General features: G+C 31.6%; 2 protein-coding genes across 2 annotated transcripts in view; one reads left to right on the top strand and one right to left on the bottom strand.

The window, feature by feature from the left end:
- Positions 1-10,862, top strand: part of LOC139512246 (uncharacterized) — an 11,431-nt gene extending 569 nt beyond the window's left edge. The window contains exons 2-9 of the mRNA XM_071299735.1: positions 10-94; positions 2,678-2,742; positions 3,947-4,110; positions 4,924-4,989; positions 7,428-7,472; positions 7,940-8,193; positions 9,130-9,224; positions 10,159-10,862. Coding sequence (XP_071155836.1) covers positions 10-94; positions 2,678-2,742; positions 3,947-4,110; positions 4,924-4,989; positions 7,428-7,472; positions 7,940-8,193; positions 9,130-9,224; positions 10,159-10,546 — 1,162 coding nt within the window. The 3' untranslated portion in view covers positions 10,547-10,862. The remainder of the gene's footprint in view (positions 1-9; positions 95-2,677; positions 2,743-3,946; positions 4,111-4,923; positions 4,990-7,427; positions 7,473-7,939; positions 8,194-9,129; positions 9,225-10,158) is intronic.
- Positions 10,863-46,860: 35,998 nt separating this feature from the next.
- LOC139512244 (paired mesoderm homeobox protein 2-like) lies at positions 46,861-66,697 on the bottom strand. The gene is made up of 3 exons (XM_071299729.1): positions 66,117-66,697; positions 48,639-48,826; positions 46,861-47,774 (listed from the first exon to the last, which is right to left on the bottom strand). Exons 1-3 carry the CDS (start codon positions 66,418-66,420, stop codon positions 47,445-47,447), a joined length of 822 nt encoding a protein of 273 aa, XP_071155830.1. The 5' UTR covers positions 66,421-66,697; the 3' UTR covers positions 46,861-47,444.
- Between the last annotated feature and the right edge of the window lie 5,392 nt (positions 66,698-72,089).

Raw genomic sequence — 72,089 nt, 5'->3', positions numbered from 1 at the left:
TTTCCGTAGACGACAGGAGCAAAACGTACGAAAAAAGCTAGATTACTATGAAAAGGAAAAGGACAAGTATAAAATACATGTAACTGAATACGAGGTAAGCCCGTTTCTGTACTGTAGCAGTTATAAAATTGAGAATGGAAATGGAGAATATGGCAAAGATACAACAACCCTACCAAAGAGCAGACAATAGCAGAAGGCCACTTATGGATGGGTCTTCAACACACAGTAAACTCCAAAACATATAAACATATAAATGAACTGAAATAAAAAAAAAACAAAAAAACATACAAGACCAACAAAGTCAGAGGCTCGATCCTGATTTGGTACAGGCGGAAAAATGCGGCGGGACTAAAAATGTTTTGTGAGATCTCACCCCCTCCCCCCCCCCCCACACCTATACCTCTAGCCAATGTATAGAATAAAAGAACGTACACATAGCAATATACATTTTAAATCTTGAATAAAGGTTTCACAAACCGTGAAATAGGTCATGCAGATTTGAACACGAAGCCGTCACGAAAAGTGTAAATAAATCCCCCTAAAAAACGTTCTCATCAAGTTGACCGACATTCCGCGAGAAAATGATCGTATCTAAAAAAAAAAAAAAAAAAAAAAAAAAAAAATACGTAGTAATGCCGGGAACTTTTTTTTGTGTTTTTAAAAGTTACTATAGCTTATTTTGGCCAAAAACTTTCAGAACATTGGGTCTTCAATGCTCACCGCTACATCCTTTTTTATGGTCTTTTTTTGTTTAACTTTTTTATTCGAGCGTCACTTTTGTGTCTCTTGTAGACCAACTGTCTTGCTTACAAAATCCAGTCTGGTATCCATGGTGCATGAGTTTAGAAGAACCCGATGGATTTGAGTGGTTTTGTACCATATGTGAAGGAAAAATTGTTATTATACAAATGTATTACTTACTAACTTACTTCATGCATATTATGGACAAGACTGTTTTTGATATCAGTAGATTGATGTTCAGAGGCAGATTAAGGGGGACCAGGGCCGGGCCCTCTCTTTTGTGGTTAAATTTTCGGTAGTTATATAGGGAATTACTGAAGCGTGACTAGATCGGCCCCCGTCTTAGGCAGTCAGTGGGCCCCAACTTATGAAACATTCTGGATCCGCTACAGATGTTCACGCTGATTTGCAGACTAAGTACAAAGGTACAACTTCAATAGTCTAAGATTATTACTAAAGTGTGCATTTTGTAGTAGCATGTAATAAAACTTTAGTGATTATATAAAAAAAAAAAAAAAAAAAATGAAGACAAATTAAGACAAATTAAGTCGAAGAAAAGAAATTTAGCTAGTAATAGTAGAAAAAGAATATTCGAATAAGTAAAGTGTTTTCAGTAAATATAAATAGATAGATCTGAAAAGTACAATTTTCTTTTTTTATTGGAAAATTCATATCATGTGTAAAATTGCATTAGATTTGTTTTGCTTTTCATTATTCATATTCGTGGTCTAATAGTTAAAGATGATGATGGTTTGAAGCACTTTGTATAGGATTGAAAATGCTCGTCGTCAGTAATTTTGGTTAAAGAGGTAAACTCAGTATATTCTTTGGTCACGGAAAGTGATAATATTTCGTTAAATTTAGTTCATTTATCAAAACAGAGACTTCCTCATTGAAGCACCCGTGACTGTTGAGTCAAGGTATAAAGGTAGAAAGAGGATGTAGATCGTGTTTTTCTCCGACTATGCTTTGTGTCTTTACAGCTGATAATTACACACTTAGTCCGTTTGATGTGTACAGAATGATATAATTTGGTCTTAGATACATGACATTTTTATAAGTTGTTATTGGCTTTGTTGTTTATGTTGTGTTGTTACACCACTGTATTGGGTTAAAGACAAAGACGTTTAATCCGGCAATATTCTTAATGTGCCTGTCCCAAGTCAGGAGACTCGTTTGTTGCAAAATTTGTAAAAAGTGTGTTGTATTGCATTGTTTGTTCTTGTGTTGTACTGTTGCACCAACGTCCAACAGAAACCAAATGCATGAAATGAATTTAAGCAATTTTAGGTCACCATATGGCCTTCGATAATGAGCAAAATTAATATCGTACAGCCCGCTATAAATGGCCCTATCAAGGTCATCCACTTAATGTTTATGAAGGCTCAACCTTCACTAACGTTTTGACAATGATGTAACAGAACACGATAAGAGCAGGGTGTTAAAATAAGTTGAAAAAGGTTAGACATAATTTTCGCACAAAGCACGAAAAAATCAACCAACAACTAAACAATCACAAAGACTCGATCTAAGAGTACTCACCGAATCAACTAATAAAGTATCGATATAAGAGTACTCACCGAATCAACTAACAAAGTATCGATATAAGGGTACTCACCGAATCAACTAACCAAGTATCGATATAAAAGTACTCACCGAATCAACTAATAAAGTATCGATATAAGAGTACTCACCGAATCAACTAACAAAGTATCGACATTTAAGAGTACTCACCGTTACTGGCCTTACTGAAAACTATAGTTAAAATCCAATAACAATGTATTGATGAATCATGTTACATTCGTGAGTTGATCTACTTTTGTAGGAGCTGTCTTTTTCCTTGATCACGATAGAAGAAAGATCTTGAGCACACAGTTTAAAAGTCAATTAAAGCATAAAATCAAACAACTGAAATGAAACCTTTATATTTTAACAGGAGGATGACACAGATTCGAGAGGACATTGCACCGGGTTGAGTGGAGGACTAACACATAAGAAAAGGTAGTTATTTTTTTTATTCGCAAACAAACAATAGACAACTCTGTATTTTGACAGAAAATTTGGAATTCGATAAAATTGAACATTTAAATTGTAATTAAAGTTTGCCATTAAAATTCGGTTACATTTGTTTTGTGGTAAACAATCTTTCATGGCATTGTTGAGTTTGCTTACTCCTAGGATTTCTAAGTGTAAAGCTTAGCAGTATTTTTTTTATATAATTTTCAGGACGAGAACATGTAGATTTTAAATCTCATAAATGCTCCTTTGAAAATTAGTGAATTTAGGAGATGGTATATTCAAGCTACATAATCAATCAGCATTTTTTTTTCTCAAAAAAATCAATACAATCGCCTACAAATTGGTATAAATTCGAAGTAAAAAATGCATTTTTTTTTAAAATTAGAAGTATATACGCTAAGAAAAATGAAATAAACCATACACATAAATATAAGTATTGTGACTCGATTATACTTCGGTATTGGTTATTCTAGAAACATGAGCCATGCAAATTGAAACCAGTTCCATAAAAATTAAGTTAATAATTACTAATTATCGTACTTGCTCGTTCCTACCAAGGTTATATTATACAACCCCAATGCTACTTCAAATTATGGACGGTAAGTCCAAAAGTGAATAAGCCACCCATTGCATGATCCATCAGTAGCTAGCCAGTGCTTCGCAGTTAGTAAATATGAATTATTCAATTGTACTAAAACTAAGGTTGCAACCTTAATTGACAATGATATCACTAATTTTGTCTGTTCAATGTATTTCTAGTTTTAATGCCACACATAAGAGCGTATTGGATGAATGTTTGCCGTACACACCACTGTAAACGAATACATTATATGTCATAAACGTGTATACATATTTGCATTGACAATTTCACTGAAGCATGCGCCGTATCCTAAACATGTTATCAATCTGATTGATTGTCCAGACCAGTGTTCTCAAATGAATTTCTTCCATCCTCGCACTGCTGGTTTCACCCGATCATACGAACCTTTTAAACAGCAAAACGTTCCAGTAATACATGATAACTCGACTTTGACTCAGTGGTTATCCTACCTGTATTGAATAACGTGACTGCAAAAATCTTTCTGTCATCAACTAAGAAAAAATGTTTTATCAACACGATTCAAATATACAATAAATTGAATAATTCTGTATTAATAGTTTATTAAAAACATTTCCTTAATTACAGTTTCCACGCTCGCCCAAAATCAGGCGAGCGGATATCAGGTCCACGATCCGGTCGTCGTGCCACGATTGAGCTCAGCAGCCCAAGGAGTTTATTTGAACTTAAAAAAGCATCCTCTACAGCATTAGCACTTGACAAGGATCCTTCCATGACCAATCTAGAAAAAAGTAAGATGATAAAAACGTCTCGATTAAAAAATAATATGCAAATAATCTGACCCAACAATAAGTATTAAAACTTTCATGTATTTCAATGACCCAATTGTTTTGAATAATTATACTGTACATTGTTTGTTTGTGTGGTTCATAAGTGTTTCTCGTTTCTCGTTTTTTATATTGATTAGACCGTTCTTTTCCCTGTTTGAATGGTTTTACATTAGTAATTTCTAGGACCCTTTATAGCTTGCTGTTCGGTGTGAGCCTAGGCTCCGTGTTGAAGACCGTACCCTGACCTATAATGGTTTACTTTTATAAATTGTGACTTGGATGGAGAGTTGTCTCATAGGCACTCATACAAGACCTTCCTATGTCTATGTACATACATATACATATTCGTTCCTTGTTTTATTTAGGAGCATTTTTTATTCGTTTTTGCTGGTTTTTTTTTTTCTATTTTTCGTTCTGTTTGTTTGTTTGTTTGTCTTTTTTATATGGATAAGCCCGTTTGAATAAAAAAAAGTATTCTCTGTAAGACCCAAACTATTGTATAGAATTAAAACTTGGTACATATAATTGTATAAAATAATTGATTGTAGAAATAAAAAAAGGGTCAGGAGTAAGTAATTTTCTGTGTATGCAATAATGGCAAACACTTCAGCTTTAGTATGATTTAGATAATGGTTAAGCGAAATGAAAAAATAAATAGTTGTGCACATTTTTCTAGTCAAATTTGGAACTAATTGATTCACGTGACTCTGGTTTTTGTGTCGCTTTTATCAGGGTTAAACTTTTCGTTAATTGGTTTTTTCTTCATGTTTTCAGAAAAAATGCATGAGAAGCTTACATCAGAGAAAGTATCCGATAAATGCAGCACTTTCTTGAAGGCGGGTTTGTATCAATTATAATTTATGATATATAATTGTACCTGACTAGATTAACGATGAACAATTCAATTCTGCAATTAATTCGACCATCTGAAGCGAATGACATTACTAGAAATGACGGCTATATCTATTAAACAGCCATCTAAAAGCAACTAACATTTCATACAAGTGAGAGGTTTAGCGCTATAAAACCAGGTTCAATCCACCATTTTGTACATAAGAAAATGCATGTACCAAGTCAGGAATATGACAGTTGTCCATTCGTTTGATGTGTTTGAGCTTTTGATTTTGCCATTTGATTAGGGACTTTCCGTTTTCAATTTTCATCGGAGTTCAGTATTTTTGTGATTTAACATTTTTCTATATATATTCAATTGCGGTATAATAATAAAAAAAAACCAGTATTAACAGATTGTTAGATGGTTGGATAAGCACAGATTCAACGCCTAATTAGTAATCTAGACATTGCAATTAAGGTCGCAAACTTGCTGATTCAAAGCATATATGAACCCTGCTTGGTACATACATTTTTTACACCGTACTCAACACAAAAGACAACATGAGTAAAATTGATGCTTTGGTTGAAGTAAATTGCTTTTTAAAACACCAGGCTGGTGTTTTACTGAGAGTCATACATGTTATACATTTTTGCATGGATTATCTGCCCAAGGGCACACCAATCAAAAGTGTAAGCAACAAAGTGTTGTATTGTTTTGTCCTGAATATTCATGGAATATCTACCCTAGTCAAACTCAGTTAAAGCCCCAGTCCCACTAGACCACGATCGCACTACGCTCACCGCGATTTAGAATAAATTTAGATCGTGGTGAGGTCGCGGTATGAGCGGCATGAAAATATAAATTTTCTTTGCTTTCACGATACTACTACGTCCTCATTACGCTTCTACAATGATCCCGCTACGATTATACCACGTTCTCACCGCGCTTATTCTGCGACCTCACTACGCTTATCAAGATCTGTCTACGCTCTTCACGTTCTCACTACGACCATACAACGAGTTATCCGATTGAAACACGATCTTACTGCGATTATAGCACGTTCTTACCACGATTATATTACGTTCATACCGCGATCTTACTACGTTATCATCAATAACGTCAACATCGTGTTCCATATCAATAGAGTTCCATTCCTTCTATTTCTGATTAATACGTAGATTTCTCGGAAACAATACAGTCATGCCACCAAAATCTACTAGAACACATGGGCGTGGTGGTAGGGGCTGATGTAGAGGCAGAAGGAGCAAAGTAACGAATCCTGATCAAGCAGAGATGTCGGACCGACAAATCCAACCTACATTACAACCTATTGCTGGTCCATAAAGCTCAAATGACGACATTTTTGTAAAAGATAGCAGAGATGATACAGATGTGTCAATATATATAGGAAGGTGTGGTATGAGTGCCATAGAGACAACTCTAAATCCAGGTAACAATTTATAAAAGTAAACCATTATAGGCCAAGGTACGGCCTTCAACACGGAGCCTTGGCTCACACCGAACAGCACGCTATAAAGGCCCCAAAAAATTACTAGACGTGTAAAACTATTTAAACCTGAAAACCAACGGTCTAATCTATAAAAACGAGAAGCAAGGTTGAGCCGTTAGAGCAAATGGATAATTACATTCAGACAAACAAAATCTGGGGAGCTTTTTTATATATTTTATATGAAAATGACAATGAGAATAATGGTCGTAGTGTGAACGTAGTCAGGTCGCAAGAATAGCGTGATGAGGACGGCAAGGGCGTGCTAGAATCGTACTATGGTCGTAAACATCGTGGTATAGTCGTAGTGGAATCATAGTTTGGTCGCGGTGAGAACGTGATGGTCGAAGTGAGGTCGTGATAACGTCGCTGTGAGATCGTAGCGCAATATCTCCGAATAGAATCACGTTTTTGCTACGCTTTCGATACGACAGCGACAGCGACCTTTGCGATCTTACTACGATCTTAGTGCGCTCTCACTACGCTTCTACTACGACCTGATTTCTCCACGACTGCACCACGATTGTTTTGAACATGTTCAAAGTTGGTCTCGCTCTTCACGATCTTGAAGACCTCACCACGACCGTGATACGACCTAACTGCGATCTACACGATCGTACTACGATCATCAAAATTTGCATTTTTTTCACAGATCGTAGTGCGATCGTGGCCTAGTGGGACTGCGGTATAACATAAAGCGTGTTGCACAGTCGTTTAACCTCGGACGACTCCGCTCAATGTGACCCCGCTTCTCTCTTTCGTAATATATGCAGGTACGGAATCGACCGAGTTTTGACGAATGACGTCGTGCATAGTTATGAAAGAAAGAACGTCACAAGAGAAAAACACAACCGTTAAATATTTGTTTTGACTGACAGACATTGAGACCAAGTACTTCAAAATATATTTTCTCATTCAAAGTCTTATCAATTTCAGACGATTTGAGAGCTGGCAGACAAAGAAGGAAATCATTACCTGCAAGTAAGTTAAAAATTACAAAAAAAAAACCCTCAAAACACACGTTATTAATTTCATGAATCATGTGTCTGAAGCGCTTTTCTGGATTTTTCTTCACCAGGAACGCCAAAAGTCTTATAGGTTAAAGCCGCGAAAAGAATGTTTAAGAACCGAAACCGTCAAAGAACTATATTTGTCATGCCGGGACAGGTTGCGCTCTTTTTTGAAAGGCGTACAGCGATCGACCTGTGTACATCCGCTCATCCTGTGGTATTTGTTTGATGGATAATTATGTCATGGGGTCGAACAAAAAGTCCTTATTTTTATACAGCTGGCCACAACACAGTCACTATTACGCAAAGAAAGCTTTAAAAATGACATCCAATTATTTGGAAACTATAAATAATACAAATTGAGCCCTCGTTGGATAACTGCTTCAGAATATGTATTGCACTCCGACCCTATTATTAGTAAACACATCTTTGTTTCAGACGTTTCCGGTGTTCCATTACTTCTGGTAACGGACGAGTCTGGAGTTTCAGATATGGCACTCACACATGAAACACAAGAGAAAAGTGCACACGAGAAAAGTGTGATGGCTAAACAACATGCTTTGGGCAAAGGAAAAGCAGTTACGGCTGCTGAGGAAGAGGCTAGTTTTTATACCATGGCTATGTCGTCTGCGAGTAATCGGGATGAATTCCATGCAGTCACCGACACCAAATCACGCAGACGGGGTTCTCAGGTAAATATCCAAGTGATTTTTTTTACAGAAGTAAATTGTTTGGTATCGTTTTAAAGTAGAAGAATAGACACTCTAAACTAAATTAACAGTTTGTGTTTCATAGAATATCAGAGAGAGGTTTTGTTTTTGCAGTTTGGTTTAATAATGTATGAAGAGTTCGGGGCTTCAACGATAGAATGAATACAAAATCAAAAGTAAACGAACAAAGCAGCAACACAACAATAGCCGAAAATATCTATGTAATGAAATCTATGATGAGTTTATTATTCATAATTTACACTGCTATTATAAAATATACATTGCGGTAATAAAAAGATCAACTGATATGAAACGTCCTTATCTTGTTCGTTTGTTTTTGCCACAGAACATTTATATGATGTAATACCTTTTTGTTAAATTGTTGTGTCGAGCTGATATTAAAAAGGACAAATCTACATATATAATAAAATTGAGAAAGGAAATGGTGAATATGTCAAAGCGACAACCACCCGACCATAGAGCAAACAACAGCCGAAGGCAACCAATGGGTCTTCAATGTAGCGAGAATTCCCGCACCCGTAGGTGTCCTTCAGCTGGCCCCTAAAATATGCATAATAGTACAGTGATAATGGACGTCATATAAAAAACGTCATATAAGTATGCTTGCAAGTTTAAATATAAATATTTCGTTACATATGTACTTAAATTGCATACCATTTTTTGTCCTACCCTTTTCATGACAAAACTACTGAAAGACAACACTGATTAGAGTATTTACAAAGAAAGCAATTACAAAAGAGCTGAAGAGAAAACGAATTTGGAAACTGGAAAGAGAAAACAAATATTCGAACCATATAAACGAAACAGTTTATTTTCTTCGTTAGAATCCGAATTTGGAATCTAAAAGTAAAGTGTGTAAATGCTATGCAAGTTTTAACCTATTTATTTTAATCACAGCCATCAACTATACCTACCGGTGGCAAGCATTATATTGATTTGGCAAGATTAAAAGAGGTGGAGGAATTACTTTATGAGACAAGTCAATTTCGAAGGTAAGTAAATCCTATTACATACTTGTTGTTCCGAATTTTTACGGATAACGACATTCGTGATTTTAACTGTACTGAGACAAAAACCGAGATGTCAGGGTTGTTCTCTTGTTGTAATAACCCGAATAATTCAGTGGTCGACCCTGCCACTCGCGACGATAATCGTCTCGTGTAGCCACCGTCGAGAAGATGAATAGAATGACTGAATTATTCGAGTTATTGTTGTCCAATATCGAGAACTACTGAAGTCTCTACTCAAATGGAAAAATTAACAGCTCAAACACATCAAACGAAAGGACAACAACTTTCATATTCCTGACTTGGTACAAGCATTTTTCTCAGGCATTTTTCTGTAGAAAATTGTGGAGTACACCTGGATTTATAGCTATATAAACCTCTCACTTGTATGAAAGTCGCATAAAATTCCATTATATTGACAACACAATGTTGGAAGAAAACAAACAGACATAATAGGTGAAAAATGTAAAAAATTAGGGGACAGTTGTGAACATTGTGTTATTATCTTAATCACTATAACATCAAGCAATATATAATATTTAATATGGCACATGAACACATTGACAGGATTTATAAGTACAGAGACTTGTCATATGTAAGAAAGAAACACAATAAGGCACATAGAAAAATCATATTAGCAAAAATGAAAGACAAGAATACAGAAATTATCATAAAACAATAACACTATGACGGGATGTATAAGTACAGAGCCACGTCATATGTAACAAAGAACACAAAAAGTCATATAGACAAAGCATACCATAGTCATCGATGACAACATTTGGGTAAGAAAAAATGCACTCTATAGATTCTGTTGTTGAAATTTATTCACATTACTGGGCAGTATGATCATAAACGTCTGTGTTGTACATTTATATTTTTTCTATATACTAGTATTTCTACCCTAAAATTCATTCAGAAAACAGAAAAGCGCCACACCTGATAGTCATACTGCACGTGTTCAAATGCGTCGTCTTGATAGGCTGAAAGAAATTCTCGATTCAATGAAGAAGAAACCAGAGGCGCCTACATTCAAACCAATGGAAATGTTAAACTGTAGCTACCTTCGTCTTTCAAAATCAAACGTGGAGGAGTTAGAAGATATGGTTCGTAAGGCGGGCATGGATCCCGGAATACATGTCCATAGTGATTTAACAGGCTACGATCTATTTGCTGATCTTAAAAGAGAGGCTGAAGCAGAACAAAGATTACATACCGAAGACGGCCCTTCAAGACTGACACCTACGCCCTCCCCTACACCCAGTAGAAGACACTCCGTTAAATCTGTTTCTTCGCTACACCATTAAATATATGAAAGAAATGATGTCATCAAAGAGATGTCAGCCTTCTTAAGGTCTAACATACATCACATAGAAGCTTTGGAAAATTGATTTAAAAAAAAAGAATTAAAAAAACCCACATATGCAGCTATCTATTAGATTTTCATATCGCAGCATACACAATGCGTATAGAAAGTAAACGGGTATGTAATCTGTCACCTACTGTAAGTGTGTAGGATTAACATGAAGTAATTGTCGCGCAATTCTATAATGTAAACATGCAATTATTGTTATCTTTTTTAAATAAAATGGCTTAATTTATCAGAGCCAAGTGCGCACAGTATTCTTAGGTTGTTTTGTAATAATCAGTAAATAAATTTGGAAGCGAAGGTCAAGGTATCATACTGACGTTTTACTTTGATTTGAACTTTTAATATAAGATTATTCACACTACCGGCACGTGATTTAGAATATATCATACAATAAATGCTTTTTTGACTTCCCAAAACCCATGCCTTCATGCTTTTATTACAAACACGTATATAAGGAGGTCTACAATGACAGTCTAATATAAACTTAATCCGTAACATCCATTTTGTTACATCTTGTGATCAATTTTATTTGGCAATCGCCAATGGCAATCAGCAGGGTTAAAGAACATCAATTGTTCGACCTGTTAGTCAAATGCGTTTTGTTTAAATATACTTTTTCACTTTTTTGGTCTTTTGGAAAATGTTGTTTGTGCTGTATTTAGACCCTTTTACAACGAAATTTGTTTTACATGCACAGGTATAAAAATTGCGGTTTTTATTCAACGCAATCATAGGTTTGAACGTAGTTTTCAATTTAGACTTGTTTATATATATATATATTATATATACATAACTACTCTAAATATCAGCACAACAATGTAAATATACAAACGTGTGTTCTTCCCTTGTCGGGTTTCGAACTCATGCTGTAGGGATATTGAGACACCACTTGCCTGCAAACTACTCTTCTAATCCTTCCATGAGTGATTTCCATCACTTTGATTTTACTAAAAGTACTTGACGACAGTCTTTTAAGTTGGATGATGAAAATGCATATCTTCGAAAAAATATATTTTTTTGTGTGTAATAACTAGGGTTTATAATCTTCAAGCACTGAAATCTTCGGTCTAGACCACTCGGCCACCTAAACTGAACAAGGTGTAAAAAACTCTGTTTTCAGCTGTGTATCACCTTCACTGGTGATCCAATGAATGTTCATTGCTGATTAATCATATTATTATAATCTGTACTCAAATAATTGGTACAACTCAGTGTCTATAGATGCGAATAATAATATTGTTTTTTTGGCACTTGTAATAGTAGTTGTATTTTGTTCTAAACAAGTGACAACTCTATGACAGAATGAATTTGTTTCGTATATAACTACTTTTTTCATAATAAGTCTTCAAGTCTACTAGCCAGTTTTTAGCAGTTTGCCTTTAATTTTCCAAAGAAATATCCTCAGGAAATATCCCTGTCCTCGATAAGATTGCATTTCAATGCCGTTTTCTATTTGATGATAACAATGTGTATATAAATAATTAAATGGATTAATCTTTAAAGCATGTTATTAATTATCATACATGGTTCCATATTTTTGAATTTATTTTCTAGCACTTGATTATTATAGACTAAAAAATTATTAAACTGACTCATCAAATAACAGAAGAAAAAAAAACAATTTCCTTTTATTAATCAAGAGCGGAAACGTGTAAGATGTATATGATATATAGTTTATAATGACCAATGTTGATGGTCAACAGTATTTTGCACTAGGTCTGACCAAACCACTTCATTTGTTTGTTTTTTCATCTGTCATATTTATTATGATACTATATTTTTTATGAAAGGGACATACTTATATTTTCTTTTTATTATCTTCCCTCTGTCATTATGACAGTATTTTATAGTGCACATGTGTTTCAATTTAAGGGACACCCCACGTGCAAAGATAAATTTATGTGTAACATGTTTTAAGTGTTCGCGTGCCTTTATGTGTAATTATTTGACAATTAAGTAACTTGTACCAGATACTTTCGTTTGTTCGTAAAATATAAATAGGTTTTTGGTGATACTGGTAAAATAATAATAAATAATAACAAAATAATAAATAATATTTCTTGACATACATGAAAACATCAAAGCTAGAAATTTTTAATGTTATAGTGACAGCTTTTATTATAAAAATACAGTGACGTGGTTCTTACTTCAAATTATGTTTCTTTCTCGAACAAAATAGATTTATTATAGGCAAAATCATAAGGTAAAAATTCCAGTCAACATTTTTTCCTCGTTTCCTCTTCAAAATGTTGGTGTTAAACACACAGTTAAAGGCCTGAAAAAATATTGTTCAACTTTATATCTACTTATTAGACAAGTGGAACCATATACACTGCAAAATCGAATACTTGTTCTTTGAACTTTTATATAAATAAACGCTAGAGCAAGCAGGTAAACTTTTCAGTTTTTTCTTTAAAACAATGAATATTTTAGCAAACTATTCTAGGGTTTATAGGTGCGAGCAAATTTAAAAGTTAGCTTTCAAACTTTTTTGAAGAAGCGAGAAACTATTTTTTTTAAACAAAAACAAAAATATTGAATTCATATATTTTAGAGAGAGCGGTGACATTTCAACGAACAATTTGTTGATTATTATTTAATGCAGGGATAAATTAGAGACTACAGGGAATTGTGAGATGGAGAATCCGAAAAACATTCAACCAATTTTGAGTAACTTTTAAGAATGATATATTTGCAAATTTTATTTAAAATTCTGCGTTTCTTTTCTTTTTTTAATATATATATATACAAACAACCATATGAAGTACCCCTAGAGTTAGAATTTATTACATGGTTTCTATTATATAAAGAAAGTTGACTATTTTAAAATCATTGCTCGAAACGTTTTTATTCGAGAACAACGGATTACTTTTTATGTTGACAAAACGCGCGTCTTGCGTAACCAATGACAAGTCTATCTGTGACATTTATGGAAAATACTGATTCGATTAAAAACTATTTGTTTCTTTCTATCTTTAGTGAGTTACGATATTGATCAACTAATACCAAAGATAAGAGATCATAAGAGTCAATAATAAAAATACCGAACTTCAGAAAAATTCAAAACGGAAAGTCTCTGAACAAATTAATGTCTAAATTAGAAGCTCAAACCCATCTATCAAATGGAAATCAATAGTCATATCTCTGACTTGGCACATACATTTACATATGTAGAAAATGCTGGATTAGCATTATCCCTAAAGGTAGTCAGTTGACGCTTTCTTTCATATAAGAGTCAACAGTAGTTTAACGAGGTACGAATCAATTTAATTTGGAATATACAAATCAAGTGAAAAATATCCGAGGAAATGGTTAACTGAAACAAACTGCTACAGTATGTGCCTTGCAATAGTCTTTGGTTGTTGTTTCTTTCCGTCTATTTGATTGTTCAATAGCAAAACTAGATGATTAATTGAAACACAATTATGAGAATAAATTATCATTTCAGATCAAAAACTGTCATTGTAGTTTGAATTCAGGATACTATTGGGAAAAAACGAGCAAAACATATAGAGCTTTAAAACTTTGAAAAGGAATCCAATGAACACTATATCTACGAAAGGAAGAAAATATTGTCGATACTAACTGTGATGTGCTTATAATTTAATGAGCATGTGGTCTGGGCTCATTTATTGGGATTATCCATCCCATTTTAATGAAGACTCTACGGTGGATTCATTATAATTCGTTGGATACCAATTTTCGTGGGTTTCGTGGGTATAGGTGAGCCACGAATTCAAAACGAATATGCAAGTTTCTAGTAATTCACGAAAATTGATACCCACGAAAAAAAATGAATCCACAGTATCTTGAAAATTCAACAACCACATATATCAAAGTTTGTTTCATAGTTTATAAAAGTCATTACTGATACCAAACTTAAAATTTATTTAACAAGACGCGACTTTTGTTTAAGGTACAAGGACTACAATACTTTCAATTATATATTTTAAGTATAAACATTGTTAATATCTACAGATATAAAAGATACAAAAAATGAAGAAAAAATTAAGAAAGGAAGAAAGAAAGAAGTATGCTCTTATAAATTAACTGTTTACAAACCTCTTGATTTTTTTTAATACTAAGGCTTTTCTGCCTCGATCAGGAATAGATTACCTTAGCTGTATTTGGCAACACTTTTAGGAATTTTGGTCCTAATGCTCTTCAACTCCGTACTTTTTTGATTTTTTTTTTTGTATTTTTGTATTTTTTTTAAAGACTTTTTTGGATTCGAGCGTCACTGACGAGTCTTTTGTAGACGAAACGTACGTCTGGCGTACATACAAAATTTAATCCTGGTATCTATGATGAGTTTATTTTTTCACAAGTTCAAATTCCAAACTTTCGGCATCGAACGTACTCCAAATATGTGTGATTTGCATATCAATCATATATACATCAAACAGTTTTTTTTACTGTCAAAAGGTAGTATTGCACTTTTTAAATTAATGTCGGCAATCGGTTGAAATTCAAACAAACAGACATTTCGATATTAATCTTTTCAAATCTATGGAATTCCAACTACTTAAAATATACTAGTACAAACAATGACTTTGACATAACAATAATGATTTATTGTTTATTTGTTTGTCCAAGCAAAACATTCAAATATCCCTTCTGAATTTATTATTACACTTTTTGCTAAAAAAAAAGAACTCTCGATCAAATAAGAGTTACCTTACTTTGTTTAGTACTCCTGTATTCTTCGTAATTTTTTTCTTTTCATTCTGTATTTAAAAAGTATTTAACACTTGACGAACCTCCACCAGTATTTTAATTGTGTATGTAGATAGCTAGATTTTATCTGTATTGAATTAAATGAATTGTTATTCGGGAGAACAACATAATGAGTATAACAATATAATTGTATTACGCTAACGAACTAATAAACACAAGTAATTACTGTAAATAACAAGAAAATTGACGTCCAATTTATATAAAATCTTATTAAGTAGGTAGTATATTACAATGTAGACAGTGCTTTTTTTTTTGGAATTTTTTAAAAGTGAAAAGGATACATTTTAAGTTGTTTTAAAAGGATATATTCATAATCAATTTCCAAAGGTAAATTTGCGATTTTATTTTAAATAGAGGTTGATACATGTATATTTATTTTATTCATACTTGTATTTCCATTTACGACCTCTTCAGCTACTTTTAATAATACTATCAATGTTAATGACAAAACAGTACCAACAGGAAATTTCGTTTTGTAAAATTAAGTCGTTGTAGTACTATTTTCAATGGGTTTGGCTTGAATTGGATACCTTACTACATCAGCCTGATAGAAACAAATGAAGAAAATGAATTATCGTTCAGGTTTCAAGAATTTAAACAAAACTATGGTGTTCTATCTTTATCTTTGTAATTAAAAGGTTTTGGATCTATGTGAAAGGAAATACATGTGTATAAAATGTTGAAAAATTAACCCTACTGAATAAATTTCATTCGTTCGAATCGCTTTTCTCGTGCACCTCCATTATAAGTTCAACTTTGCCTGAGGGAGTTGAAACTTTTGATACCGACATGATTTACACCAATCCGCTTGATATCTTTTATGAGTTTTTACAATTACAGATTCTATTCTATTGTTGGTGCACGTTTTATCCCGAAGGTACCACCAGCTCAGTATTGTCAGTCTTTCTGTGCTGAATTGTAACATTTATCATTTGCTTTCTGTAAATTTTCTGCTTACAGTTAAAATACGCAAAAAAAAGACTTTTTCTTCCCTTTACATTGACTGCATTAGCCATATGTACTAGAACTTTGATGAACTTTTGATTTCAATAATTTTCAAATTCATATATGATTTGGCTAACAAATGTTAAAATTTGAGAGACACTGATGAGAAGTATGTAGAAACAACGTGCGTCTAGCGTACCTAATTCAACCCTGGTACATTTGATTAGATTTTTAGTGGTATTCCTCTATTTTTCAAATATCACTTTAAGTGTTATAAACTTAACTTTATGATTAAAAAGACTGAAAATATCATGTTTAATTGAAGTGTCTTGAGCGTTTGGTATTTTTTATGTAGTTGTTTGAAATACCAACATTTTTTTTATATAAAAATTGCATTTGTCTGTGTAATTCTGTTGTCATGATAAGGAAGTTTCCGTTTAAAATTTCCCTTGGAATTCTGTATTTTCATTGTTGTACTGTTAAACACTATTACGTAACAAATTCGTTTATATCTCCCGATTTTGTCGACGTTTTCCACAAAACATGATGAGTGTTATGTAGACAAAACGTGCCCCTAGCGTACCTTATTATACAACGTGGTATATTTGAAAAAAAAATGTTATTTTAATCTATTTCGTTTATTTAAATATAACTTAAACTATCACGAATTTAACTTCAGGATTGATAATACCGAAAACATAATGTTGAAACCAATTGTCTTCAGCGTTTGGTACTTTTAATATTATTACCGTGTTTAAAATACTAACAAATTATATTTTTTTGTATATTAAATGTCATTTGTCTGTAATTCTGTAAATGAATCTGATACAGTGTGTAATAGTACAACGACAAAAATACCGTACTCCTTAAAAAATTCAAAGAGGAAAGTCCTTTATCATTTTAAATCTGTGAAACGTTTTAAATACATGACTAAAAATATTTTTAAAACGAACAAAAGACATGTTATTCATATAATTCCACCTGATAGATGGTAGACCATACGATTTTATAAAACTATACAAAACTTTCAGTTTTTATTTTTTTTTACTTATACACCGAATTCTAAAAGATATTAAACAAGTACTTTTTGTTGGTAACATTTTTTATCAAAATTAGATATTTATACAATTGGCCAATCTTATGTATACCATTAATCTATTATTTATTCCATAGAATATTATATATATTATATATTGTATTCAAGAGAAAAAAGTATGAGCTGATAAAATTATACTGTATTGAAACTATACTGTAAATTTAATTACATTTTTAATTTACATATATTAAAAGGTTTGAGATGACAGCAAGTTTAGAATTAAAAAAAACTCTTTCAAGCACAAACTAGTATATGATACACATTACTGGTAATTTGTTCTAATTTAAAACAATGTATTGGAAGGGAGTGGTGGTAAAAAAGGTAATGATATACTTAAAAAAACGCAGTTCATTAACATGATTCAAATTATTTTTTCCAGATGGTAAAGGAAGGATTTTTGTTTTTCAAAGTTGAAAAAAAAATAGTTTTCATTTACTTAGGTTTGATATGAACACCGTTATCATTCTTTTTCTATTGTATTTTTTTGTTTCTTATTGGTTTTTTTGGTCTACTTTACAAAGGCAAGTGAAGGACAAATAATTGAAAAATAGTATAACGCTATACAAAATATCATAATCACCAATCAGTATGTCAAATTTCAGTTTTTAATTAACAATGATATCATTATGACTTTTTAGTAGATTACCTTAGCTGTATTTGGCACAACTTTTTGGAATTTTGGGTCCTCAATGCTCTTCAACTTTGTATTTGTTTGGCTTTTTAACTATTTTGATCTGAGCGTCACTGATGAGTCTTATGTAGACAAAACGCGCGTCTGGCGTATAAAATTATAATCCTGGTACTTTTGATAACTATTTACATATTATATATGTATAAGTTGAAACTAAAGTATTAAATGATATTTGAATATAAACATTCTGGTGTTATCTGCAATAAAGACAAAAACTTAATCAAAATACATTTAGAACTTTTAAATGCGTGCCCTTTAGGCAAATCCTTAATAAAACTGCAATGTCTATTTAAAAACAAACTCATCAAATATACCAAGCTTATGTACTTCAGACGAGCGTTTCTGCTATGAAAAACTCACCAGTGACGCTCGAATCAAAAACGTTAAAAGGCAACAAAAAAAAGTATAAGGTTGGAGAGAAAAGAGGTCAAAAAATAAGTCTGTTCTAACTTCATCCATGAAACCGAACGTTCAATATTACTAGCTAAAAATAAGATACGATGAACTACTTCTCCGTCCACGTATTAAAGGATTGAGGGCACCTGATTTTTTTTTGGTTATAGTTCGCGTTGCTCAATCTGGAGTATTCGTTGATTTGATTTTTATGTACTGTTCGTTGTCTTTTCCTGGTTGTTATTTTGAATTTAACTGAGTGGTTTTTGGTTATCCCGCCCCCTCCCCCCTCCCCCCCCCCCCCCCACACACACACTTTTTGGTATCTTCTCAATATTTATTCTTCAAAGCACGAAAACATATTTGATAGATTTGTTTTAAAGTTCAAGCACTTTTATTGTCTATGATTTCATTATTTATTATAATAATAAATAATCATAATGGTGCACTTTTTCATGTAGATTAGTTTTTATTATAACTAGATGTGTATACTCTTGTACAAAACATTGCTTCATAGTTCAAAGTTCATAGTTGTCTCATTAGCAATCATACCACATCTCCTTATTTTATATGCAACATACTTATTCTGTTTAAATAAACAACACCCTGTTACTCGTGAATATGTGCATGGTCACTAAGCCTAACCATGTCAATGGTGTTAAAATAAATTTTATGGATTGTGAATAAAAAATCAAGTTTTTCATTATTAGATAATGTTTTCATGCAGAGCATAATAAATCCTTGTTTAATTAATACAAATACAACTTCACCGTTATTTGGCCATGAAACAAACAGTTAAGCAATAAAGATGCAGCATAAGTTAACAGGTCTGTATATAAATGTTTATAAAGCACATTTATGGTACTCTTTTCTTTATGATAGAACAACAAAGGATACGGGGATACCGTATGCATCCATGACACAAAATCAGTACGTGGACAGCAACAAAACAAGACCCGTTTGTTGATCAGAAGTTTGTTTCTTTCTTTGCCATTGAAACATTTTACAAATCATTTTCGGCTTTGGAGTCACATAATTAGAATTTGACGATTCATTCAATTCAGTAAATTTGCTATCGAAAATTTTGACATGGAAATTTCGTGGTTGAAGAATTTCTTTCTTGTCATAAATTCAGTGTTGAACTCATGCATTCCTGTTTTAGATACACGATAAACACTAAAATGCTGATGTATCTTTTAAATAAGGTTGATATCATTCCCTAACCTCAAAGGAAAATTCATGAAAAAAAAACTGAAAATCTTTTCGAAAAGGTCATCATTATTTTTATGGTCACATTGCAAGCCGTAAAAGAAAACAACCAGTATACATACATACTGTCTAAGATATATCTGAATACTAATTACCGCATCAAACAAGACATTTTGTCAAGCTGAAACAATTTCAGCTTATTATTGTTGGACAGATCTTTATAGTAAAGTGTTTCTCTTTTTCCTTGTCAAACATTGTGTAAATTTATGAACTTCAAACTCTTTCATTCAAGTTTTATGTGCACTTTGTTTCAGACGTCAGACTTCTGAAGCTATTTTGTCAAGCACCATTAAGATGGATTATATTCAAGAAAACGTTTAAGTTAATGGTACATTAGTATTATATGATCCCTAACGATCACACAGATTTTTTGCTCCTTCCCTTGACTTTAAAAAAGCATAAATGTAAGTTTATGTTACGGTTGTGAAAATAATACGATATTTAATAAATCTTTATTTAAGATTAATGCTTTCTATCATGCTTTGCTATCTGTATATCATCTTGAATTTTACTTATGAGTTAACGATATAATAAGAATCTTTATAAGACAACTATTCACGATGTAGATACTTAAGGTTCCAACCAAGGTTTCCAAGATGGAGCAAACGTCAATTCCACAAGACAACTACATTCGGTATAGTACGACATTAAAGGAAACAGAAAGACAAAATAATAATAATATAACAACGGTCTTGTATTATTCAATGGCAATTAATTTTCTTTTAATTTCCAAATATACAAGTCGTTACTTTAAAACAAAAAAATCGATAAATTTTGAAGATTTCAAAAGCAATAAATCTAGTTTTGTCAGTACAATTTATCAAATATATAATAGTGGTATATACTTGGTAGGTGGAGTAACTTTTGTGACAGCTTATTGTGATAGCACTGATGCATTGTTTACGATTTGAATGATGTTGTAAGGTGTACGTGAACGAGAAAACAATATAAAAAAATAATATCCATTTCCAAAGGGTTATCTTTATAATTTTTTTTAAATCTATCATTAGTATATATCCTAATATATAAGTCGAAAGATCTGTTCATGGTACATTTTAGAGCATGACATAAGAACAAGAACTGATTTTCTTAAAAGTGAATAATACTTGTAAGAAAACAAAATGTTGCATCATCAGAATGCCTTTTTAGTTCCAAATTTCATATAGAAATGTCCTATATGATTTTGTCCCGTTTCTAAATAACTAAAATTTGTTAAACATTTTATTTGCTATTTAATTGAAAATTGTTAACTCGAATTTTTTCTGCTGCTTGAAATTCGCCCACGAGCGGTAAAGTGGGGAATATTTAGTGTATTCTATTTTGATTTTCAAGGTAGATGGACATTTTATACCAATCAAAACATATCCTCTCGGCGGCATACATGTAGGGTTTTACATACTAAATACCAATATTTTCAGTACTATAGTCAATGTTCTTCATTCCAAACATTTATTGGCTAGTTTGCTGTAAATCTTTATACACAGAAATGTCTATAGTTTGGATATATGACAACTTACTACATTTTTTAAATAAAATTCAAGAGGAAACTGCCTCAAGTTCAAAACAACAAAAATTAGCGCCGCATAGTTGTGATGTTTAATTAGAAAACGCACGCGGACGCAGACAGTTTGTCGCAGTGGAGTTCTCCCATATCAGCTGGAGGTCTGTGATGTATTACTACGCTAGAATAATCCAGGCACTAACTAATTGTTTAAAAGTATAATCTTTTAAGATTACTTGATTTATTATGTAGGTAAATCTTATACTTTTTATTATTTATAGAAAACCCTTTTAGATTTAGGAAAAAATTACATCAATTTAATAAAAACAACATTATGTATGAAACAAAGGCGATCTTATTTAAAACATTTTTGTCCAAAACTGACAAAAATGTGTCTGTTATAACTATTTGGTATTATATATAATTGTAGTTTTTTACTTATACTGCTCCTATTTCTCTAATGACTTTATCCAATGATTGAATAACGCGGTGACCTAATGAATATCAACAGTGGACGTTTTGAAAAAGAATTAAGTTTCCATAAAATGACTTAAATAATTACAGTATTAACTTTTCTCCTCTCTATGGAATCCAGATGATGGAGCAACTGTCTATTTTTTCAAAGTACTGTTTTATCGATGAAAATATAAATATGGCTTTAAACATTTGTTGTAAAAACGGTCAAAGACACACTCAGCTGTTTTGTAAGACTTTTTTAAATTTCAGTTTGAAAAAACTTCGGTTGGTTAATCATGAAGTAAGTTGTCAAGTTTGTCGCAGTGGAGTTCTCCCATATCAGCTGGGGGTCTGTGATGTATTACTACGCTAGAATAATCCAGGCACTAACTAATTGTTTAAAAGTATAATCTTTTAAGATTACTTGATTTATTATGTAGGTAAAACTTATACGGTCCGTTTGTGTTCCGAAACAACTCAACTGTGCTTTAGTTCATCTTCTCTTTTGAATATAACCGCCAGTGTTATAAAATGTCATATGATCCTTCATGCCACGAAGTATTTTGATTGGCTAAATGAAATGAAATTATATATGGAAAGTCGTGCAAAGTCTCTAATAAATCATTTAATCGGGAAAAATGGACGACAAGTTTTAAGACGAAATTTTACATTATTTATTTTTCAAATTTCTATCAAATTTCTTCAAACCTTTATCGGATTTGACAAAATTTGACTTGTTTTGACAAAAGACAATATGTCAGATGTAAAATATAGAGCAGACCATAAGAAAAAATACCACATGATAACGTTTAATTTTCTTTCCAAAAGTTTTTTGGTTGTTGGTTTGATGGTTTGATATTTGATTTTGCTAATACTAACTTGTCAAAAAAATGACGGTAGCGATTTAATTTGGATGTCTCACTGATATATACGTTTTTAGTCTTAAACGGTCATTTTGACCTTAACGTCATCTGAAAATTCTGAAAAATCAATAATCAATAAACTAGGATTTCAACTCTTTGAGGCAAAGTTGGATTTGGCTATTTTTTTTGTGTCAACCATTTCAACTTTTCGGTTCTCAAACATTCTCGCTTTCCAAGTATTAACCTTTGAGTGTTCTTGATGATGGTTAATTAAGAGTAGTGCTTCGAACGCATGAAATTACTTCACGTGTTATTTTCATTTTTACAGTACTGGGTCGATAGCTCGGTCACCGAGGATAGCAACAGCTCAGTAGTCAGAACTTCGGCACTGACATAATTTGTAACAAACCTATGATCTAAAAGTATAAACTCCCTCATTCAAAGTTGACTTTAGATGGATTTTGAAATTTAAAGTTATTTCCTGACATATAGCTCTAAAACTGTTTCACGCTTAATACATCCTCAACATTCAAATATTCGGCTTAGACTAGTACTGTTACTGAAGAAGGAAAATCCAGAGAAACGCGTCGGATGAATGAAATTATTTAACGTGTTCAGAGTGTCATTCAGTAATTTTTCACATTTTACCAGTGCACTTAGTTCATGACTGTTCATACAATTCACTTGCAGCCAATTCAGTACTGTTTAAAACATTTCAAGACAATTCAGTATGATTTTGATATGAACATGTGAATAAAACTGAATAAAACTGAATAAAGACAACAGATTTTAATTGACTTTAAGCAAATTGTCTGAACATTAATTTTCCAAAGTGGATATATATAATTCTTAAAACTACCTGATATGCTGAAAATAATTTAATAAACCATCTTACAGTTTTTAAAGATGTGTGAAGATCAAAATGACAGTTTCAGATTAAATTTGCTGGCTGATGATTGTTAGTGATTAAGATTATAACACACTGTTGACTGATGTACCACTATGTTTGAATTTTTTCAGTACCAATTATGTCTCTTTGATTTGTTCACAAATCGTTGTCAATATAATGGAATTTTATGCGATTGTCATACAAGAGAGAGTTTTGCCAGCTATAAAACCAGGTCTAATCCCTTATTATCAACGTAAGAACAGTATCAACCAAGTCGGGAATATATGACAAATGTTATCCATTCGTTTATAGTGTTTCAGCTTTTAAACTTGTTATTTGCTTCGGGACTTTCCGTTTACAAATTTCATCGGAGTTCGGTATTTTTGTTATTTTACTTTTTATAAGATGTGACATTAAATTCCTTTTTTTTCATTTTAGATTCTTTATTAAAGTTCTATTACCACACTACTGATTTCTTTTTAATTTTTGCTGTAACTAAGTGTTTCGAATTTCATGTAAAAAAAAAAGAAGCGGGAAACATGATCTGGCACTTAATAATACATATTTGCTTTTGGATATGATCTGTAAATGAAATCCAATTGACCGTCAATAAGGAGAAATAATTCTTTGTCTTTTATGGTACATTTAAGACTAAATTATGTTTCCATATTTAATCCTTCAAATCAATGTACAGGTATTTTCCATTTAACGATTTCATTTCAAATGTTTTATGCCATATAATCTTTATACACTAGTTTGTGACAATTACACAATAAGTATACAATGTAACTGAAATTCACATATACATTCAGCTTTTACATTTAATGTATATCAAGGAGTTTTAGTAAAATTGCAATAAATGATTGATATTCAAACAATATACGAGTCATACCACAGATCTGATATAACGGGATACAAGAATACAATTTTTAGCCTAATATTCCAACAGCTAGAATTCAATTGGTTTTCTTGCTTCAATATATGATCCCTGGAGGAATACGACACCCTTTATTTATGGATCTTTAAAAGTATCTTATAATGTTGTCATTTGGTTCTGTTAAGTATTTGGCATGACCACAAACTAGTGTCACCGATGAAGATTCCTAACTTAATTTAATATGCTTTCCTACTGACAGGTTAGGCTTCCTCTATGATGATATCAGTTTGCCCTAATCATTTCACTCGCCGTGTAGTATAATAGGTATATCAATCCATCGTTAGTTGCAATATAGAAGAAACGAAACATTTATTTTGATGTTTATAGCGTTGCATAATAAATCTGATTAAGATTAGATAGAAAGAAATTGGCAATGAATCCCAATGCTTTTGTAAGGTGGGAAGAACTGTGGGTGATTAAGATACAATGATAACACGTATACAAGGCTCTTTATATAGAAAAGAAACGAGTTAAATTTATATTTAAATTCAAATTATTGCACAATCATGATCACACACGAATCTTTATACAAAATAGAATTATATGAAAATTTAAGTCTTTTTTAATTAATCGATCTCGTATTTTCGATGTTCTCCAAGAGTGTTTTATAGCATAGCATTGGAATTTTTGAAAGACAATGCCATCAATGAACTCTACTTTCGCAACCAAAGCAAGAATTCATAGTTTGAAAAATAATCGTATGTCAAATATTCATGAGCCGTTAGTCTTGAAATAAAAAAGTTTGAAATGTAGCAATATTTATAAAATTTAAAAACTAAATAACAATTGAAGTTAAACTGTTTAGATTCTATCAACAGTGCTAAAATTATATTCATACAATTATATGACTCTGATACAACTAAAACTTAAATTTACATACATCACAAGTGTAGATAGTGCCTAGCGATCTGGATATAAAAAAAGAATTTGGTGTTAATGTGTCTTTATTTATTGACGATTTACTTATTTCGGGAAATTCGTCTTTAAGGCAAATCTGTAATATTTATCTCTTGTGTTCACAACTGGATTCTAAACTCATGGAGGTTGCCATTTTGTATAGAAACCATTCTATTGTTTTACGATGACTTACAATCGCCTTTTGGTCTATCTAATTGCAGTGTCGATGTGCCATTGACATAGTCACCTCATTTCCTCTTAACATATTCTTGAAAACGATTAACGCTACAGAATCGGCATGTTTTATTTTATGGTGCTGTATAAAAAATACCGATCCCCGAAGAAAATCCAAAACGAAAAATTCCTAATCAAAAGGCAAATTTAAAATCTCAAACACATCAATCAAATGGATAATAACTGTCATATTCCTAACTTGGTACAAACATTTTCATTTGGAAAAGGTGTTGGTTTAAACCTGGTTTCTAGCTAGCTAAACCTCTCACTTGTATTTATATGTTGTAATTGACAACATGTGTGAAAGGGTGCTTATTCATTTCCAATTGCTGAGTTTAACAAAATGAAAACAATTCATAAATTTCATATATCCAAAATGATATTCTGAATTTAAATTCATCATGAACGCTCAAAGTCAAACATCTCAAATCCAAGGTTATATAAAAACCAAAACAGTGGATAACCGAAATGGCAAAAAATGACCTTATAATAATACCTAAATCCATATTAGGTCAACTTGGCCTGAGGGAGTTGAAACCTAAGTTTCTTAATAATTTCTTAAATTATAAACACAAAAATTGTAATAAAATAAAGGATTTTTATTATTCATGCCAGTAACGAGGTACTAACTATTTTAAAAGCTGATTGTAACTTTACAAATTCCATGCGTCCTATGCAAGCCGAATATTTGAGAAAACAAATATGTATAAGAACCGAAACTGTATTTGTACGAATGTTACCAGTAAATGTATGTACAAATGTGTTATTGGATACAAAACAACAGAACATAAAACTCACAAAATACACCATCCTATAACTTTGTACCATACGCTAATTCGTCTCCGATAGACTCATCAGTGACTCTAGAATGAAAAAGTAAAAAGCTTAATAAAGTACGTAGCTTTAAGTATAAAAATTCTGAAAGATTTTACGAAATACAGCTAAGGTAATCATAAATAAACTGCATTGGTACAATATTGATTTCAGCGAGTAAGAGAACATCTGAAATACATTTAATTTTTGTAATTTGCTTGCTTAATGATTTCCAAAAAAAATGTTCTTATGTAAAATATCCACGTGAAATATGAGTCTCGAAGTAAAACATTTTTTCAAATGTTTGTGAAAACTTTGCCGCACTTTGTATTTTATAAGACAAAAGGAATGTTTACTTAAATGAATGAAATATTGTAATCAAATGTGTAAACAGATCCCCAACAAAGAACTAGAATCAGCAATCTAAGTACAAGGCTATATCTGACGTCCCTAGTCACGGTCATTGATAACCTCCCTGATCCAAGATAACCTACTGGTCAAACCATATTTTATGGTCAAGAGAGTGAAACGAATTATTCCACAGGATTGATTAGAAAAACGTTAAAATCCTATTCATAGTGTATAAAATGAGTTTATTGGCAGATACTAATACCTCTGGTTTTGTTTGTAAAAAGTAATTAGACATCTCCAGTATGTACTGTTTGACAAGAGAATTGATAAGAAATCAGTGGTTGTAAATACTGGTTAACTTAATTCGGTTAACGTGAAATAAGTACTACTTCTACTACTTATTGATTTTATGTTTTTTTTATTCGTAATTTTCTTTTCTTTGAGGAGACGTTTGGATTTATTTTATGTTTGTTACACTGTCTTAAATGTTTGGTAATTCCTTTTATCCCTTGTATTTTTAAAACTTTACAACAAAGATATGTTGTTACAATTTAAGGTTCTTTATGCGGGGGTTGGGGGTCATTAATAACAAAACGGTATTTACTTTTCTGCCTCAGAGGCTCATTTCGATAATCGATGTCTCTTGAATGATGCTTCAGGCCAAAATATTTGAAACTCTCAATCTTATTAAAAAGACAAAGAGCTATAAACCAAAAAGGACAAAAAATGTATAGTCAAAGCAGGGCACGGAATCTGAGCTTTGCATGAGGGAGAGACATTCCTTAGTCTTAAATTTTGAATTATAAGATGACTTAGACTACGCAATTCTTTTAGATTCTGTTAATTCTCTTTGTGGTGCTACTCTTCACTGTTGTTTGCATTTGGGTTCCAGAATTATTGGTGTTTACTGAACCTGACGATGGATCCAGAATATGTTGAAATTAAAAATGCAGTGTATGCAATAATTGCATTCATGAAGCTATATAACAAATTACAAAATTTGCATTTAGATTTTAAAGAATTGTGTGGTACAAATCAATTACTAGTAGTATTGCTGTAAAGAATTAAATATATACCCATCTAAATATTCATACGAATCAACGAAACAATTTAGGCATTGGGAGGCAATGGATAGATCAATACACAAACTCGAAATACCTTATATGGTATAATAGAACTACTAGCTATTCAATTTATTACGACAATTACTCAATGCTCTTCAACTTTGTAATTGTTTGGCTTTATAAATATTTTGATATGAGCGTCACTGATGAGTCTTATGTAGACGAAACGCGCGTCTGGCGTTCTAAATTATAATCCTGGTACCTTTGATAACTATTACCACTTATATTTCAAGAAAGAAAAATACCAAACATCAAGAAACAAAGAGAAAGAATAAACAAGTAAGGGTGTAATACTATACAGATACTTCGAGTAAAACATATAGTATAATGAAAACAAATAAAACTTATCATTGTGGGGACACAAAAGAGAAATAAGAAAGTAAAGATCTATACTATTACATGAGTGTAGTGGGTTTATCCTGGGTTACAATGATAGCATTTGAAATGTTTTGGTGAAGTAGCATACAGATCGATAGAAAAATATATTAGCACTTCTATCCGGCCGTTTCTCGTATTTTTTTTACATCATCGAAATATCCCTAGTTGTGTTAATGCTTTCAATACAATGGAATCATAATATGCACATGTAGCGCTATGGTTATATGGTAGTAAATTTGCAGCTTCTAAGGGGAGTTTAAGACTTGTTAGACCTCGTTTAAAAAAAGACTCTTTTCTAGCATTAATTTTCTAAATGTATCCATTGCATGTATTTATGTATTCCTATTATATTGACTGTATGAGTATAATCGCTATAAAATCAAATGCAATTTGAAAAGTCATGATGATATAAAGAAACCTCCAACATTCATGTTACACATTGCATCTAACATTTTGATGTAGTAAATGATAATTGCATTTATCCAAAAGTTATAGTTTCGTTTATTGATCAATTGTTACATTTACTGTCAGAATTAATTACAAGATGTAAGTTACATGTTTTAATTGTTCGTGAACCACATTAACCTTCGTCGACAGGTGGGCAGACTTATTTCTTCTACTGGCGCCATCTTCAATACGCTTCCCAACAGAGTTGAACAAGACATTTTCTTCGGAAAATGCCGGTACCATGCCAGGAATATGACGGTTCCATTGGTTGGCATAGTCTAAACGTTTGATTTTGTCAGATGTGTCGTTTTCTGCCTTTTCTAATTTACCTTGGAGTTCGGTATTTTTTTTAGTATATTTTCTTTCAATTTCCGACAACAATGATATATTCATTGTATTCGTCGTCGTCGTGGTTATAATTTAAACTACTGTTTCAAACTTGTTTAAAATCTCAAACAAAATGAAATTTAAAAAATAAATCTTCATCCTTATCGAAGCTTTTTTTTATAAACACTAAGGTTTATGTCTATTTCTTCATATATTTGTTGGTGTTTGGTTGATGTAAAGGGGTTTATGTTTTGTAGGAGATCATTCATAATTGCTTAAAAGCTAAACTGACTTGCAGTGGTTGGTCCTTATTTCTGGAGAGAGAAAAAACTATTTCGAGCACGTAAGAGCCAAATATTAAGGCGTTGTTTGATGTGCATCTATTTTATAATTTTGCATCATTAGTATTCAAAGTGATTAAAATCATTCTACATATCTTCATCTATATATATATATTTATAAGATTTATTGCTATAATGAAAATGTTTTTTAAATATTTGCATCGAAGGGCATATGCTCAACCAAGTCTAATTGAAAATAATTGAAAGACTACTAGTATATGCACATCTTAATCTTCCTTCAAACAATAAAATGGCTTTGGTCTTTTGGATTTGATAAATACTTAATATTTTTAAAATATACTGAAACTACAATGTTTAATCATTTAAAGCATAAATTTCAACTTCATGACTTGCAAAAATATAAATTGAACTTAAATGCGCACACATTAATTAAGCTATAATACTATGGAATGGTCAAGTTTGAAAAACTTTCTTAAAATGTGTCTGAAAAGTGTATATAAGTTCTGTACAAAAAAGTCCATCTTCTTTTGTTCAATATTTAAAAAACATAGACAGGTATGCACAAATGGGTCGATTTATATATATATATATATATATATAAATCTACAAAACATAATAAATGTATTGCTTGATTAAATCATAACGTTAGACGTCCTACTCTGTAATATCGAATTCCGTTACAAGGACTGCGTTTCGCATGGCGGCCATATTTGATATGATATACGATTATTGGTTTTGTGTTTTACGGTACATCATATTTCATACATAGTTCTTGGATTACTACATCAACTTGTTATAGGTAGTTCTGACAAGATAGTGTCATTTAGTGGTATAAATCTCAGTTTCTACAGATAAAGCCAGCATTGTGATGCTTTATCTCATGGTAAAAGGATTGTTGAGTCTTAAAACATTTTGTTTTGACATTATTTCTCTTAATATACGCAAAACTTGTACTTAACTTTAGGTTACCCTTAATTCTTTTTTATAAACTTATTAACTTTTCAAACTTTTAAAAGCCGTCAAAATATTGTAATTTCCCAAATTGGTTTATGCATCACATATGTACACTCTAGCACTTTTAATGTGGGTTTGGTTTTTTCAAATTATAAAGGTGTTCACAAAAAACACGGCACCACGGCATTTATACATTTAAATATATCCAATTTGTTGGGATTATTTAGACTCTGTGTACTAATGATTAATTGGTAAACAACTGAAGAAAAAATGATTTCCTATCTTGTATGTTGCTATACTCATTTACAGACAAGCTATATGTTCCTTTAAAGAGTAAATATATATATGTATATATTAATACGAATTTATTCACTGTGTTTCTTCTTGATATTATCGAGATTGTTTGTTCTTATTTGCATCTTTGATATTGATTTCCGAAATTATAAAAAAAGAAGATGTGGTATGATTGCTAATGAGACAACTGTCCACAAGAGACCAAAATGACACAGACATTAAGAAAGACTGTTTAAGAAGGTTCCGAAAAGTAACTTAACTGCTGTATTTTTTAGAGCAATGCAAAAGTGGTGATAATTTGATGTAAATTGATTTTGAGAGTTAACAACTGTATAGATTATGGTCTTAATCAGAGTCAGAACATACACTGATTCTGACTGAGACTGCTACAGGTAATAGTAGAATGGCGAAGGTTTAATTTGGCAAGACCTAATAAATGTCTTTTACAATTTACGTAGCACTGATGTAAAATCCAAATTATTGCCTGTTTAAATGTTGTTGACAATTCACAGTCGAACATGTGTTTTTATAAAGCATTTTGGCATGTCTGTCTGATCCAAGTATCTGTCACACACTACGTGTATCTTTTGTGATTCAGATTCAATTTATTGTGTAATGTTTCTGCTAACTATTGAGAGTATCATCATGTAATCCACTTAACAAAAATACAGTGAAACCTGTTTTTGGAGACCACTTAAGGGTGAGCAAAAATGTAGTCTCAAACGACTGGCTGTCTTTTAATATAGGTTAAATCTAGATTGATGGTCCAATAAAATAGCTATTTGCTTGATAAAGTTTGTATCTCAGGCAGGTTTGTATAGTTAAGATATATGTTATGGGACTTGGTAAGTCTGTTGGGTCATTTCAGGAAAGAACATTTAGCAATTGCTATTATTGTCATGTTTTCTTTTTTTCTTACACGGTTCAGTTATTTATTTATTTTTATGCCCCACCTACGATAGTAGAGGGGCATTATGTTTTCTGGTCTGTGCGTCCGTCCGTCCGTTCGTTCGTCCGTCCGTCTGTCCCGCTTCAGGTTAAAGTTTTTGGTCATGGTAGTTTTTGATGAAGTTTAAGTCCAATCGACTTCAAACTTAGTACACATGTCCCCTATGATATGAACTTTCTAATTTTAATGCCAAATTAGAGTTTTTACCCCAATTTCACGGTCCACTGAACATGGAAAATGATAGTGCGAGTGGGGCATTCGTGTACTGAGGACACATTCTTGTTACTTTATCTGTTTCTTGTTTTTCTTAGACTGCTTATGTTGTTTCATTTTATGCATTGACTATTGAACTATAATTCCCTATCACCATCACAAATAATATACGATGGTCTTGAAGTGTAACTTTTAGATACTGACGTTGCTTATCAACTTCATAACATAATATAGTGTTCTTTTATTTGTCTTTTTATGATTACTTTAACTGTTTCGTCTATTTTTTGTTAAATCCATTTGACGTGGGTTCGAACTTATACATCCCGTCCTTGTTTTGTGGTACTATGGTAAAAAAATGTATTCATTTTTTTTCGTTTTTGCTTGTGCTATTTGTCTATATGCCTTTTTGTTTTTCTCTTTTAACATATTTGTTTGATTTTAAAGTGATTAAGATTATAAAACAATGTTGATTGCTCTGTCCCTATTTTCGACATTTTTACCTTTTATGTCTGTTTTTTTTGTTCACACATTGTTGTCAATGTGGTAGAATTTTATGCGACTATCGTACATGTGAGAAGTGAACATCAAGGTTAAATCCATAATTTTCTACACATAAAATAACCGTGTTAAGACAGGAATATGATAGCTATTAGCCATTCATTTAATGTTTTTGAACTTTTGATTTTGGAATTTGATTTGGGACTTTCCGTTTTGAATTATCCTCGGAGTGAGGTACTTTTGTTTTTTGTATCACTTTTTCTCACTGGCAAATGAATCCTGTGACATCGTAGAGCAGTGGATCATGACGAATGGATTAGTAGGTTTAATTTTGAATACACATTCTATCAAACAAACTGTACGAGAGAATAGCATAAACTCAAAAAGGAGCACAAACCGAATGCGTTGCCAGGGTATCTCCTGTGCATGCATTACTATTTATGTTAGCTGAACTTTGGACATTGTGCGGAGGGGTCCTGGTGCGGTTTATGTGACAACAAACACATTGCGAACAACAAGGCGAATATATGCTTTCAATATTTTATGAGACTTAGAGATAGCAAAATGAAACTAATGACTGTTGCAGAGTTTAAAATCAAACTGGTCCGCAATTCCATCTTCATACTACACTCCAAGTGTATCAATAAGTGATCAGGCAGGTGTACAGTTTTGTTTAATTATAGCAATGAATGAAAGAACAGTCTGTCCGTCTATTTAGAAATGAATTAATCTTGATATAAACATAATTTTTTGTTGGGCCGTTTACCTTTTTCCAGCGTCACTAATGAGTCTTTTGTATCCAAATAAACTCATCATAGAAACCAGGATTGAAATTTTATATTTACGCCAGCCGCGCGTTTCGTCTACATGAGACTCACCAGTGACGCTCAGATCAAAATAGTTATAAAGCCAAACAAGTAAAAAGTTGAAGAGTATTTTGGACAAACAATTCCTAAAAGTTTTGCCAAATACAGCTGGGGTATTCTATTCCTGAGGTAGAAAAACCTTGGTATTTCAAAAATTCAAAGTTTTGTGAACAGTTAATTTATAATTATGAACATATCAATTATAACTCAAGTCAACACAGCAGTACTAACTACTGGGCTGGTGATACCCTCGGGGAATTAACTCAACCAGCAGTGGCATTGACCCAGTGGTTGTAAATAAACTCATCATAGATACCAGGATTGATTTTTTATAGTATCTATGATGCGTTAATTTATATTTGTATACAATTCTAATCTCAAACCACGAATAGAACTTTAGAATATATATAAATACAAAACTTTTCAAAGCTTGTTGTCTTAAATCTTCTTAACACTTAAGGCAATTGTTTAAATAAATACAAAAAAATCTTTATTATTTGAAAGGATAAGATTTAGATGAATAAATTACTTATCTCTTCTCATATACAAGTAATTTTCCCCTTTACAAAACATTATCAAATTTGCAGTCAAGTTTTATTCAACTGCTTTGAAATTATTTAAAAATTAAATTCTTTTTTACAAAACTGACATCTTACCTTTGACTAAAAAAACCAACTCATTTCTATAAAGTTGGTAATAAATACTTCAGGTAAGTTTTTATATTTCCCTCAAATAAACGATATTTTCGTAACTTATTTTGTCGTAATATATGAACAGACTTTGGGAACAACTTTTTTATTATGAAAAAAATAAATTCGTGCTTTGAATAAAAAAGCTTTAGTTTTCTATTGCATATTTAGAAAATGAACATGATTCATATCAGTTTAAAAGCTTATTAAAATTGTATATGATGCTTCAGAAATGCCGAGTATGTTTCACTTTAGTTTGATGATTGTAATTTCCATTGCATTTTGATTATTTTTAAATTAATCTTGAAATTATTTTTTTTATTTCTTGATCTTATTTTTTATCATTACGTAATTGCTTCCTTTCTTTTTATTCCAATTTCAAGTATAAATGACATGCGATTTACTGTTTTAAAAAATGTGCTATAGAAATATAGGTACATAACGCACTCTTTTTCAAGTTCTTCCTGTTTCTAAAGCTTGTACTATTATAGTGAATTTTATACTTTTCGACAATGTACGTATATTGTATATTATGTGAAAAAGACACTTTGAATAACGCTCAAAAATATAAATCTTTGAAATATAGGAAATTAAACTTGAAAAGTACAACAAATACATTGGTCAACCTATTATGTTTCTATTGAAAGTAATTTGTTATAAGTGAGTGATATTAATATGTGCATGTTTTAGAAGCTGGTTTTGACATTTTTCATTGAACAAAGTAGCCATCCTCATTCAGGCCAGGAAATACTTACATTTTGACATTTGATAAATGGGTTGAATCAATGGACAAAAACTATCAAGGGGATATGCATAACATGACGTAGAAATGGCCACGTATTATTAAACGCTCAAACAACTTGGATGTTGTGGATTTGGCGCCATTTTAATTGCCTTCCCGTGCTTATGTTCGTCTGAGTCTACCACTAGACAGATCTGCATTATAGGGTTCATAAAAAATGAACCTTTACAATTGAAAAGAGCCATCTATATCGCGTGAAGATTTTACATAAAAGAATCAAAATAATTTAATTTAATGATCTAATTCTTTTCTTCGTTTGTTTTTAAGTGATTCACATGCAGCTGAAAGCAAGTTTGCATTTTTTTTATCTGGTTGGTCAACAGACAAACGATGCGTCTTTAAATAAATTTATATGCTTATCACATTATAGGCAAATCAACAAGATTATATAATCCTACGCGATCAGAAGTGTATCTTATGGATAAGGTATTTATAATTGAAATTGGTATAAATTTCAAAATTTAAAGTTATACAGTGTATACTCAAAACGAAACACAAAATGGTTTGAGCGACACGAATCATATTGATTATAATTTTTACGTTTCAAACTATTAAAACCGAAAGCAGAAAGAAGGCAGAAGAAATTAAAGAGTAGTAACAAAATCAAATTAAATTCTCAAATTCTTTTTTTATCTACTGTAGATATTGTAGTTAAATTATGCAGTATAGTGCAAAACAGTAAGCATTTGTATTAGTAAGAATTCCAAAGAAAAATTAATAAATGTGAATTCTCATATTCCAATATAATTAATAAAGTGATATCGTCTAAAACTCACTGTGACTTTAAGATAAAGAACAGCAATAAAAGCACTATTCCTTTGCTTTTTTATCATTTTTCTTTAAAATTCAACAAAATATAATTTATAATATATTGACGAACGTACACAGTATGTGAGTATACAGTCTAAACTTTTAATGATTATCTTTGTGCTTTATCGTTATGTCCAATAATGTAGAAGACCATCACTAGGACTAGTAACGGACTTTTGGCAAAAGTGTAAACAGTATTTATTTTTGGAAGTTGAGGTGTTTGATTTAAAGGTAGCAACGTCTGTATTATGTTTTGAACTTAATCGAAGAGACAATAATTGAAAATGTCGAAATGCGCGTCAATTCTGTGAAAAGGTACTGTGAATGTTAGAGCCATCAATTTCCATTTTGAAAATGACGACAACATTTTATCAGATATAATTTTCAATATGGTAGTACAAAGACATTATTATCAAGAAATCGCGAGAGACCCACCAATTATTTTTCAAAAGTTTTGAGACTCTTTTTGGAGTCGTCATGAACATCGGCAATATCATATCATTTTTTGTTCATGTTTACATTTTGCTAGATAACGTACAAATGTGTGTGTATATGTCTCAATATTGTTGTCCTTCCAAATTTAGTAAAAGGTAAAATTTTAACATCTACTGCTCCAGTTTGCACGCTGATAGCATTCGCATCGTTGTAAATATAACAGAATTTGATGCGACTGTCATAAAAGTGAGAGGTTATAAAACCAGGTTCAATCCACCATTTCCTACATTTGAAAATGCCTGTTCCAAGTCAGGAATATGACAGTTGTTGTCCATTCGTTTGATATGTTTTATCATTTGATTTTGCCATTTGATTAGGGACTTTCCGTTTTGAATTTTTCTCAGAGTTCTTTTGTTGACGAAACTCACGCCTGGCATAAATATAAAATTGTTATCCTGGTATCTATGATGAGTTTATTTACAGCCACTGGGTCGATGCCACTGCTGGTGGAGATTTATTTCCCAGAGGGTATCACCAGCCCAGTAGTCAGCACTGCTGTGTTGACTTGAGATATCATTGATATGTTCATTACTATAAATTAACTGTTAACAAAACTTTGAATTTTTGAAATACTAAGGCTTTTTTTACCTCAGGAATAGATTATCTAAGCTGTATTTGGCAAAACTTTTAGGAATTTTTGGTCTTCAATGCTCTTCAACTTCGTACTTCATTTGTCCTTTTAGAGCGTCACTGATGAGTCTTTTGTAGACGAAACGCGCGCCTGGCATAAGTATAAAATTTTAATCCTGGTATCTATGATGAGTTTATTTTCAGTATTTTTGTGATTTTACTTTTACCATTTTTCGATTGTTTTAACTTGACTTTCTTTGCCCATGCATGCATATGGGAGGTTTTTTCACCAAAACTTTCAACTGATTTGACTTGAAAGACTTGTATAAGTGCAATATCTGACACCATGAACTTAATTATAATTCACCCTGCACTTTGCCGCGGTAATTGTCAATAGCAAATAAATCAGGCATAAGACACTCATTTTACATTTGTTCCATGCACGAACTGAATCATACATTTTTTTTATATCGTTGGGATTAGATACGATACAGAACATATTATTATTGGGTTCTATTTCATCCGTGTTTAAAAAAAAACGTTGTACAATAACAGTTTAACAATCTTCATTTAAGATATAGCGTGATATCTGTTTAATTTGGAAAAAAGAGGTGGTCGTGCAATGATTTATAGTTGAGGATTAAAAATTGAGCCAGTGACCTAATATGTCTAAACAAAGAACTTTTGTCTATTTTGTTAAAATATGGTTTAACTAATTATATATTTATATATCAGCCAATAATTAAAAAACGATTTTTTTAACGTACTGTTTGTAAAATGGTCGTTCTTAGAGAGTAGATATATGTGTTGTTTTGATATATGATTGACTTTTGCTTGCTAAGTATCTTGAGGCAATTTGTTCATAACATTGTATAAAGTTATTGTGTTATGCGCGCTTCATATACGTTCTTGTCCCTTCTCTGTATTATGGTACGGGACTGTAGTTGTCGCCCTTTGGTTTTCGTTGTCAAATAAAGTCCATAGAGCGGACAGTGTTTTTCGTTCTTTTTTCATACACCATTATGGTCGAATTTATCAACCTATAATAGTTTGTATTAAGAATGCATTGGTTTTACTGCAGTATTTGAAGCAGTTCATCGTTTTGCTTCCTTTAAGTGGAATAAACTGTTTCGTTGTTTCATATGTGCTCGTTCTTAAACTCTCAACTCTCATCCCTTCAAATTAAAAAAGTTGTTATTTTTGCTTATCTCACATAGACTCCTTAAAAAAAAAGTAAAGCATCAAAAGAAATAAAAACAGTGTAAACATTTGTACAATAATCACTTTGAACAACCGTTACAACTGCTTCAAGTTTTACCACGTGGATGTAATTACACAAATTGAAAGCAATTATTAGTTTATCACCAATCATTTCTTGTTTAATGTTAATAATTATGTCAATTCTGATAAACTGATTCTGGTTTTATATTGAGTGATATTAAAGTGGTTAAGTGTATATGTCACAGACAAATCGGTGATGCAATTGTAATTAAAATGTCAATGTTATAACCTTACATTCACGGTTTCTTGATTATTTTTATTTTCATTGATTGATAGTGTCTTTCATGCAATATAACATCAGCTTCGATGACATAAGAATGAAGTATTGTAATGAAAACAATATGTTCGATATGTTGCAGAACGTTATATACGTGATATTAGAACTTTAGAAATATTAAAATCGGTTTTATTCAAAAATTTATTTCAACTGTAGTGAACAAATAATTTAGGTTATATTGAAGTTAAGAAATTAATTGTATAACTAAGAGTTGTTATCTGCACCCCACCCTACCTCCAAAGACAACAGCCCACGATGATGACAACCCGGCGCGGATCCAGAGTTTGGTGTTAAAGAGCGCTTCTATGAAAAAAGAGTCTATAGAGGACCATATTTTGACTAACAAATTGGTGTAATTCTAACCATTAATGTGGTACCTAACACTACAGGGAGATAACTCTGTAAAGCCAGCTAAACGTTTTAATTACGTTGTGTTGTAAAGGGAACATAAAGTTTCTCAATGATCAAAATTGGTATTTGTCAAACTGCTATATAACCAGTGTAATTTTTCTGATAAAATGGGTGGTTCAAAAATTTTGATATTTTGATATTTTTGTTAAATGGTCAAAGTAAATACTTTTTCAAAATGAAAATTAAACGAGCCAAATTAATTTTAGTGAAAGTGTTAGGTACCACCTTAATTACATTATTTCTGATAACGGAACAACGTTCTTGAAAATCATGTCTATACATATATTTAACAATAGGACCCATAATCAAGCATCATTTCTTACTTTGATATGTCTCTCAGAAAAAGAGGACAGTACCACATAATGAATACTTGGACCATGCTGTGTCAACTTCAAGTAAAGTGAATGCAAAATAAATTGATTATGATGTAGTTTGAGAGAAGAAAAACAAACGAAAAAACAAATGAATATTATAAAGTAACTGAAATGCACGGACGACATAAGCTTTCATATTATGCATGGTGTGAACTTTTACTTTTCGATAGGCGTTTCTGCCCGTACAAAGTAAAAAGAGTACTATTTTCATACATAGTTAAAATTCAAGGTGGTTACTTTATTTTGTTGAGAAATAGTTAGCATATAATCATTACAAGTGTAAGACGTATTTCATATTGTAGATTTTGGATGTAATATATCAATTTAGGAAACTTATAATGTTTTTTTCAGTAAAACATAATTGCGTTCACTCCGAAGCATATACAATCCAAAAACTAGATTATTATTATAATACTACATCTGTATGTTTACAAGTTTTCAAACAAAATTTAGAAAGGAAAAATTACTTGTATTAAGTTTTGAAAAAAGATATAATATTTCAAACATAAGAATTAAAGATAAATAAAACAAATATAGCAATAAACGACTTTGTTCATCCTTCTATACAGATGCAGATTAAACTCGTTTCAGCTTATATTGTAACAATTAAAAGCTTGAAGGCGAGTTTTTTGTGAAAGTATTTTAATATATACCAAAATTCATTTCATGGTAAGAAAATGAGAAAATTAAATATCGTTTCTGCCCATCAATCTCAAACAGAAAAAAAGAAAGATTAGCTTTTACAAAATTAAGGATAAATGACTTTAGTTTTTTCTGTGTTTATTTCAAGTATTCTGTTTATTTTGTCACAAATGTCTTACGATTCGTGCAACAATATTTTCCATAAATGACTCTTCATATAGATTTTTGTTTTGTATATCTTAATTTATTGTGTCTATATAGACTTCAAATTGGAAAAGTTTGAGATAAAGAACTCTATGGTAAATATGACGTTACAAATGCCAAACAAATCAAATCTATGGCAGATTTTGGTTTTCTCCAAATCTATGGCAGAGAATTATTACGTAATTTTCCGGAAAAAAGTGGATTATAACGTCACAATAATAATTACGCCATATAAGTTGTCGCTGACTTCAGCAAAGATGTTGGCTCTCCAAACATTCCCGGAGTCCTGCCGTGTTAAAAATACTCAGCTTGGAAAACAAAGTGTTTTCCCTGTCCCTGTAGAACAATTTGACGATGGTTTAAAGGAAGATGCATCTTTTAACCATAGAAGGGGCAATAATTATGTGATGTACCGTCCGAATCCCGCAATGAAGAAAGGAACAGCTGTTTTAAGTAGTGGGTTTTAAGTAGTGGGTATTTTGGATATGGATATTGTATATTAATATTTTAACATCTACGGCTGCATGGCGATGTATTTAAAGTTAAAAAATGAAATTACAGGATACCACCTTGACTTAAATCGTCACCAGTTAAAACAGATTAATTAACACTAAAATAAATATTATGTGAAAAGTCAAACTGTTTATTTTTTTTAAACTGCTGTCTTGTTTTTCGATTGGCTCCCTTTTTCTAGTTGTTTTAATAAATTGATTAAACCGCTACCATGCATAGATTAAGAAATGCTTATTTTTCCGGGGAGGATCATATTAATCCTGATTTATGTATTATGTATATCACTTCTACACTATGTTATGGTTGACATTACAATTTAGTTGACCATTAGGGAATAATTATTTCACAAATGTTTAAATACATGCTCTGGTTGTCGTACATTTGAAGTTAGTTTAAGACAAGTCAATGATTGCATTATGTACTGCCTTGTTCTACGTTTGCACAAAACCTGCCATAGATTTGGAAACAACAAAAATCCGCCATAGATTAGGAAATTACAAAACTTGCCATAGATTAGGGTTTAAAAAAAACTGCCATAGATTTGGAATGGCAAGACGTCATATTTACCATAGATTAGGAATCTGCCATAGATTTGGAACCCACCATAGATTTGAGTCCTACATATATATATATACCTTTTATGTCGTCTGGTGTTAAAGATGTATTTTGAATTGTCACAACTGAAACTTTCAGGCGTACCTCTATCAGGTGAGCGAGCTATACATTGCGTGAATTTTACAATGACATGCATATAATATTACGTTTGCGCCAAAAAAAAAAATGGTTATAATTACTTTTGCACGAATTTACCTGTAATTTATCAGGATTTTTTTCCAGATAATAGTGTTTTCTATAAGAAAATTAGTGATCTGGTTTGTTGTTGTTTATCATATTTGCTTTTCGCTCATTATTTTGAAAATATATTTGCGATTCTTTTCAAATGACATGAGTGATCCAAGTACAGGATTAAAGGTATTTATACAGTCTCTGCAAACCCATTTATGTATTTATATGTATGTACGGGTATAATGTTTTCAACGATTACCTTTAAATTCTTTATTTGCAAAACAAACAAAAAACAATTTTGGTCATGGCAAATACATACAAAAAGAAAACATAATGAAAACTCGATTATTATAAAATGCTTGTTAAAACAGTTATTGGTCTCCTTTCCTCAGTGCTAGTGTCTCTTTAATAAAAGAAACAACTGTTTTTAAAAAAACATGTTTGGTGCCCTTCGTCTCTTTTCTGTCCTTTGATCGGGTTGTTGTCTCTTTTGGCACATTCCCCGTTTCCTTTCTATATGAGTAAACGTTGTTTTTTTTAAATTCATACATCAATATTTATACGGGTGTTATCATGCACAAGCCATTCTTTACCATGCAGACATGGGTGTGTCCCCTAACCATAGATTTATTCCTTTCATGCCAGAAGACAGTTTAGAGAGAAGATAAGAAAAGATCAGTAGTAAGGTATTTTATCGGCTTTTTTCGAGATTAATTTTTACGAAAAAGATTTGTTTCATTATTCCTTGAAAAGGGACAAACGTTTAGTGTTATATCTTGTGCTTTTTTGGCACAAGAGTGACTGTACAATATGTTTATTTTCTTCAAATGTATGTAAAAAAGGTTGCTAAGATTTGTCATGCTTTTATTGCTATTCTTTGCTGGTTATAGGTTCTTTATCACACACTACAGCTTTCCTGTGTTTTTTAAGTTAACTAAGACTATTTTGGTTGTTCTTTTTAGGCTCTAATTAGAAATGAACTTATACGTAACATTTTGTTGTATTTGGTCTTCCATTCTTCTGGTGGCATTTTGTTGTATTTGGTCTTCCATTCTTTTGGTTCCATAAGTATTATTTCAGAAACGGGTTTAATGTTCTTGGCTGCTTATGTTGTATTTGGCTGCCTGATCTTGGTTTCCAGCGTACCTCCATGATTAAGGTTGTGTCTCATATGTATACTGAAATCGTTTTCAAAAGAGAGACAAAATATACCAAAAGGACATTCTAACTCGTAAGTCGTAAATAAACTGACAATGCCATATGTCAAAAAGGAAAAACAACGAAAAGACAAAAAACACGACATATTAAATTGTAGACTGAGCGACACGACACCTCCCAACCCCACCCCTAAAAACCCCCGTGGTGGTATCAATCGCTCAGGAAGTATAAGCAGATCCTATATGCACCCATCGTGTTGCTTATGTAAGTATCATCTTGGTTATAAGTATAATTAAAGATTTGATATATTGCCTATAATTAGACTAATAATTGCCATAAGATATATTAACGTTTGACGAAAGCAAGCTTGAAAACGTCTCCTCACACATTGTAAAGTCGCTGATAATTTCTCCTGAGTCACTGTAAATGACTGCTCTCGTCTCAAAGCCGTAATACAAGAATTAACGAGCAACTGAGCAGGGTGAATATAGGCGTAGGGAAGGACGGTAAACAACGGTTACAATGTCGAGGCACATTGAAGACACCATGTATTGCAGTAGCGGGCTCACAATTTAAGTTTTTCCTTAATAATGAATATATCTTGCAAAATTTCAATTTTGATTATGTCGGAGGGACTGTATAGGTTACAAAGCGACTGAGAAACAGACCAAGACAGACGCAATTATACTGAATGCAGCGCTAGATAGTACTTTATAGTGTATGAAATTTTGGTGTATGCAAAATCAATCAGTGGTTCAGTCTAGAGATATTTTTAAAGTGTGATTATCATATACAAACATTTCCGGATTTAAAATTGCAAGATATACATAAAGATTCACAACATTTACCAATATACATGCTAAAGGGTCATCTTAAAGCTTTACAAAGTTAATTAGTGTATTAATAGTAAATATATCAAATTTTAATTGGTCCCAGACGCCAGTATTGTATAATACGGTGTTGAAAGAACTACATATGATTCTTATATTGGTATTTACACGTCCACTAATTGACAATTACCACAAACAATGTAGTACGAGTCGAGATTTCCCTGCCACGTGCACTTTGTTTAATCTCTTTAATTGGCTGTGTTATCTACTATAAGATAAAATGGCGCACATTAACTGCAGTATGCCTCATCGCGACTTCTCATTGACGGGTTTAATTACTCACGTAATTATAATGAGCTTTTCAATTTTAATCATTTAGAAACGAAAAATATGTCCGTTTTGAGATACTGGTTTTACATAATTCTTGATTCTGTTCTATACTTAAGTCTCGCAGCAGGGATGGCATGAAGAAAGCAGAAAAACAACACTAAACAAAACTGTTTTGTGATAAAACCCCAGGCGGTTAATGAAAAGAAAAGAATTAAAAAGATAAAATAATGCTTAAACAGTATCATCGTGACTCGTTAACGTCAGAAACGGGACCGGTAAGGACAGATTAGTAAACGACATCGTTGATGAACATTTACTGAATACAGGAATTAGTATATACTTATGTATGCATGCTGAAGGAAACATACGTGTGCGGGAGTTTCTCGCTACATTGAAGAACCATTTGTGGCCTTCGGCTGTTGTCTGCTCTATGGTCGGGTTGTTGTCGCTTTGACACATTCCCCATTTCCTTTCTCAATTTTCTATGTATACGAATGTTCAAATTGACGCTTGAGACCCTATTTCTTTTTCTGAAAAATCTAAACTCACTTCTTTAACAAGATGCAAATGAGCAAACAGAGAAAAACAACTTGAAGGCTGTTCTTTCTGATATTTTGATTGTTACCTTGTATTAATTGAACTAATGTTTCAATGGTGATTTTTTCATCGATATTTAATATCTCTCTCACTTTTTCTATGTTAGAATGTGTTTATACTGAGTATCTTTATATGCAATCATATATTATTTCTTTGGTTTTTATTTTGTAAATATTTCTAATTCCAAGGTTATCCATCCGATACATAGTTGTTCCACAGCCGGTTTGTCGCGTTCTTTTCCAGAGTATTTGTTTTGAAGGTCTAAAGATTTTCAGTATTTGGTTTCGAACGCCATTTCATTAAAAGAAATTATGTCCTTTTCTCCTGATTACTGTATGACGTGAATACGTAACTTTTGACTGCCACACATAAAAATTCGGAATTTTAGTGCTCTTCCCTTTTCGTTTCAGTCATTTAATGTGTTTGTTTGTATGTTTAACGGTATATTCAACAGGATACTTTTGAAGGTTTGTTGGTGGAGAATCCTTTCATTAAGAGAAAAACAAATCCATTAATATATTCCTCCCTCAGAGAAATATACACAAGAACAATTGAAGCCATCCAATGGTGCAGCCTCAGCATGTAGGTTATAGGTAATGAACAAGATCAAAGCTTCGTTAGAACGACTAATCTAATCATGCTTAGATTAAAATTAAATAGAATTATTACTACTGCAGACCATACTCAAAAGGTAAAATCACAAAAATACTGAACTCCAAGGAAAATTCAAAAAGAAAAGTCCCGTATCAAATGGCAAAATCAAAAGTTCAAACACACCAAACGAATGGATTACAACTGTCATATTCCTGACTTGGTACAGGCATTTTCTAATGTAGAAAATGGTGGATTGAACCCGGTTTTAAAGCTAACTAAACCTCTCACTTGTATGACAGTCGCATCAAATTCCATCAAGAAATTTCAAGAACGTTTTGGATCTGATTCGTGTTGCTCAATCTTGGTTTTTTTGGTTCAATGAAATATATTTTCAATTTTATTTGTTGGTTGTTTTTTTCCCATCGTGTTGTCTTGTTCTTATTGTTTTTTATGAATGCCTTGTCAGAATCTGTATCGTATAAAATGCAATACTTTAAGTCAAAGTTGGGACAGCAAGAACAACAGGAACAAAAGTAACTTTAATACAACAGTGGTGTGTATCATCTTGTATTTCAAACTTTCTGATTGATACCAAGTAAATATTGCTCCTCCACTAGAAAGTACATATACGTCTTCCTGTTATATTTTCTATACTTAAGTTATTTATGTGTAGTTTAGACATTCGTACTCCGAGAGTGTTGTTTTGGGGTTTTTTTTCAGTCTAAAACATACAAGATAACTTGTTACATGCAATGTGTCACACGTTCATTGTATAGTGTATACGACACATTACTCCTTCTGTTGCATCATAAAAAGTTTTTGTCTTTTTTAAATATTTTATTGTACATTAAAAATTCACAAATATAATATAACATTTTGATATTTTTTTCAAAAGAACATATACATATATACAATATAGTGTTTTCAAAAATAAGGTTAATTTGATAAGTGAACATCGGTATATCTTACAGTTACTAAAGGCACAAAAAAGGTTTTCATACTTGTATATCAAGGACAAGATTAAATTTATTTTATGGCAAGCACATATAACTTGATCGCTACAAAAATCCCTTTAGGTCAATTCAACACCTTTATGGAGATTGGTTAAAGATGGCATAAAGAAGCCAGTTTCGCCATGAGTGTAAATACAGCAATCAGTGACAGCAATACTGAAAATAATTAGTCTCCCTTAGTTTTTGAAATGTATAACTGGCGGTTTTTTAGGGAAGACATTTATTCTCCAAGATTGCTCTGACGTCCTGCGGCCTCTATTTAGAAATGCTGAACGTTTTACCGAGTATGTTGAGTAAAAGAAACTTTTGATAAATAAATTATTTTAAATACTACGTTTGTTTCATTCCTGCTCAAATATGGAGTTTATGTTATCTGCCAATTCCCTTTTAATCAAATTGCATTTGGAATGTCACTATGAAAATCATTCTAGACTTGATCGAATTCAAATATTTACAGAAACTACAAACTTATTGTGAACAATATATTATCGGTTCAAAAACTCATCATAGATACTTATGAGATGAAATCCCTTAAGGTCTCATTAAAAGACTCAAAAGCGACTTTCGGATCAAATGTAAACGTCACGGCTACCAAAAATTTATATAAAAGAGGGGGAAAACTAACTTAATTCTTAAAAAATATAAAAATGTATCTTTGTCGTAGAGAACGCCTTAATTAGTGGACTAATGGTTGATCTATAATATTTTGTCTTGATATATGCCTCGAGATATATGCAACTAGTCGCACCATTACGTTGTTTTTAGACAACTATTGAATATCTTGTTTCCCTTTCGGCCCCAGTCAACATACGTGCAATGAAAATAAACATGAGGTGAAACTTTTATGCACTAACAAATAAACATGACAAATACTCTGTTCAAGGCAACAAATTATTTCGCAATCTGAACAATTCGTGGGAAGTTGTTTTGGAACATACATATATGTAAATATGAGATTGTAAAGATATGTAGGTATATATCTACACATATCACACTTCTTGTTGAGTAGTTCATGGTCTCCTTCGACTACCATGACTCTACATATATCGCTAAAGAAGATATATAAAAAAATAAAAAAAAAAAAAAAAAAAAAAAAAAAAAAAAAAAAAAAAAAAAAAAAAAAAAAAAAAAAAATATATATATATATATATATAAATTAAAATTGATCAGGAGTTGTCTCCCATAGACCTAGAACTATCCTAAAGATTTATGTAATTTCTCCAGGTCACAGTGGCACCCATAACAACTATGTTTTGTCAATAACTTGGTTTATATCAGGTTAATTAGTGTAAATGTGTATTCATGTGGTTTTTTTGTTTAATTGTACTTTAATCATTCTAATCATTTTCTGTGCTTTATTTTGTAATTCATTTGATTGTATAGCTCAAATTTTGGGCACCATGATTGGTTAATAAAATTATCTTATCTTATCTTATCTTATCTTATACTAGAAATAGAAACACTGCACATTTCACAAACGATTCACATGATAATGATGACAATGAAATGGATCAAGTCGGAAATTAATTGTTCTCACCAAAATACCTCACATTCATTCGTCAGTTTTTAGGGACCATATCACCACGATGATCTTCCGCCGAAGTATGTATTTAACACTCGGCATCGACACAATTGTTTTCTGAGTGTCACGTCCATTCAGTAGTGTACGTTTGATGTACGTCATAATCCAGGCTACAAAGACTTCGCTTGTCATTTGGATCTTAATCACTCTGCTGATGTTTATATCAAATGAGCAGACGATAACATTGTGTTCTTTTTATAAAGAATGTCACCCGATGTCGAAGAAAACACGTGATAGTTCGTTGAAAATAGTTCATGTTATTCCACCTTCTTTCGTTTAATGTATACATACGTATAAACATTCCTATATCAAAATGTACGTTTTATAGATACACATATATTTATTATTGCACACCATGATAGAATTTAACAGAAGGAATGATATGTTTTGGGCATTTCCCTCGACATTGCCATCTTTATAAATACTTCTCAAGATCCATATTATCATATAGTCATTGTGTCATATGGTGACCATATGGGTTGTGTGGTAATACGTTGTTATATTCATGAGCTTTCAGTCTAAGACATGCTAAACTAGAGCCTAAATTCTGTGGCGGAGGAGTATATGAATGATTTGCCAGTGCACAACTAGACGAGTTTGACACTACTGGGCTATATGCTGGTGGAGCATACCAGGATAAGTCATTATTCATGGAAGTAGGTCGCGGAGTAATTGGTTGTTCTATTGGAGTAGATTCTGGACGTCCGTATAAATTCCCACGTTGTGCCAACATATTTCTTTCGTTCCTTCTAAACTTTGCTCTTCTGTTTTGAAACCAAACCTTAAAAAGACAAAGAAAAATACCTTTATTGGAAAGAAAACATTATATTTTACCACTCACACTTTCGACAATAAACATACAACAGCAAGGTTGGGGCAAACGAGTAAATTAAGAAAAGAAGTTGATACAAAATTTTAAAGAAAACATATATGAGAAAACCATCAACGCTTGGCAACGGAACACAAGATTTTTTTTCCTATATTAAATGTGTTTGAATTTTTAATATAGTGAAATATAGTAAATTGAAAAGAGTGTAAAATTGCTAGTTATGTTCATTATTCTTGTTTCATTTCATTTCTTGCTGCCTTCGTCACTATTATGTTTTACCCATTGTAGTTCATGTAGTAACAATGATAGCTTCCAATATTGTCGTTAAAGAGGGGCGAAAGATACAAATGGGATAATCGAACTAATAAGACAATCACTGTGCTTAAACGGCTGCGGGTAACTTAAGTTACCCCACAGCTCAAGATGGAGCCGCCTTGCGTAGGTTAGGGATTTCTCTTCTATAGAATAACAATACCATGGATGCATCAATAAACCACTGAATTAAAAAGTTGTATTAATCGTTTAGGAAAACCCCTAAACTTAACAGGTGATTAAATTCTACAAAAAAAACGATCACAGCACGATTTGATAAAACGCTTAGGCTGTCCGTAACTTAAAAACAACTTGTCCGTAACTTTTCATTATACCAATAGGAATGTCCGTAACTTTCAAAGAATCGACATACGTGGATGACAGTGCCATGACAAAAAACATGAAAAACAACAAACAACTGTATACATGTAGGTACTTAATGCACTCATACGTGATTTCAATGATTGTAGAAAACAGATACTTAAATACCAGAAAATTACAAACCTGTACTCTTGCCTCGCTGAGATTGACTCTCCTGGCTAGTTCCTCTCTAACAAAGGCATCTGGGTAATGTGTTCTTTCAAATACTCTCTCTAATGCTGCCAGTTGTGTACTGTTAAATGTGGTTCTATTACGTCGCTGCTTTCTTCGCCGTTTTCCGTCTTTGTCGTCCTTGTCGTCTGTGTCTGTATCTATAAAACAGATCAATAGAGGTTTTTAATTTATTTATTTACAGATAAAAATTGATGTCGATCTTAGTGTTTCGCATATTTCAATGTTTTAAGACTGAAAAATTATGAAAAAAATCAGTGCCATACCAATGATCAAGTCAACACAAAATGCGGACTTGATTACTCCGAGGACAAAACGTCCACCGAGGTTGCAGTTATCATACTAAGATTCGGAATTTAACTGATCATTTATCGGATTTGGTATTTCGAGCTCAATCAAATAAAGGGTTATTACCAAAGGTACCAGCAGTGTCCTCGACCCAGTGGTTGTAAAAACTAATCAAAGATACAAGACTAATAATTTAGAAAGAAGTCATAGTTTGCCTATGAAACAAAAGAACTAGATGCAATGTACGAATTTACAAATACTTTAAAAAAAAAATAGGCGGAAGAAAAAAATGGGAGAATCAAAACTCGTAGAGATCAAAGAGAAACGCTGAACATCCTGTAAATTTGGTGAGTGTTATAAAGAAAACAAAAACCAAGAAACCTCAATAAGGCATCAGAAGCATATTCTGTTTATAAAATGACAATTTTAGTTATCAATTTCGTAATATGAGTATATTGAAAAATACTTTATGTATATACTTATTCTTTTTTGTGGGTAAACTTCATTAAGAAAATATGATAACTTTATATGTATGTATATATAATTATAATAAATTTAATTAGAAAACAAGAACTTTCAAATTTAATCAGTTATAAATATAAGGCGACTTGTTTTAATATACAAAATATGGTTAGTCCGGGGGAAAAAATGTATAAATCTAAAGCCACAAACAATTAAAGACTACCTATAAAGTTGTTTAAAAATAAACATTGACCAACACGAATCTCTTTGAAATCGAGAAACTCAGATACTCTGGATATGTGCAAACAGTTCCCGTGCAAGATGTCAGATATTTAGTTGTGTTGAGACCTTTATAATTCCTTATTTACTGCGAGACTCAATTATAAGACTGGGAACTAAAAATTAAAATTACTAAAAGTAATATTTAAGAGACTTCAATTATATCATTTCTTAACTCGCATGTTTTTATTAGTAAACGAAAATTAGGAAACAAAATAGGAACATCGTATACGAATGATTTGAAGAATAACAGACAAAACAATGATCAAAAAAGAAAATACAATTTATAAGAAAACAATATAATCATGAAGATATTCATTAGCACAAAGCATGCAAGTACTTGGTATTTTGCGTATTCAATTGAAATTATTTGAAAAATAAAAGACAGAACTGTTTAACAAAAATGTAATTTCTCAAGTGGTTATCTTCTTTGAAAAGTAAAATGTTCAACTTAATTCTTTGTATGTTTATACCTTTAATCACCAAACCATTGACCTCATATTTGCTAATTTTCTTATATCAAAAATAAAATATTTCTCTTACAGAAGTATGTACGACTTAATTACACGTTTTCCAAAATTTATGGATGTTACTAAGATCTTTTTAATTGCTAATACTGAAGTGCCGCCTCTTATTTTTACAACAGGTTCTGAAGTAAGATCTGGAAATGAAAATAACCAATTCAATAAATTGTTTCTCAATAAAAGCGAAGTTTTATTTCTCAAATAAAAAACCCATATTCGAGTAGACCGAAACATAATGCTTACTTGAAAGCAAAGTTTAATTTTCTAGTTTGTAATATTTAAAATATAATGTTTAGTTCTAGATATTATTTCTAAGTATGTGTTTCGTGGAACGATGCAAAATTAGGACATCAAATGTAAAATGTCAAAACTATATATATAAGTCAAATCCTACCACATGTAAAGGGCATTCCTCTCTGGGTATGTATATAAAGTATTGGCCGATTTTTTTTTAGTATATATGTCATATTTCCTAGTTTTGTTTGTTGATATAATAGTAAATGTCATCATTTTGTAAGAACAAACAGTTTATTAATAATACAAAGGTTTACGAAAGCATAAAAAGGAACGAAGAAAGACCCCAAAAAAATCCTATCACAAGTTTAACGGTCCCCATCTTTAATTGGTTTCTTCCAGTTATATTGCCTCAATTTTGATTATAGAGCGCCGCTAACGAATTTTATGTATATGAAATGAGCGTCTGTTATACTTAAACATAAGTCTCGTTTCTTTGATATATTTGTTCTTAAGGTTTCAAAACTTTAAATGTCAGGAATAAATATAATTATTAAAACTTTACTATCCCACTAATCATATAACTTATTTACTAATAAAAGTATATTTTGGAACCGTATCATAACTTTATTCTTTTTACCTATGTAGTGTAAGACATAAATACATTTTTTTTGTCACGACTTTGACCGTGCAGAGAGGGTCTAGGTGGTAAGGCATTTCGTCAAAAGAACGTATAAAAGAGTCAATAACCACATTCCACTACGCTGTTTATTTGTTGCTGTTTAAGAAGGTAAATGAAATCCGGTTTTTATTGCATATAGACTTATATATCTGAAATGTTTGCTTCAGAAAAATGGTAAATATGCAATTAAGTCTTTTTATCCTTCATCACAACTGGAGATTTTATAATTAAAGGTAAATAATACTAGTATAACCTATAGCTGATATCATGCCGTTACGTTTTTCTTGTGGGGCCTCTGACAGTTTACAATTTACATAAATGGTTTTACTTATCATTGAAGGCCGTACAGTGAGTAGCAAGTGTTTATATCATTCTTTTTAGGTGGATTATCGTGGTTCGTTTCTTGAAAATTAGAAATCTATAATTGTTTGCTTTTTAAAAGTATTTCGAATTTAAGTATTCTAAGACCTGATGAAATTGGACAAAAGAAACATGGAAAACCGAAACACTGATGTTTCACCGCATTGGGCCTATACAATATGTTTACTATCATGTTACTATTGTTGGTATTTTTAAAAATTACGTTGCAAAAGTTAGTTTTGTTAGATATTTTTATTTTTCGACCGTGAAAATTATATTTTTCCAATAATTTACAGATAACTGGCTTGAGGTTAATTCAAACCTGGTTTGTCAAATATTAAAATTGATTACATTTGTAACCACTGAACATTCAATTTGACTAAATTTACTAAATCGCATGAATACTTTTTTAAGCATTTTCTTCATTATTCTTAATTATTTCTTCTGTTCAGTATTTACATTTTAGGACCTCATTGTTCTCTTCTTTTTTTCTGACTGATGTTGATGATTACAAAAAGGTCTACTTTCGCGTTGTCTTGCAATTCTATTTGTGACAAGCGAGACAAATCTTCTAGACTTTAGTGTAACAGAAAATTCTTTGGGAATAAAACACAGAGTATTGTGTGTTTGCTCACATTATTATGTTCGGACCAAATTCTTTATTAAAGTTTATATGGACGTTATTGATTACGGCTAATTCACCGTATTTATAAAATGCTATTTTCATATTAGTTATAAATACATAATTTTAACAGATATGCAGATCACAGTACTTGTGTCTGTTTGCATTGTTTTTGTGTCTTTTCTCCTTGGGCTACGTCAATTGATTTTGTTTTGCACAACAATCACACATCAGAAACCTAATTTTATTTAGCCTACATATAATTATAGACTTTTATGAGCGATGCATATCATGTCTATTTCATCTTAAGATACATAAATATATTTATATACAGCACAACAATTGCACATCAGAAATCTACTTATATTTAGTCTTAATAGTTTTGGCACTATCGTTTATATTGCATAACAATAGGGATAAGTTTGAAACTGCAACCTATTTTCTAAATAGAGTACCCTTTATGGTAAAAACAAATTGATACTATGTTGCAGCTTAATAAGTAGAATAATCATTAAAACGTTTAAACCCGCAGCAATTGTTTGCACCTGTCCTAAATCAGAAATCTGAAGTTCAGAAGTTGTCGTTTGTTAATGTGGTTCATAAGTGTTTCTCGTTTTTTATATAGATTAGACCGTTGGTTTTCCCGTTTAAATGGTTTTACACTGGCAATTTTGGGGGTCCTTTATAACTTGATGTTCGGTGTGAGCCAAGGCTCCATGTTGAAGACCGTACTTTGACCTATAATGGTTTACTTTTATAAATTGTGACTTGGATAGAGAGTTGTCTCATTGGCACTCATACCACATCTTCTTATATTTATTGTCAAGCATAAACAACACATATCTATGTATGTTTGGCCTCACTACAGTATCTAATTCTACTCTCCATATGTTGGTACTATAATGTATGTACTTGATGTAGAGTATGTTCGTTTCTTTTCATCCGTAACTGCTCTGCACTCGCAAAGTGTCAGTCATCGGGGATTGAGACGTTTCTCAACTTCAAAGGCGCCACGTTTCTCTCACAAAACCCTTCTTCTGCAAATTTTACATACTTCAGTAGTAATTGATTTCTATACAAAATATTTCTACTGGAACAAAAAAAGTATGTATAATTGAAAATGTGGATATTTTTGTTGACTTGATGCTGGAGTTAAGACTACACACGTTTAACGAGATAAAATAATGACATAACATATTTTTTGTTTTGATTTATAAGTCTGATTGATACTATTAGTTTACTATAATTACATATACAGCTATCATAATAACCAATCAAATTTAATCAAATCTTAATTCTCGTGTAACCTAAAATTGTTATGGAAAATAGAATTATAAATAAATCCTAAATATTTTAAAATACATTCTGGTTGATTTATAGTATGAAACACATAAACAGGTATAACATACCATTTTAATATACCCGTTCTACGACTGAAAAATATGTTATAAGTACCCGAGTCAATGGCGAATGGTAACGTAAGGACAACACTCAAAGATAAAATGGGTCATCCATTCCTTCCTATTATTTGTACATGTGTAGGATTGACAACATTCTTTTACAGTTAGGCCATTGAGCACGTGCATCACTCAGCAGATGATGATTTGTATCGTAAATATATACACACTGATATTTAGAGAAATGGTTAGTTTGTTTACCAAAGCCAGTTTTACATAATATGGTAGATTTTCGAGACAGAGGGTTGGAAACAGTCAAAAGCCCATTGTATACGATATGCCTTATATTTCATTGTTTTAAACATGAGGTAGAGCAATTGTTCTAAAAAAAGACCGTTCTAAGGGTCCACAATGGAATAGAAATTGGTCACCTGAGTGGTATAACAACAATTTTTGTAAGGGTCAGACGGGTGTCTCAAGACAAATGCAGGCAAAATTGTTCGACCCAATATATCCAGCAAATAAAAATAAGATGAAGCATGATTACCACCAGATACCAAATGGCATAGAAGTTAACAACTGCATGTCACCTTTTTTCAACTATTTTTAGAGGCAATTAAAAAGTGTCTTGCATCTTGAATGTCTTATCCAGATTAAACAAGGAACCGTCTTACAATTCTTTATCTGGGGAATTTTTGTTTTGTTCAAATGTCCTTTTTATGTATATTTGATCGGTTTTATTTTTGTTTTTGTTTTGACAAAATAACAGATACCGTACCTATAAACAATTCAATAGTAGACATATCTGAAACATGCTATTTATCGTTTATCTGTAAAGATATACTCTGATAGCATAATTGTAATTTTATCATCCGACCATCTCCTTGTAGATAGCTCTGAAATTTTCAATAAATAATTGAGAAATTATCAGAGAAATATTTCGATAATTCTGACGTAACGGTAAAGATTGACTGTCCTGTCATAATTCGGGTGCAGTAGTTGATTTACATAAATCTAAAGAATGCCGAATAGTCGTCTCTTCGGGATATCTTGGCATTACGATTGGACTGTCTAAGTGTTTTTATTCTCACTGACATGTGTTTGGGAGAAATAATTACCGTTCAGAATACTTCTCAATCATTAATCACTTTTAAAATGATTCTGTTTTCTTGTAATCTTCCGGTGATACGTATACGCGGCTCTCTTACAAATGATGCCTCAAATAACAGTTTTATGTACAAAATGGTTTTCTTATCAAACTTTAAGTGATAGTGAAACTCCATCAATTCCACTCTCTTTTAGATTATAATCGGTTTTTATTAACTATGAAATCGTAGATTGTTTAATAAAGCATGTGTGCAACACTTGTATATCATGTATTTCTACATGGTGCAACCACTGCCCTGAAGTAGTAACTAGTACTGTATAATATATATGTATATGTTGATAATTACATAAAATCGAGCATGTGTTATGGGTAAGCAATTATCATGATTGATCGCAGCATGCGAGGTCTTTGAAATTTTGCTTAACATTCAGTTAATAGGGGACACCATTGACCATATCAAGTTTTACCCCAAAACAGAAAACCAAATGAGATAAAACATCCATCGAAAAATATGACATATACATATTAGACGATGACAAAAGTGCTATTTGTCTTAGCTCTTGTGTGATCCGAAACATAAGCAGCCTCAATATGGGAGCAGCCACAGAGGACATAGTCATAGAGTAGTACCATATAACAACATAACATAGATAATGGAAATGGAGAATGTGTCAAAGAGACGACAACCCGACCACAGAGTAAACGCACAGCCGAAGGCCAACAATGGGTCTTCAAATCAGATGGCCCCAAAAATGCGGAGGGGTTAAACATGTTTAGTGAGATCAAACCCCTATCCTTATACCTCTAGCCAGTACCCCAGTTCAGTTTTAACGCAGATGAATATATAATGTCAGTTACGGTTAATTATCATGGTTTTATAAGGACTATTTTTACAAGTCTAATTGTTAAGTTGACAAACATGGCACACCAATATGAAACCAGTTTTCGATTGAATAGTTCTTTGTTTTACGACACCTCAACACAAAACGGCTATATCACGGCGATTCTTTTTTCGACACACATGTTTAGAAATTATTTTTTTCTCTCCCACATGTGGCCATCTTGTAGGTTTCCAACCAGCTTATGTATCTGTAACAATACTTAGAACATCTAATACACTGGTTTAACTGTCAAGATAGCAATCTATAAAGATGTTGTCTTTAAACGTTTATGAGCTTTACTCTGATTGAAATCGTGGAAAATATGGATTTCTAATCTAAAACGTCAAAAATTTTACGTGCTTTTCTTGACAATTTTCTCAGGCCTATCACATTGTCTTCTGCTTGCTTCACATAAACGAGACCTAACGTCTCTCCCGTAGATAGTGAAGACTTTGGTTTAAAGTTCTTTTAATGATAACAATCTTTGAGCATGCATGTAAAATAGATACTAGTAATATTAATATTTTTTTGATGATTCAAATTTGATTATTTTTAAAATTTACGATAATATAAACATTATTTTAACTCGGTTTTTATGAAAAACTCAAATTTGTTATACAGGCAGCTTTCTTTTTAGCAAACTTAACAATTTCAAAAGTCTTTAAAATTCTTATCATTGTGAGCATAGCATCAAATTCATTTTTAATATGTCTTTAAAATCATTCAGGTTATCAAAACACAATCCCATTCTCAAAATCTCTAAACAAAAATTGATTGCAGTAAGTTAATTCTTTCAGATTATTATATAAAGTTGTAGTTTCTTGGATATAAAAAAGTTAGATACCCCAAAACATCAGAAAATGATAAGTATCAACTCAAAAGGCCTTCGAAAAATTACTAAAATATTTCGACTCAAAATCTCAAATTTTAAGTTGAATGTATTACAACTTACAGCAAAAGGGTTATAGCAATGCCCTCGCCCACAGAAAAGATGTACTAGTATACCAATCATTGAATGTTCAATAACCCAGAGGGCCATGTTGGCATCTAGAATGAGACATCTGGCAATCAGAATATGTTCTTCTCACATAAACATTGACATAATGTATTCTACTGACCAAACAACTCATCAACACAAATGTATATTGTATAGTTTCTATGCCAAATACCTATCCTTATGTCATGTATATCTACAAGTATTAGTTATTGAGTTCATTTGTGATTTACAGTTTCAGAAACTAATGCATTCCGAGTAATATTTAAGAACGCGTACATTAAATTGTTGTAAGTCCTAGAAGCAACTTGTTTTCCACCAATGATTTAAGATTATTTTATTTTGGTGTACGAAAAATGAAATTATCTATAGCCCTTTAGATTCTTAAGCTGGCGATTGTTTATTTGTTGAAATACAAATTCAATATACAAATTGAAAGTGACTGTTTAGTTATTCTGCTAACTGCTAATTTAAGTAAAGGTGCACTTGTATGTCAGAAAGCCCACAAAGAATGTAGCATTTTGTTATTTACAGCAAAAACGACTTCTTTATAAACTACAATGTGCATAATTTTTTCAACAAAAGAATAACAACTTAAAAAAAACCAATATATCCTTCTTTGAGTCTTCTGTGTAGTTTAAGATAGTGGCGGAGTCACCTTTTCGTACTCATTTAGCTTTTTTTTTATTATTCAGCAGACGATATTGGAATCGACAGCCATATTTTGTTCTGCGGGACAACAGGGGATATGCCAAACTATTTCCCGCTGTTTTACATAGGAAATAGAAGTTGTAATGAGGGTAGTAAAATCTATGTAATTTTGTTTCTCTAACATGTGGTGTTAACTTTAATTAAGGCAAAAACTACCAAAATAAAAAAACTTTTGTACATGTTATGGATTACAAAGAGCGATTCACTGTTAAACCTGTTTTAATATTACTCAACACACAAGAAGTTAAAATGTAATTGCTTTGAAACTATTATTGCATTTGTTTTCAAGATGTATTTCGATTCCTCTAGGAATTTATAAACAAAGACTTTTTTTTTAATTTCAAAAAGAAAGATATGAATTAAACGTGGTGTGAGGTTCACATCAATGAGACATCAACCTAACGATGAAACAACAAAATAATCAAAAAGACCTCTTTGGGTAAACGCACATTTTTCAACTATAAAGAAAATGGCTATGCGATAGTTCTGAGCTATTTTGAATGAAGAATTTCTTATATTTTAAGAGCTATTATTTGACCCTTGCTCTAAAAACCATAACTTCTTTCTCACTCCATTTCTAATTTATCGTTTCCATTTCCATGTAAAAACCAGAACATAAACTGGCCTGTAAGGACATCATTTGGTACAACCATGGATGTTATACAAGATCCGTCGAACAATATACCAGTAGGCCCTTTTTGTAAAAATGTACCAGAAAGTTTTACTTTTTCTATACTGATACGTCGTGTATATTCCAAAATAAAAGTTTGTTCAAATTTTTAAGTATTCGCTATTTTAAAACTACCTATATTTCTGAGAAAATTTGTTTTCTTTTCCTTTAACTTTATAAACTTTATTAGAATTTGCAAACGATAATTGCATCATGAAAAACATATATCAATGTGTTCTTTGGGTTCTTATTTTCCCGGAAATAATGTCCCGTTCGACGGTAAAAAAATAATGTTGCGCATGATAGCATATACATGTATGTGCATTGTTCTCTAAATTTGGTTGATTGACCCTTGTGGGTTTTTAATTTTCAAATAATATTTCACCAAGTTAATCATTTGAAGCCGAAAGAGCATGAATTGCATTTTTAAAGTATGGAACTTTTGGTGTTCACTGCATATGCATTCAAAAGTATTAATGTTGGGGGTTCTATGTTGTAATCTATTGGCATTCATTCTGAAACAAAAAGTGACCTTCAAACTTCAAAAAACGATTATTATTTATCATTATTTATCTTTCCTATCAATTATCTGTTTAATTGCTCTAATTCATACATCGATTATAATCGATTCCCAGCACATCATTATGAAATTAAATAGTGCAAGAAACAAATTTCATTACATATTGATGTATACCACATTCCTTGCACTTTTGTTTTGGGGAACAGTATATAACATACTTCCAGTATATTAATTTTGTCTATTTCTTTTGACAAACGAATTTCTGGACATAACTCTGATCGTAAAACATTACAAAAGACATTACCCTTGTCTCTTAACGTATTTTCGAGTGGCAAGCACAAGTTGATGACAACGCAACAAACCACAAAAAAGTGTGAAATACAGTTTTATATGATTTATGTTGTTTTTGTTGTAAAAATTACATAAGTTGCATTGCACTATCACAAAGATATAACAAAGCATAAACACATATGGTTATAAAAAAGTATAAATTAACCAAATAACTAACTCCAAGTTGAATTCAAAATGGTCCATAAAAACCGAATACTAGTAAATCGAACGTTATCAATCAACAGAACAAGTTAAAATATATATTCATGATTTGGTACGGGCATTTCTGAAGAATTAGTTGGCCATTCAATATCTTTTTCGTCTGTTTTAATCTGCAAAGGTTGTTTGTATTTATATTTATTAATACACATTTACTATAAATTCAACTTATTCGTTTTTTATCAACGCGAAAGAAGGGACATGTCATGTTTGAAACAAAATCATTAAGCACACTAGCCAAAAACCCAGGCACTGTGACTGAATAGTGCAATTATTGTTGTTCTTCATCTCAAGGTCGTATTAAGTCTTTAATGACATGCATAAACGTGAGATTTACAAAGAATAAACAAACTTATCTCCAATTCGTTTTTAAATATCAAATATACAAGATACATGTATCCCCCCTTTTTCGATCTTAATGTTAGCTATTACTTATATACACTGAATGATTATAACCAGTGATTATAGGCTTTACTTTCCTCGTTTTCAAACATATATTTTAATTTCGCACGGTACTTCTTTTTTTCTCTCTCTTAAGTTCGAATAAATCTCTACAACCACAGTATATTTAAATGTACATCATAAAGAGATCAAACTCTCGTAAGCTCTTTCGCTACGTCAAATAAAAACTAAAAACATTCCGATCTTGAAAATCTCAAGTTTCTACAGAAAAATTTATATCCTTCTGAAGCTGACGATGATACATGAAAAGAAGATCGACTTGGTGCCGTTAAGACGGGCACATGTTACAAGACTTTTCAAGCTACATCGACCTTCAAGCTTCTATTTCCGGGTTAGTGTGTCTGTTTATATCTGACGGATTAAGATGCACGTGTGTTTTAATCTTTTAAGAAAATAAAAATGTGTCTTTTCAAAGATGTATGTATACCTACACGATATAATAATATAAAGAACGAAATTGTGCTTTAAAAGAACTTGACGTGTAATCATAGCTAACAATGTTGAGAAAGCGTGAAATTCAATTTAAACCAAAAAAATATAAGTTGTTGTTCAAACAATGCAATATTAAAAGCGCCTTTCCATCAAAGGGCTGTGCTCGAATCATGCATGATACATTCATATGAAATTTACCTATTTTTAATATACCATATTTTTAAATTAATCTTGGTTCATTTTACATACAGCCTTTAAATTGAAGAAAGGACAAGTGTAGGGAAAGTTAAAAACATCTATCACAGTATAGTAAACTGATACAAATGAAACTCGAGATCCAATAAATTACACCAATGATTATAAACAAATCTGTGTTTTATCTTTTATTGGCCCTTAAAGGTGCACACTTTAAATAAACAATACACAAACGAGGTAATAATTAGGAAAGTCTTATCAGCACTGGCCACAAATATCAGAACATAAGACAAAATTAACTTGCGAGATAGCTCATGAAAAATGCCGTATTTCAACTTATTTGACGTGAACGTGATTGTTTTGGGTATTAACATAAATAACGGAGCTTGTTAGAAAACTAACATAGATTTGTTTCGTTATTTATGACTTTTAGCTGTTATTATCTGCACGAGTTTGCAACGTTTAAAAATCTATCATTTCTCAACAAAGACGGCAATATATGTTTCAACACTGCTTAATATTTTGCGATAATAATTATATACAGGTCTAATTTAGAACGAGGCTGCCAAAATTATGAGCGCCACACACGATTTACTTGCTTTTCCAGGTTTTTTGTAGTTGCTGACTTATTGATGAAAACGAAAGTAGTGAAATACTAGTTTTTGTTGGAATCATACTCAAAACTAACAATGCCACAGATCCCATCCTATATAAATCACTGGAATATACTATCAAAGTCTCTTGTTGGGTACAATGAACAATGACAGTCATGATTATAGAGACATATGAAACTGAGAAACTTATCAAAGTACTTTAAAGTGTTAAAAATTCCACGAGGCATATTCACATATGTTTAAACATATTGTCAATTGATGTAATGCAGACAAAGATTGCCTGGTTAAACAAAAATAAATAAATGAATTTAATAAATATTATAGTAACTTCTGTAAAAGACGCCGAGGCACGATGTAATTTGAAGAAATATGGCATAAAACGGCTTTGAAATCACTTGTGAATATGAAGGTTTTTTCTAATATTATCAATGCGTATCGCAACCATCTCTGATTAATATTAATTTATCAATTGATATATATATATATATATCGCTTTTTCTCTCTCTCTATTATGTACTGTCATGCTCATAACAGGTCTTTAATAGGTTCCAGAAAAATATTTTATTCTGCGCTGTGCTTATGTTTTGAAGATTACAGAGTCTTTTATAGAAAACAGAACTTAGAGCGAGCATAAGACTATCTCAAGGAATTTTAAACTTGCAGACGACCAGATGTTGACGATGTCTCACATTACACAGACAGAAAACTTTGTGTAAATATATCATTATCATGATGACAATATTTATCAACACTTTAAAACAATTGTTCAATTAACACTTCATGTATCAAACCTTGTATTATTGTTTGGTGTTATCGTAAAGGTTAAGGCGAGCATGATAGATGGAGTGCAGACTGCAAATTTGTCGACGCCATAATGGATATCGTGTTTTTAACGTTTTTTTCTTTTTTGCATTCGAATATACCCCAACAGAGTACCTGTTATGACTACTTATTTTCAAAAAGGGCTCAAGCGTGTTCTTTTGAAATATATTTTTTTTATTAATGAGTGTTTCCTTTTTATAGTTTATTGTTTCTAGACAGTGGTGTTTTCCTTTCTCTTTTATTTCATTTTTTTTTTAAAGAATTAACATTTACTTAAAAAATGTACCTAATTGTATTGAAATCCGTACACGCATTTCGATCACTTCTATAAAGTAAATACAAAATATATAAAAAGTTCAGTCGACAATCATAGAGTGATAATGTTATTTTAATGGTTCGGTTCATTATTGGCACATGTAATTATTATTTCATCATACCTAATAATCACAGAGGTACAGATGTTATATCAACAACACACGCCAACCGAAATATGAGATCCTTAATTACTCCTACATTCGGATTACCGAACGCACCATTCCACAAGGGATTAACAAAATTCCCATGTTATGTTAAATGCTGACCCTGCAGACTTAATAGACACCACGAACACACGAACAAGGATAAACGTTATACTAGATTCAAGATTCAATAGTTTATTAAAGTCGCATCACATACATACAAGTATAAACACAATATAATATCAAGTACACAATATAAAAATTTAGAATGCATGTGCCATTCTTAAAAGAACTACGAGAGACTGTTATATACTATACAAGTCCTTGCTACGAATGAAAATCGCTATAATCAAATTATTTGATGCATGTGGATCAAGATATGTCCTTAATAGATTACGACCTTTTTTCCCTAAATTTTTTTTTCTGATTCTCAAAATGATGAACAAAACATATTCTATTCAAGCTGAGGGGAAAAAATATTTTGAATCCTGATTTTCCCCATAGCTTGAAGTGTTAAATTTTTAACAAAATATTGATTGATGGTGTTGAAAAACTAAACACTATATGGGAATGTTTGCTCCCTTATGGAAATGGTTAAAAACCAAAAGAAAAAAAAATACATGAATAAAGATGGACCTCTTACACGTTTTATTTCTTATTTTTTGCTCCATGAAGGAATACATCAATTTTAATTATCTCTCTCGTATCCTAACATGCAATTCTAAAATTTCTGTTAGAAGATAACATATACATATTTAATGTTGGTTTTATTATTTCTTTTCTTTTGCAGGTCAAGAGTCAAGTTGCATCCTACATCGATATAGGACATTATCAAAGAATTATAAGAGGGGTATAATTGTGCCGGCAAAACTGAAAAAATGGCGACAAAAATATTTTGTCTTTTAGACAATTTGAGATAAAATACAAGCTATATCTTCATGAGTGTACACAAATTTTTGTTGTGTTTCAGATAAAAATTTATAAATCAGTTTTTAAACAGAAATGACATAATAAAATGAAAGCTAAGTTATGCAGTAAAAATAACGAAATGCCCTTTGTTCGGATTAGCTCGACATGGTGTACTTGATAATTTAAGCATTTGGTAATCTTTAAAATATCAAAAGCAAGGGGGAGCAATATAATTGTTTACATGAAAGTCCTTGAAATTTTAATTAACCTTAATTATTTGTTGTAAGAAAAGCAAAGAGTCTGCATGGTGCAAGTTAAAAAACAATGTCAGTGAAGAAAGTACTTAGTAGCATATGGAAGGCATGTTTTGGCCTTTTGCTATGACAAATGGAGGAAGTTCGTTACCTGACAGCTTAATTAAAATCTGACGACAGATGAGGGACCAGTTTAAGTGGGGTTTACAGCAATCAATCTCTTTCGTATTTGCAATATTCAATCCACCGGAAATGTCAAATAGTTGCAATATCTTCACATGGATATTTTGAAAGTTTATATATATATATTTGTTTTGTTTTTGGAAACTGCCTTCTTTGACACATAATTGCGATTTATGACACGAGGTCTCTGCTCCAGGAAATTGTATTGCTTCACAATAAAAAGATCTAAAAATAACACTTCATAATGATTTGGTGTGCGCGAATCGCCTTTTCTGGTTCCCTTCATTAGAAACTTTCAAACCAAAAAATTGATAAGCAAGGATGTAAATAAGGACATGAACACGCGAAGAGGATAGTTTAACCAAGGAGTTATATGAGATATAACCTCTTTGGTTTATTTTTATGTACGGATTCACTAGTCTGATAGGATGGTGATATCATGTATATACACTAGTTCTTTTATTTTTCCCTCAGGCAAGGTTGACCATTGATGAACTTGTATGTTCGTTTTAGGTTCCCTTTGGTCATATATAGGGCTCTTAACTTTTCTATGTATTTAAACATTCGTGGCGTGTAAAGGTTTCTGATTTCGGTAACTTAAAAAAAGCGCTTCGGATGCACAAAGTTTTATTTTGTTTACACGAATATAAAATTAACTTTAATAATATTCAAAGAACGGATCCGCTAGATGATATTGGTATCATACTGAGAACATATGGCAGTTGACACGAGTCTTTAAGACTATAATTAATTCACTTGACATTTATAAAACTTTAGTGATGTACATTTTGGGCGATCTTAATAATGCTGAGATATATTTTCGAATTGAAATAACTGGTCGAATAACCTATCTAATGTTGGTATAACTAAAAAATAAAAAGGATATTTGTATGAAATAAATAATGACTTTTCTAGGGGAAAATGGAAACTCGTGGTATGATAACACGGTTGTGGCACAATCCTTGAAAGAACACATTTCCAATCAGCTGCATTGAAAAGCTTTATTAATTAAATGCAGTGTATTTTTGGTACTCGCTTTTCTCGTCTATAACTATGTCCCAATAAGCTCATGATAAACCATGGGAAATTCAACCATGAGGAAAGAACTTTTCTATTGAAGAAACCCGACTTTCAGTGAGTTTAATCATAGTGTAGATACAACATGTACATAAGATCTAAAATTATGCATAATATTTGGTGATAATTTAAGATTTAGATCATATGATTAACAAGTCAACCAATTGAATAGTTTATGCTTTAATAAATAAAGATGTTTACAATTTCTTTGATTGTGAAGTATCTCAATATTTCTAAATTTCAAAATGTGTATCATGGTCAGTCAGTTCTGATTATGGAAATTGTCCCAAATAAGCGCTTTTTAATTAAATTTTAAACGAATAGTTATGATGATAAATTATTATAAACAATAAACAATGCCACTTCCGTTTTTAATGATCCACTACCAAGAGTGTTTTGCTACTGTGTGGTACAAACGTGTTCTAGAGTTTATTGTAAATTTTGTTTATATCATTGAAGTGTTTGTTTTATTTATTTTATGAGCTGTTGAACTTCAAATGCAATAACAGATCGTTTTACTCTCGTGAAGTTTTCATTCATCTTTTATTAGAATTCATCTTGAAAACTAAGGAAATGTTTGACTTTTATTGTGTTTTCTCGATAAATAATACCTTTATTACTATACAAGTTTCTATTGCATTTCAAACATACGCTGGTTGTCGCTATTACACTGATGAAAACTTTGAAAAAAAACTCTTTCAATTTTTTTACTTTCAATTATAACCGAGCTTTTATTTAAAACGGAAGCGTATAATAGGAGTCTTTTTCCTGTTGTTTTTGTTATAACTACTTGTTGTATGTATATGATGTGAAATTTGAATACATTAATAAATAAACAGATTTAATTAAATTGTGTAATAAAAATGCAGAATTCTAATTTGTAAAATTACATTACGTTGTAAATCTTGTTTGAAATATTTTCTTGGATAAAAATCAGACATTTCTCAGGAGAGTTAAATAATCCCCACTGCTTCAAATTGCCTGTGTTATGGACGATCGTCTGATATCATTAATATCATGTGGAGAACATCAGCAGGTTCCGATCTTATATCTATAAAATTGCTTACTCTCCAACAGAATAATTTTATCTATACAAAATCTTATAATTTACTTATTTACGACAAAACAAAAAAAAATATCTACGTATTTATTGAATGCTTTTCATATTCTAACAAGAAACAGCAAAATATATGCAAAACAAATAAAAAGTGTATATTATTTTCTATTTTAAAAAGTGTATATTGTTTTTATTTTGAGATATACCTATCAAACTACCAAATTTTTTATTCGTCTGATTTAAGTTAAATTTCTACTTTGAATGCTCTTCTTTTTTGTTTCTATGGTTAATGTTTTGTTCTTCATTTCAACATGTTTTCCCTGTTTCTCTTTTAAACTCATATTTAAAGCACAGAGTACCATTTGTTTTATCCCGCAAATTTAAGATACAGACAATCATTGTTTTCCCACATATTCAAGCCACAGAGTACTATTGGGGTTTTTTCCTTATATATTTAAGCCACAGAGAACCATATTTGGATTTTTCAACATATTTAAAACGCAGAGTACCATTTCTTTTGAATAGAGAATAACGACGATTAATTCTCTGCACTATGGTCATGAATTTGTTGGTTTAAAAATGATATTGTGTTTCTATTATATCCCACTAAAACATAAAAATGATATGGTGTTTATAATTTCCCACCGAAATTTTTTATGAAATTTTTATCGAACCAAAAAACTTACTTGAATTTTTTCCTGGGCTGTGTGGGGATATACTGTCGTGGCTGTCATGACGTATCGAGGACTTCTCGTCGAGGTCTGTTAGTCCATTTCCATTAATATTCGGTGTGCAAGCCTGAGTAGGCAGTCCCGGCTGAGGATCAGTGTTAGCATACATAGCACAATTTTCGTTTGGAAGATCCTCCAAGTCCAATAAATGGCTTACAGAAAAGTTAGCCTTGTTGTTTTGAAAAGCTTGATGATAAGCAGAAACTTTGTCAAAATTACTATTAAACTGTTGTTCCGGTGTGAGAGTATAACTACTCATCTCTCAAGTGAGAAATCCCGTGAAAATGGTTTCCCTTGCCTTGTTCCTTATAAAGAATCTCCTCGATGAGGGTGACCAGTAACACAAAAACGTGGTCTGGTTCCTTATCTCTCACATTAATCGGTATTTAAGTATCTTCTCATAGGAAATTGATGAACTCCGGAGACTTATTGACAGTACGGAGAACTTTTATTTTCTCTGTAGTCAGAACAGAACCACGAGGAAAGTCAAGCCTTTGAAAAATGATACCTTCGGTACTGCCAGCGGTGTCTCTTAATCAGCAGGGAATACGGTAAATAATAGCTCTATTTTAAATACGGCCGCCATTGGATAATAAGCGTACAGCAGGAGGGATCTTATCTCAGATTCTCCGCCCCTGTAAGTGATGCTGAACAAATAGAAACTGTTGTGGGGATTAGAGAAAAGTTGTTTTATCTTATCTTTTCCGAATCTGTATATTTATTTTTTGCTTATATAATAAACTTGACGAAAATGTAATTTATTCGGTTAGCAAATATCAGCTTTTTAACTATTCTATTTAACTATCTGTATTATCTTTGTGTTTGAAATTAAACAGAAAACTATTCTTTAACCTTTAAAGATGTGATTGTTTTATAAAAATGTCTCGTTTTGTATTAAAACAAGATTAACTTAATATTATGAAATGCTATATTTAAATTTGTTTACAGGTTACATAATCATTGAAATAATTACATCTATATATATATATCATTTGAGTCCGTTTAAAAATTATTCAAAAATAAAAATAACGAGAGAAAAAAGCATTTAATGTCTATGTTTCAACTGAGATTTCCTATATCTGAATTAACAGATGTCACGATGAAATATTTTTGGAAAATATACCCTTGTTTTAAATAGTAAATTAAACATATGATTGGGGATAATGTCTGCTATCAATGTGTACATAAAATAAAAAGCCACATTATAAGAACAATAATTGAAAATTTTCGATTTAGATGAGGATTTTATTACTGTCAATGGAACACAAATTCCCGCTATATATACATATAACAAAAGCGTTCACAATCTCCGTTATTCAAATAAAAAAGGAGAAAAACGTATGTTTATTTTTCAAAGAAGAAACTAGCCATAGCCATCAAATCTCTTTTGTAATAGATTGAGAAAAAAAATATATCTAACCTACATCAAACGAATGTTAAACTACATATAAGAAAGTTATGGCATAACCGGTCAGTTAAAAGGATAGTTTTCCTCTTCATAGATAGTTTGACAAACTGGATTCATGCATACAAAACCAGAACGCATTTGTTAAATTGATTTCAAATAATAGAAAAAATGAATTTCATTAAAAACTTCTCACTGGTTGGTTTTAAATTCCTCTTTCGTTGATTGTACTTTTTTTTAATTAAAAAAGCCCACAAGGCATGTGTACCTCTTTTTATTACTGTATTTAACACAGAGGACATTTGCGCTTAAAACTATTTCGATACATACTGTATCATATATATGACAGAAAGTTTACCAATGAAATTTAAATGCGTTGTTATCATTATTAATGTACAAATTTAAAAATGGAAACTATATATATATATATTGTGTCAAATTATTTCATGGAATGTCCAAGGAAATCTAAGCTTATTTCAATTTGTGGATATCAAAAAAATGGTTTCTAACCAATGACTGTTTCTACGTGAGTTTGAGCATTCTTGAAAGCAAGAAATTCATAAAGTTTTTTTTTTATTCTAGTGTCTTGGTTGTTACTATGAATTTATTCTTATTCAAATAGGTGTTGTCGTTTTCATCCGACACACGCTTAGTGGTGGAGATAGACCTCGTAGAAATACAAATTATAAAAGTGGAGATGTAAAAAGGTTATATTAATTAATTCCAACACCGGTAAATGATGTGTGGAATCATAAAGCACCAACACCATTAAACTGTTATGTTAAATAAGCACTAAAGTCCGTTTAAAAAGTACACATGTTCCATAAAACACAAACGTCCTGCAATGCAAATTATACAGTAAAACATAATTTTTTAAATGTTCGAGTTTCACAGGAAATATTAATACATTCCAATGAATTTTATTTTCTAAAATGAAGACCGTTTTCAAAATCTACGTAGACACAAACCACATTTGAATGTAGTGTTTACTATCAGTATAGACATGTTCACGCTGATAAAAGAGTAATGTATCATCGGCCCGTACTCAGTTTTTTTTAACATGCTTATGAATTTCTGTTTGATTAACCATGGAAGTAATATTACTTCCATGGATTAACAAAGACCAATCTCCAAAATTACTCTATCTTTATTTATGATCACCAGTGGTATTATTGAACATCTTTAAATGACTATCAAAATTGGTAAATTTAATAGGTATTCGAAATTCCATGTCAACAAAAATTCGTCCATTGCCGTGTAAAACAAATACAGTCTACATCATTATTCAAACGTTTTTTTTTTGTATACGTTGTAAACCGTTTGTATATACACCCATCGATTTTTAAAGCTGTCTACATCAATCGTAAGCATACGAATAGTAACAGAACAAACAGTACCATCATTAGTAAGGAGAGATGCCATGCTACATCTCCTTACATAGGTATACTATATACTATCCTGTCCCAAGTCAGGAGCCTCTGGCCTTTGTTAGTCTTGTATTATTTTAATTTTAGTTTCTTGTGTACAATTTGGAAATTAGTATGGCGTTCATTATCACTGAACTAGTATATATTTGTTTAGGGGCCAGTTGAAGGACGCCTCCGGGTGCGGGAATTTCTCGCTACATTGAAGACCTGTTGGTGACCTTCTGCTGTTGATTTTTTTCTATGGTCGGGTTGTTGTCTCTTTGGTACATTCCCCATTTCCATTCTCAATTTTGTAAAGATTTGCTTCTGACTAAGACTAACACAAGGCTTTAGTTAACCGATTAAAAAAAAGTAAACATAAGGCCGTTATTTTTCTCGTTTGAATTGTTTTTCATTGTCATTTCGGGGCCTTTTATAGCTGACTATGTGGTAGGACTTTGCTCATTCAAGTTGTTGAAGGCCGTACGGGGACCTATAGTTGTTAATTTCTGTGTCATGTTGGTTTCTTGTGGAGAGTTGTCTCATTGGCAATCATACCACATCTTCCTTTTTATATATATATATATACTACTTGTGAAGAAAGCATCGTAAACCGAAGAACAAAGACAAAATAATGCAAACGAAAAGAAAAAATAACTGTCCACAAAACAGTACAAAGAAAACGAAATACAAAGCAATCAACCATGGTCATAAATTGAATACACAATTCGTTTGTCCGTTAAGTGTGCCAACTGCGTTTACATATCTTTCAATGCATGGCCATTGTAATATTATAGTTCGTTTCTGTGTGTTATATTTCAATGTTGTGTTTCTGTTGTGTCGTAGTTCTCCTCTTATATTTGATTCGTTTCCTCAGTTTTAGTTTGTAACCCAGATTTGTTTTTTTCTCAATCGATTTATGAATTTCGAACAGCGGTATACTGCTGTTGCCTTCAGTATTCAAGATAACAGGAAGAACAGAATTTCGTACAGCATCGTATAGCTTAAACAATTGTTAATCTGTCACATGAAAACAGGACAAGTTTAACCTTCTGTGATACGGTTGTAAGATTATATATTATCCAGATTTGTATCTCCAAGCGTGAAAATGCATGGTGCTTTGAACTTTAGCCTCTGATAGTTTTATTTACATATTGCCTATATACCTATTTTACGCGTACCTCACATCTCTTTAATTCCTAGATATAGATTTATATTCTGTTATTTATCATAGTAAAAACTTCATAAGACTTTAAATATATCAAATCGTAAGACAGCGTTATCCATCTTTCTCTTTACTGATCGTCTGCTCACAGCACGAGCTAACATTCTTAGGTAAACTATCTTCTGTTTTTCAGAAAACATTCTCTTTTAATGCACCATAGAAGCAGAGAAGACATCGAATGGAAGAATAAAAAGACATAACATAACATGATGAGGGTATATAAAGATAGGAAGCTATGTAATTAGCAGGCAAACTCTCAGAGGATGGCTGACCCGAACACATGTTATAGACGCCACCAAGACTGGAGGGGCGGACGGATAACGTTCTGGATTTGGAGAGTGGTCGATCTTTTCGATGTTTTGATGCCAAGCAAAATCATTTGATACTTGTTGTAAGCGATTTTTTCATCGCTTGAATGCCTGTTTGTTTTATTTCTATATAATCTTCCAACCGCAATAAAACTTTTTTGTGCTTCATCATAGCATATTTAACTGAAATAATGTTATGGCTGTTTTCTATCACTAAAGAAAATATGGCTATAATATAAAAGGGAGAGGAAAGGGGGGATGTGTCTGGGCGAGGACTAATGCTTTATTTAAGGATTAATACAAATTGAAAAATAGTTGAATACTTTAATCCTTTCTTAATTATATCAATTTTATTTCAATAAATGAACTCTTATATTTAAGTGCAGACTTTTTATGTCACTTTATGTCGTATGCAATTGACACATTTACCCTAAAGTGACAAATTTACAGATATATAGTTTTCAGCAAATAATAGATCGGCAACATGCTTACCCCAAAATTGCCAACTTTAACATCTTTGAATAAGAAATCATGCCAAAATCATGGCAGATACTTTGATACATTAGAAAATAATTTATAAATAGTAGTTGTTTGACATTTTTAAAGTTGTTACATTCAAAAAGTAAAAAATAAGTCTTAAATCAGAAATAAGACAAAACCGTAAGAAATAACGTATTTTCAAACATTTTTATGAAATCAACAACGAGACCAAAAGAACTTAAATTCGAATCACTATTATATCAAATGAAGTTACTTTAACGATCGTTAGTAATATATCATTTTTTTATAGCATAAATCAGTTGGTTTTTTTTTAAGTCTTGTTGCTGGAAAGAAAAATACTAAATGACACTTAAAATATTTTTTTTATATTGTATAAAGACCATGCAGAATGGAAGCGATGCGAATCATGTGGAAAATAAAATATGATGATCATAAAACACAAAGTAAGTAAAGCCTTGAACGAAAGCAAAGGCTTCAAAACGCACCCAAGCCTATTCTATAAATTGCAATTTGACTATGGTGGAATTGTTTTAAACTACTGAGTTTTTGAAGCGCGTAGTCCAAATTTGATTATGCATGATTCTGAGTTCTGCATGACTGATGCAATGGAAAGGTCTTATCAGAATTTTTTTTATTATTCATTGTAGATAAAATTTTGATAAGCAAAGCAAATGTTTATATGGTATTCCCAACATTAAACTGTCAATTTCGCCTTTATCTACTTTTCAGTACCTTTACGTACGAATTGCACGCGATGAGTACCGGTGACGTGTAATATGATAAACGTGACAGACGACTGATAGCCCGGATGATAGGTCGCTTACATCCCTCCCATATCAGCATCAAGAAACATTAAAATGACAAACGAACAGCTAATCACACTTGTTCCGATGGTCAAGAAAGCTCATTAATTTTCACGGATGCATTTTCGTATATCATCGATGTGCCTTCATCATTATCTCTCGATAGAGGAAAGGTCATATAACACGGATTTGTCCTTGCCGTGAAGCATGTTTTTAAAATGCCGTGTGAAATAGCTCATACTCGTAGTCGATGTCTAAAAAATGCTGACTTTGGTGACTC

The sequence above is a fragment of the Mytilus edulis genome, chromosome 2 (genome assembly GCF_963676685.1).
Source record: "Mytilus edulis chromosome 2, xbMytEdul2.2, whole genome shotgun sequence".
NCBI lineage: Eukaryota > Metazoa > Mollusca > Bivalvia > Mytilida > Mytilidae > Mytilus > Mytilus edulis.
Note: the sequence above shows the minus strand (reverse complement) of the source record. Positions and strands in the feature narration are given on the sequence as shown.

What these genes read in the sequence shown, in the direction of transcription:
- LOC139512244 (XM_071299729.1), bottom strand. Translation starts at nt 66,420, where the DNA reads ATGAGTAGTTATACTCTCACACCGGAACAACAGTTTAATAGTAATTTT. An exon ending in CAGCCCAGGAAAAAATTCAA is followed by an intron (nt 48,827 to 66,116) that starts GTAAGTTTTTTG and finishes TCTGTTTTATAG; the next exon opens with ATACAGACACAGACGACAAG. An exon ending in TCAGCGAGGCAAGAGTACAG is followed by an intron (nt 47,775 to 48,638) that starts GTTTGTAATTTT and finishes TGTCTTTTTAAG; the next exon opens with GTTTGGTTTCAAAACAGAAG.